This window comes from Physcomitrium patens, chromosome 1 (assembly GCF_059467195.1).
Source record: "Physcomitrium patens ecotype Gransden chromosome 1, ASM5946719v1, whole genome shotgun sequence".
Classification (NCBI taxonomy): domain Eukaryota; kingdom Viridiplantae; phylum Streptophyta; class Bryopsida; order Funariales; family Funariaceae; genus Physcomitrium; species Physcomitrium patens.
In genome coordinates, this window is record NC_143410.1 from 27,613,033 (window position 1) to 27,685,121 (window position 72,089).

Here is a 72,089-nt window from a genome sequence, read left to right on the forward strand (position 1 = left end):
TTAATTCTTCAATCACAGATGTAACTTCAATTTCATACAACAGTCAAGAATAATCACACCCACTTCATTAAAAATCTCGATTCACCATTACAACACTGACTTCAGCAACGATTGCTTCAGTCTTCCCAAAACCCTATGAAAAAAAAAAAACCCCAATTCTGTGTCTTTTTTTCCCGCCCCGAAGCATGAAGCTTGCTCCCTGACCCTTTTCAAACCCTTATTCTCTCCTCTCTTTCAAACCCTAGCCTTTGAATTTCTTCAATTTTTTGTCTTGGATCCAGAATTGGCTCCCGCTATCAGAGCTTTCTCCTCCATTTTTACCTTTAAGAGATCCTTTTACCGAAAAGACATTCTCGGAACGGCACAAAGGACGGAATAGCCTGAAATAGAATCGGAACCCCCGTAATCGGAACCACATTGAGTCGCCCGACCAATTCAGGTCTCATATTGGCTAAGAGGCTCTTAGTAAGACCTGGATGTTCCTGTAATTGGACCGCATTAGGTTGTCCGACCAGGTCATGTCTCATATTGGGTAAGAGGCCCATAATAGGACCAAGATTGGATGTCTTGAAATTGGATCCAATTGGCTCTTCAAACCAGGTTCACCCGTCGTTGAATTGGTCCTTTCTCTTTCTGCTGACTCTCGTTATTGGAATCGAATGGAGTATTTCAGTATGCCCCGGCTGACTGTAATGGGATGACTAACCCTGGCCTCTCAATATTTGCACTGGAATTGGTCATTGCTCCTAATATTTGAGGTAACTGAACATTAATAAAAGTCCCCTTTCTTTATATTTTCACGATATATTCGTGTTACAATACGACATCCACCCCCTCTGAACCTATGCATCCTCCGGTATCCACCAATTTATCCAATTGTTGTTTGATTTAGAATATATTCTCTACGTCTTTGTCTAGTTTATCTTCGTCACCTTCATTATCCAAATCACTTTCATCTTCTCGCTGCAGAATCTCTATACCTTCATTAAGGCCTTCCATATTCATCTCCGCGTGTCTTCGTTTAAATATTTTTACTCGCTTCCCTGCAATTGGTATTTTCAATTTTGTACCATCCAACTCCCGTAATGAGTAAGTCGCATTATCATGAACAGTTGTTACTACATATGGTCCAAACCAACGTTTTGAAAATTTCCACAAAGTACTATGTTGATTATCCAGACTATTGTCATAAACAAGTACCCAGTCATCTTCCTCGATTGCTTTAGGTCTCAATCAATGTTCCTTATCGAATCACGCCTTGTTTTGTAAACTTGCACTTTTTAACCTTTCTAATGCTATTTGCACATCTTCCGATCTTTGCTCCAATTGTCAAATCTTAATAGCCAGAAATTCTTCTCTTGTCAATACATCTTTCTATGGTAGCATACTGTCAAGGACAAGAACTTGATGAAAAAATAATTCAGACAATTGAGCCTTCACTCAAAGAGAGGTAACAAAATATATATAAACAAGTATATATATTAAAAGAGGAACTAGAATGGCTATTGCCAAAAGACAAGAAAACTAGACACCCTTGAAACTAGACTAGAAGCAAGAAAGGAGTTGACAAGAGTGAGGAAGCCTTCACTCTTATCTCTATATATACTATCTAACTAGGGGCTACGTGGCGACGTTCTATAGGACCTCTAATATGTGTTAACTTTATAGGACACATGCCTTGACTTACAAGGCAAGTTTTTCTACGTGTGGGCTACATAGTTAGCTTGATCTTCAAGCTAACAATATGTGTGGCACATGGTCAACTTGTTGACCACGTTTCTAATCCAAAAAGTCAATTAAAGACACCTATGAAGTCAAAGCAGCATCTAAGAAGTTTCTAGGAAGCTTCTATATTAAATATTATAAAATTAACTTACTTTTATCTACTTTTACTTACTTCTACCTATTTCTATATGTAATTATTAGCTTACATGATTATGGCCGTGATACATACTCCAAGTAAGTACCTTTTCTTCAATCGGCATAATTGATTTTCGACCTGTCATAAGTTCTACTGGCATATATCCAGTCACTGAACTATGTGTTGTTCCATCAGCCCATAATGTAAATGACAAAAGCCGTGGCCACTCTTTAACTTGCCCATTACAAGCTTTAATTAATGCTTTCACAATCGGTGGGTGACCATGTTCGCTTTTTGCATTCCCTTCTGGATTATAAGCAGTAGTCAATGATAGTTTAACTCCACATCTTTCAAAGAACTTACGAGCTTCTTGTGCATTTAATTCTCCACGATCTGTAGTGATTTTTCTTACGCATGCGTAGCGGCAAATGACATCTTCAAGCAAAAACCTACAAATCTCCTCTGTAGATTTTGTCCTCAATGCTCTTCCTTCTACTTGATTTGATAAATCTTCATGAGCTAAAACCAAATATCTCATCTGCCATAACTCAATTGGCATAATAACCAAATCAACAACCCATTTATAATGAATAGCCAGAGAATACGTAAGATGAAGACCATTTTGATGTTGGATATTAGAATACGACTGACAAATTTCACATGACTCTACAATTGAGAGCACATCTCGATACATATTTTTCCACCAATATCGTTCCTTGAGTTTAGCAAAAGTAACTCAGATTCCTCTATGCCCTGCCCATAAATTATCATGGAACTCCTTTAATAATTTTAGTTTTTCTTCTTTTTTGCCTATCACTCGTTGTGGCATCCTAATTCTTTTCTTCTGTCTCTTCCATAAGAATCCATCTCGAAGTAAAAATCCATATGCTTTTTTTCTCATTTTTTTGAATTTTTCTGTAGACCAATTTCCCTGCTTAGTCAAGGTATTCAAATAATGACCAATATTCAATAATTCTCCTTCATAAGATTCTTCAAGAAATAACTTATCTTCTCTGTTGAGATTTGATATTGAATAGAATTTCAATCCGACGTCATCAATGTCTTCAACCATTTCGTCCTCCCTCTCGTATCTTGCTCGAGATAATATGTCTGCTACTAAATTGTCCTTCCCAATTACATGCTTAAATTATAGATTTAGTGACTTAATATAAGCAATCCATCTCAACATTGCAATATCTGACATTAAACAATTAGTAATCATTCCAAGCAATGGCAAGCAATCTATTTCAATTACTACTACTGCCCCAATCAAATAGTCCTTTTCAGCTTTCTTAGCCGAAATAACTCCCCAAAGTTCTCTTTTGACTTGCAAATATGCACGCTGATGAATACTTAAAACTTTAGCTCCAAATCGAACTGCAAATCTATTCCTACTTGAATCATCTTAATCCATAGCCCATCTAATGGCAATTGGACTAGCGTCCACAGTAAGAATCATCGGTCTATTGCACTTACAATCAACCTTCCTCAATATTGGAGGTGACATCAATAATTTCTTCAATCTTTGCATTACCTGAATATGCCTTTCTTCCCATTTAAATCGATAGCCCTTGCGTAACAGTTCATACAATGGATCCGCTATGTGAGCATAATGATGGATCCAGATTCGATAAAATACACATGTACCTAAAAACCTGCGAACATTTGTTAAAGAATCACAATCTTCTTTCATCCTTCCAATTGCATCAACTTTAGTCAGATCTGATTTTCTTCCGTAAGATCCACATAAATGTCCAACAATCACAACCTCTCGTACTCCAAATACGGACTTCATATCCAATAATGTAAGATGAACTTCTCCAAGTTGAGTTAAAATCTTTTCACAATCTTGTATATGATCAACAACATATTTGTGACACCCCCTCTTATCTAAAGTTTCATCCTTGTCTCCTTCCATGCACTCTTTTATAGAAACATCATCCAAAAAAAGCATAGTCTTTTTTGAAATAAAATCTCTCAATACCTTATTCATCCCATTCATCATATGCGCAACTGAGTTGGTCGCGCCTTGAGGAAGAGTGTACATTCTAACCAATCCAAGTGGTCTCCTCATTGTCGTCATATCTCTACTTCTTTCGGCAAGTTGAAATTGATGATAACGTGAATACAAGTCATCCATTGAATAGATCGCCCTTCCAGCAATCTTTGGCAATGGTTTCTCCCTCAACCTATCTCGATTCCGTTCATGGTTAAGAGGTACTGTTAGAAATTGTATAGCTTTCCTCCCATCTTCGCTACGTATCCTTGCATAAGTAGAACCATCATCAAGTACTTTTGTTTCCATCTGTGTTGTCGTAATATAAGCTTGTCCTAAAATCAATGGATAAGATGTTGTATCTTGAACAAAGAAATGTTGCTCCGTCGCAACATCGCCAATCCAAATTTTGACATCTAGACAAGCTCCATATAATTCGCCCCATATGTTATTAGCTGTTTGTATTGCCCATCCATGTTCCATATCAATTGGCTATTTTTGTTTCTTATAAAGATCTTTGAATATGAGATTTATTTCAGAACCATGGTCGACTAAAGCAATAATTGATTCTTCTATATCTCCTACTTTCACCAATACCTCAGTAGTTGCCCTTGCTCAATGCTTTCGAGTATAATGACTCAATGTTTTTATTTCTTTATTACTATAATCTTCGAAACGTATTCATTGATTATACCCATTCTTTTCATTTGTTGGTTGCTTGTAACCAATATCAACCTCTTCTTCATCTTTATATATTCTTGCATCAATAGCATGACTCATTCTAGTTTCGCCCATTAATTATCTCTTTCGCTTAATGCTGTCAATGATAACATCATGAAACTCCTTCTTTGCAATTCCCAAGACTTCTTTCAACGTGAATTCCACCTTAGCGTTTAATATACGTTCTTCCAACACTCCTTTCAAATTTGTTGCCGCTTCAATGTCAGAATGTAGCTTATAAGCAATTGATTTGCCCTTATCTTTTGTCTCCTTTGTTTTTTCTTCCAATGATGCTGAGGTATCCTTTACAGGCAATTCTTGTGAAGCTGCCTCCTGAGCCTTGTCTCCTCGAGTTTGCCTCTTAAAAGAATTTCCTTCTCTAGTATCATCAAGATTTCCTCGTTTCTTTTCTTCCATCAAAGCTTCATGTTGGCTCTTAGCAATATATGCATGAACTGAAAGAGACTCAACAGGATCCTCCCAATCTGTTGCACCTCGTATTGTAGCTGTAATCTTGAATAACGCTTCTCGAGGTAATTTCCCTTCTTGCATTGTAGAAATGGTAGAAGCCCAAAACTCACTAGTTTCTGTACTTCCACCAAGGTCATCATCTACTCTAGCACCATAACTTGCACTTTCTCGTGCTGTTGTTTCATGCTCTTTTAAGTAATCTTGAACTAATGCTCTCATTCCTCACTTGCCAAAATTGGTTTGAAGAAGATCCTCCCTATCTTTTAATGCTATCTTTCCATCTTTCTAGCAAATAATTCCTTGCCGTATCATATTATTAAATTCATTGCAATCTTTCCTAGTGTGTGAAGCATCATCACACACTATGCATCTTTGTACATATCCTTGTTTTGAAACATTCTTCAAATTGTTTGTAGAAGTATTCTCTTCAAGTCTTGCCAATTTGATTTGAAGATCTCGCATTCCTCGTATAATTTCTTCCATCCCCATATCTACTTTCTTTGATAAGGATGTTGAAGGTTGAATTCTAGGCATTGTTCGTGGTATTGTACATACTGGAGCTTTAGGTGCTTGTACTGTTTTCGGAATATTGCTCCTATCCTTCCTCCTTTCTCTTTTTGTAAGCGACCCCACCACATCTTCAACGTTCTTCCTCTTTGTTGTCAATCCTTCATCTTCTTTCCTGTCTTCAAGAAGGAGTTCTAATTTTCCTTGCAATTCTCCATTAGTAGCTTGAAGAAATAGATCAACTTTGTTCAGCTCTAATTTTAATTTTTTCTTCCTTCGATAATTGAAAGTACTGCCTCTCAAATTCCCTTAGTAGCTCTGTTGCTTGTAAATTCTTATTAGGCCGTTCAATCCATTCCAGAAACAACTTCTTAGTAACGCGATCAGCATCTTCCAAGAAATATTCGTCTTTCAATGCATGTGAAAAAATCTCCCATGAATTCCCACAATGATCCGTAATCGATCTAATATGGTCTCTTATCTCTGGTATTGTGGCAAATTCAAATAATTCAACCATTTTCTTCTCAAAAACCCGATTTAATTCCATTTCACGAACATAACATCTTAAATACCCTGAAATATTCCTTCCATCAAATTGATCAATTTTATTGACCACTGCTTGCAATGCTTTGGTTGCCAAAGCTTCCTTTTAGTCATTACTTTGCTGTTGCTATATCAATAATGAGAAGGCTTGAAACATACTAGCTGTTAGAGACATAGTTCTTAGACCTTTCTAGAGACAAGTTTCTAGAACCTTCTAGAAAGAAGTCTCTAAAAACTTTCAGAAGATTCTTTGAATATTCTCTTGGAATATTCTTCAAAGATTCTCTAAAGATTCCCTTAAAGGCTCTAGAAGATTCTTAGAATATTTTAGTAGATTCTGAGAAGTTATTTGAGAAGCTTCCTAGCTCTTGGGTAGTTGCTCGAGAAGCTTCATAGTTCTTGGGAAGCTTCTTGATGCGCTTCCTTAGAACCATAGGCCAGTAGTATATATAGGAGTCGAGGCTGAAGAGTTCTTCAGTCTCGACAACACATCTCTTAGAGTTCTAGCTCACCTTTCTAGTGTTGTTCTTGTACTCATCTGTTTAATCTAGTTCTGCCACTTCTTCTTGAACTTCTTGTTAGATTTCAAGTCTGTATTTTGTGTCTGTGACAGTTTGTCGAGACTACCTTTATCTTAATATCAGAGCTGAATCCTTCTTGTTTGAGAGCGGATTACCCCTCTTCTTGAAGGTATTCTAGCGCTTTAGGGGTTGCGGATTACCTTCCTCTAAACTGATATTTTTTCAATCACAATATCAGAGCTTAGTTCTTTGAGGCAGAGAGTGGACTACCCCTTTCCTTGGAGATACTTGAGCGTTCTAAGGGTTGCGGATTACCCTCTCTTGGACTGATATTAATTCCTTTTTTTTTGTTTAGCATAGCTAGTAGAAAAGACTGTTAACATCGATTTCAGAGCTTTGCCTTCTTGATAGAGTGCGGATTACCCCTCTTCTCGAAAGCATTGAGGCATTTTTAGAAGTTGCGGATTACCCTCCTCTAAAACTGAAATCATTTAGTGTTTTTTTTTTCTTTTCTCCGAGTAGGTTTTAGTGACAGGTAGTGCTACAATTTTCTCCAAGAGACTTAGCAATTTCTTCTTCTCTCAAAATTTTAATCCATCTATTCTCTAAATATGGAAGTAGAACAGGTCATAGACAGTGCATCTCCACAAGTAGACAATAGAGTGGCAACTCTTACAGATCTTCAAGCTCTTATGAATAGTGTACAAAAGGAGATTGCATTTCTTCGTAATCCAAGTAAAGAACCTCAAATTGATCTAGTGACCGAAGAAGCTAGATGCAAAATTCATAGCCTACAACAAGAGATTATTCAACTGAGAGAAGCAAGACATGTGTCATATACGACCCCTATAGATACTTCAAGGATTAATACGAAAGAACCAAAAGCGAGTATGCCAGACAAGTTTGACGGAACAAGAGCCAACTTCCGAGGTTTTGTGCAACAAGTACGGCTTTACCTACGCCTATACCCTTCTCGTTATCCGAATGGATTTACTCAGGTTGCTTTCATAGGTACTCTTCTATCAGGAAATGCTCGCTCTTGGTTTGCTCCACTATTGGAGAAGGATTCTCCAATATTGTATGACCTAGAGGCCTTCATAGAGAGACTTACTGCTGCGTTTGGAGATAGCGATCGAGAAAGAGTGGCTGAAAGAAAGATACAAAATCTGCGACAAGGATCATGTTCTGCTGCAATCTATGCTGAAGAATTTCAACAGCTTACATGTGATCTTGATTGGAATGATAAGGCGTTCATGACACGATTTCGATATGGACTGAGAGATGATGTCAAGAACTTATTGATCACCATGCCTAAGGCGGATACTTTAGAAGAACTTATATCTCAGGCAATTATTTGTGACAACCGCCTCTTTGAATTACGACAAGAAAGACGATCAGGCTGGAGAAATGATGGAGCATTTGCTACATTTTCAAAAGGTCCAAAGAATCACTCCACAGATCCTGAACCCATGCAAATTGATGCGGTACGTTTCAAATCCCTCACAGTTGAGGAAAGGAAGCGACGGTTTGAACAAAACTTGTGTTTATATTGTGGAGAAGCGGGCCATAAAGCTGTAGATTGTCGGAAGAAACAGAAGCCTCAAACAACAAGACTCAGGAGTACAAGCATGCAGGAAAACAAGGACACCCAGCCACAATAGGGACCGTGCGGCTGAACATCTCAACATCCAAAATTAATCAAGGTCCCTTTCTCTCAGCTCAACCTTCAGATTGTTTTATGGTACCTTTACATCTGGGCATTCAAGAACTACAAGTCGATGCTTTATTAGACTCAGGTGCATCCGCTTGCTTCATAGATGAAGAGTTTGCCAAGCTTCACAATATTTTTCTTGTAAAGAAACTTAAGCCTGTCCATGTAGAAGTCATAGACGGACGACCATTGTCTTTGGGCAATGTTATCCATGAAACTAAACCATTGAAGGTACGTCTTAAAAACCATGAGAGCAATATTGTGTTTAATGTTATCAAGACCCCTTCATGTCCTATCATTTTGGGACTATCTTGGCTTGATAGATATAATCCATTGATAGATTGGAAGTTGCGAAAAGTGACATTTCCAACAAACTCCTTGAAGGTGGAATCTGCCAAGACAATGTCTAGAAACAAATCCTTGTTTATAGGTGCAAGGGCTTTCATGAAGGAAGCCAAGCAAAATACACCTCTTGTCATCTTCGCAACTCCGACTCGAGAAGATGCAACTCCGACTTTGGTTATTCCAAAGCAGTATGAAGAATTCAAAGATGTCTTTGAAAAGAAGAATGCTGATATGCTGCCAGAGCATCGACCCTATGACTGTGCCATTGAATTGCAAGAAGGAGCACAACCACCTTTTGGACCAATCTACAATTTGTCGCAGACGGAGTTGACTGAGTTGCGGAAGTATATTGATGAGAATCTAGCCAAGAACTTCATCCGTCATTCGAAGTCGCCAGCTGGGGCACCAATCTTATTTGTGAAGAAGAAGGATGGCTCACTACGGATGTGCGTGGACTATCGAGGTCTCAACAAGGTGACAAAAAAGAATCGCTACCCACTGCCTTTGATCTCTGGTCTTTTAGAATAACTTGGGCATGCAAGGATCTTTACAAAGATTGACCTAAGCGGAGCTTACAACCTTGTGCGAATCAAGGAAGGAGATGAATGGAAGACAGCTTTCCAAACAAGGTATGGCCATTTTGAATACAATGTCATGCCATTTGGTCTTACTAATGCTCCAGCGATCTTTCAACACATGATGAATGACATCTTTCGAGAACATCTAGACGATTTTGTTGTCATCTATCTAGATGATATTTTGATATTTTCTAAGAACGAGGAAGAACATGAGAAGCACGTTCGTCTGGTACTCAAAAAACTACGGGAGTCAGGACTCTATGCCAAATTGGAGAAGTGCTTATTTCACCAAACTGAGATGGAGTTTTTGGGATTCATCGCGACTATGGAAGGCTTGAAGATGGATCCAAAGAAGGTGGAAGCAATCATGTCTTGGGAAGTTCCGAAGACGGTTAGGGACGTACAATGTTTTCTTGGATTTGCTAACTACTATCGGATCTTCATCAAGAATTATTCTCAAGTTGCTGCCCCCCTCACTTGGTTAACGTGCAAGGACAAGCTCGAATGGGGACCTATCGCAGAAAAAGCATTTCAAGATTTGAAGATGGTATTTACTACAGCTCCAATCTTGGTACATCCGGACTTTACAAAGGCCTTTTATTTGGAGACAGATGCTTCGGATTTTGCTTTGGGAGCTGTACTTTCAGAGATGGGCGTAGATGAGAAGCTCCATCCAGTTGCGTTCTACTCTCGAAAATTCTCTGATGCTGAGATCAACTATGAGATCCACGATATGGAACTCCTTGCTATAGTAGATTCTTTCCAAGAGTGGCGCCACTTTCTTGAAGGAACTGCACATCCAGTGACCGTATATACGGATCACAAGAATTTGGAGTATTTTATGTCGGCTCGGATTTTGAATCGGCGTCAAGCTCGGTGGAGTATGTTGCTATCCAGGTTCGACTTTGTTATTAGTTATCGGCCTGGGAAGCAACAAGGGTTGTCCGATGCATTATCAAAGAGATCATATCTTGCGCCAAAGGCTGGAGATGCAGCATTTGATCAACAGTGCACGACATTGTTGAAGCCAGAGAAATTTCGGCTCAACGCAGCTATTGTACCAATTGATGCTGACTTCCTCGACCAAGTACGGGCCGCAACCATTGAAGATTCTTTAGCCCTTGATATCAAGCAACATGCTAGTGATGATAAATTCAAGATGGAAGGAGTTCTAGTATATTTCGAAGAGTGGTTGTATATCCCAAAAGGGCCAACACGACTCCGAGTTCTTCAATCTCGTCATGACTTTCCAGCTGCGGGACATTTTGGATTCAATAAGACCTTAGAACTTATTTCCCGTGATTTCTGGTGGCCTCAAATGTAGAAGGATGTGAAAGATTTTGTTGTATCTTATGACATTTGTTCAAGATCCAAAAACCCTCGACATCGGCCTTATGGACTTCTACAGCCATTGCCTATTCCGCGCCGACCATGGTCTTCGATTTCCATGGACTTTATTACGGATCTACCACCATCGAATTCATTTGACAGCATTTTTGTTGTCGTAGACCGGCTTACAAAGATGGCGCATTTTGTCCCTTGCAAGAAGACATCGTCAAGCGAAGTCACAACAAGACTCTTTCTTGATAATGTGTATCGATATCATGGTCTATTAGATGATATCGTATCGGATCGAGGAACCCAGTTTGTGTCAAAGTTTTGGAAATCTCTTTTTGAGATATTGAAGGTGGATATCAAGCTTTCTTCGGCATTTCATCCTCAAACGGACGGCCAAACAGAACGGGTGAATCAAGTTTTAGAGCAATATTTATGTTGCACCATTAACTATCAACAAGATGATTGGGCCACATATCTACCGCTAGCCGAATTTGCATATAACAACACCCTTCATGCGTCAACTCAACAAACGCCATTCTTTTCCAATTATGGATACCATCCGAAGCTTGACTTATGGAGTTCGTCAGCGATTAATAATCCGGTAGCTGAAGGATTGGTGAAGGAGCTTTCGCAGCTTCAAACTACATTGAAGCTTCAATTGCAAACTGCCCAAGAATCTTACAAGGCGTCTGCGGACAAATTTCGGAATCAAGCACCTAAATTCACGATTGGAGACAAAGTTTGGCTGCTTCCACGAAATATTAAGACCAAGCGGCCGTGTGACAAATTGGACTATCGGAGATTGGGACCATTTGTTATCCAGAAGCAGATCAATCCTGTAGCGTATCGTCTGGAGTTACCAGCTACTATGAAGGTACATCCTATCTTTCATGTTTCTTTGTTGGAGCCTTATCGAGAATCGTCTTTTCCTGAAAGAGTACAATGTCCACCACCTAACATAGAAATAGAGAACCACGAAGAATACGAGGTGGAAAAGGTCCTAGATTCACGGCAAAGATGGGGTAAATTAGAATACTTTGTGCATTGGAGCGGTTACGATATTAATGAACGAACATGGGAGCCGGCCAAAAATCTCGCGAATGCGCCACAAAAGGTACAGGAGTTTCATCGACGATATCCTGAGAAATCCAAGCCGGTTCGATGATAGCTTCTTACTGAAGCTTGCTCATCCAGAAAACAGAAAAGAGGAGAGAGCACCACCAAAATCCATAGTTGATGTAGTCATTCTCTCCAAGATAGCGTAGAACTTTGTGAGTAGCCCAAGTTTGTTCTTATTGTTTTAGCCTTTGAATATGGATAGCCAAGGTACTACACTTGTCATGTCATCTCAAGCAACTAGCTCACGAAGACGACCGCGAGATGAAGAACCGCTTGCACCACGACGACGTCGAAGGATTCCGAGCAACAGATCGCTGGTGATTGTATTTGGGGTTGAGCCTGCCTACAATGGTCAGCCAGAAGGAGTGTTTGTAGGACATTTTCACAATGAAGACACGGAGGTTCATGCTTGGTCAGAAGTTGAAGGCGTGGGCCACTACCGTTGGCTTCAAGGACCATTGAATCACTTGCCTCATGAACAACAATTGGAGTTCATAGCAGAGGTTATGCGACAGATCTTCATTTTCTTGCGTTGGTATTGACTGACGATAATATTGCTTCTCGAAGACCTCGAAGCTAAAGGAGGAGGTGATGTTAGGGACATAGTCCTTAGACCTTTCTAGAGACAAGTTTCTAGAACCTTCTAGAAAGAAGTTTCTAAAAACTTCCAGAAGATTCCTTGAATATTCTCTTGGAATATTCTTCAAAGATTTCCTAAAGATTCCCTTAAAAGGCTCTAGAAGATTCTTAGAATATTCTAGTAGATTCTAGGAAGTTACTTGAAAAGCTTCCCAACTCTTGGGTAGTTGCTCGAGAAGCTTCATAGTTCTTGGGAAGCTTCTTGATGCGCTTCCTTAGAACCATAGGCCAGTAGTATATATAAGAGTCGAGGCTGAAGAATTCTTCAGTCTCGACAACACATCTCTTGGAGTTCTAGCTCACCTTTCTAGTGTTGTTCTTGTACTCATCTGTTTAATCTAGTTCTGTCACTTCTTCTTGAACTTCTTGTTAGATTTCAAGTCTGTATTTTGTGTCCGTGACACTAGCAATAGACGGATCTATGTGCATACCTTGTCCTTTAGAAGAACCTCCACCAAAATCTCCTCCCAAAGATCCTTCAAAATTTTTATTTTCGTTTTCCATAAAATAAAAATAAAAATAAAATCAAACGAAATCCAATACCTTCCACCTCAAGCTTTCACATCGGGTTCACCACTTATGTCGTATTACGTACTTTCCTACTCGAGAACGCGCCGATTGTCTGGCTGTAGAAGGTAGTATGGAGATTCGCTAATATTCAAGCAGTCTATCGGTTTTTGACTGTTGGAATATAAACAATTGTAAAAATATACCGTAAATCTATACGGATGTCTTTTGACTGCTCGCCAAAGTCCTTTTTGCCCCAACCGGTAGGTCTCTAGACATTACAGAGAATCCCGAACAACCCAATCTGCTAATCTCTGATACTGCTTTATACTTACGACCTTATATCCACTGACTGTCTTGTTAGATTAACCCAAAATTTTTCATTCACTCCACATACTCAATCCTATAGACACCCTTTTAATTCTTCAATCACAGACGTAACTTCAATTTCATACAACAGTCAAGAGTAATCACACCCACTTCATTAAAAATCTCGATTCACCTTTACAACATTGACTTCAGCAACGATTGCTTCAGTCTTCCCAAAACCCTATGAAGAAAAAAAAAACCCCAATTCTGTGTCTTTTTTTCCCGCCCCGAAGCATGAAGCTTGCTCCCCGACCCTTTTCAAACCCTTATTCTCTCCTCTCTTTCAAACCCTAGCCTTTGAATTTCTTCAATTTTTTGTCTTGAATCCAAAATTGGCTCCCGCCGTCAGAGCTTTCTCCTCCATGTTTACCTTTAAGAGATCCTTTTACCAAAAGGACGTTCCTGGAATGGCACAAAGGATGGAACAGCCTGAAACGGAATCGAAACCCTAGTAATCGGGACCACATTGAGTCGCTCGACCAATTTAGGTCTCATATTGGCTAAGAGGCCCGTAGTAAGACGTGGATGTTCCTGTAATTGGACCGCATTGGATTGCTTGACGAAGTCAGGTCTCATATTGGATAAGAGGCCCGTAATAGGACCTGGATTAGATGTCTTGAAATTGGATCTAATTGGCTCTTCAAACCAGGCTCACCGATCGTTGAATTGATCATTTTCCTTTCTGCTGACTCTTGTTATTGGAATCGAACGGAGCATTTCAGTATGCCCCGGCTGACTGTAATGGGATGACTGACCCTGGCCTCTCAGTATTTGCACTGGAATTGGTCGTTGCTCCTAATATTTGAGGTAACTGAACATTATTAAAAGTCCCCTTTCTTTATATTTTCACGGTATACTCGTGTTACAACTCGACATTGAAGATATAAATGCTTCTTTTAGTATAATATTTGTTTGCAACACCACAGAACTTAGGAGTACCTCAATGATAAGCTGTAATATTTTTATTTTTTATTTATTTGAGTATAAAATATCACATTATTATTTTTTAGCCAAAATACTTTCAAAAATATGAGAAATGAATTTGTCATGTTTATTCATTATTAAACATCCAATTTTTGAAAGAAAAACTTCGCCAACAATTTAGACATGTGTTACATATGTTGGCAACTTGTAGTAGAAGTTTTCTATGTGACTCACATTAAAGAAACTTGCCTTGCAAATTAGATATATGTCAAAGGTCTTATAGAATGTTATCACATAGCTATTAATTAGATAACATATATAGAAGCCAAAATAAAGTCTTCTTCACTATTGTCAATTTTTTCTTATTTTTAGTCTTGTTTTAAGAGTCTATAGTCTTCTTGTCTTTAATAAAGCCATTTTAGTTCTAATATATTATTATCTTTTAGTAAATACTTATACTTTTTGAATAATCTAAGAAAATATTGAAGATTTTATTATTTTTAATTCATATCTTTGACATATATATGTTAATATAATATTTTTTTATTATAATATCTGGATTTTTTTGATATATATGCAAATTATTTCATGTTTTTTATGTATGGATTCATTTTTTTCCAAAAATCCATCTAAATTATCTAATGTAATTTTATTTTATTTTAAAAATAATAAAAATTAAAAAAGAATAAATCTACAAACTAAACTTTAAATAATTTATTTTAGATATTTTTATTGAATAACTAAGAAATTGAAGTTTAATAATTTATATTTGATTAATAAATTCACAAAACTTAAATTTAGTATCATAATTTATTTTAATAAAAAATACTCTTAGTTCTTTAATTATTATTATTATTATTATTATTTTATTAATATGAATTACTTAAAATAGTGCAATTATTGAAGAAATTCTTGTCATTTCTACTTCTTTTTGTTTTCTCACTTTTGATGTTGGTTGATTTAATAAAATAAGTTGATGTACTTGAAGTTTTTTGGAATATTCTTTATTTTAAAAAAAAATTCTATTACTATAGGAATGTAATTTTTTATACAAAATAAAAAAGATAAAAAATTATATTATAAAAATAATGATTTAATTTTTAAAAAATTAATTAAAAATATTTGATATATTTTGATGATTTTAAAAAATAATAATTTATTATTTATAAAAATAGATCAAATTTTGATGGTTTTAAAAAAAGATAATTCACTCTTTATAAAAAGAAATCAAATTTTGATGTTATATATCTTAGTCTTGTCTAAGTCTCAAATTTGAATGGCTTTTGTTTAGAAGCTTAAATTAAGATTATATATATATATATATAAAACAAGGATAGCCTTAGCATATATTAACTACCAATCAACCTTGTGGAAGCTTTCCAAGGATGAATAGGCTTGTTGCTTCTAATATAACTTCTTAAATATAAAATAACTATAAAATAAGAGTTACTTGCTATATAATAAATCTAATAGAATTTATAGATTTCACATACATCTAAAATAATTCTTCAAAGTTTCTTGATAAAAATATTATCTATCTAATTTATTTTTTCTATTTATATTTACTTCTATTTAATCAAATAATTAAGGCAATTAGTATACTATAAGAATTTTTTTTAAACAAAAAATCTTGCAATAATCTCTCTTAGATTAATGCCAAGGTTTGTACCTGTAGTGCATGGACTTTCTATCTATGTGAATGTATTTTGAATTTAGCATTTCTTGACTAGAAAATTTTATATATTGAAATTAGAATAGAATATTTGTAATCTTATTCTTTCCTTAAAATATAAAAATAAAATGAAATAGAGCTTTATATCACTCTAGATGTTTTTTTTTTTAAAATAAATATTTAAAGATTTTTTCTTTTTTTTTTTTTTTTTTTTTTTGATATACTATTGAATAGAATTATATTACATAGAATTTTGATCTTAGGTCTTATATTAGAACAAAGAAGCTTATAAAGAAAAAAAAGTTCATACAATTAAATTTAAGAAAAAATAACATAGGACTAAAATTATAAATTTAGTATTTAAATAAAAGTTTATAAATAAAAATATACTAAAAAAATTAATATAAAGTAGCTTAAACAAGTATAGAAAGATATTATAAAAAGAAAGAAAAAAAAACCATATTTAGAAGCTATTTCTATCAAATCAAATGAACTGTTTTTAAATAGTAAGAAATATAATAGATAAAAAAGATGACATATCTATCTTAGCAGTTTAATTATGTCTACACATGATAAAGATTGGTGAGATAGAAAAGTTGCATAATTTTTTTCACTAATTTGATCTTCCTATATCTGCTCTATAGTAAGGATATTATCATATAAGATGGATTATTATTTTTTTCTTTTTATATTTTCTGCAACTCATTTATTTTAGAAAATTATATTAAAAAAATAAAGAATAGGTGATTAATTATTGTTAAAAAAATTATTCAAAATTCAAATAACATTATATGATATAGTCTAAGTAATTTATTATATATATATATATATATATATATATATATAAAGTATCATGAAAGTAATTCTTTTTTGTGAAATCTCATACTTTTAAAAATAATCTCTTATAATTTAAGACTAGAATTAATAACATTATCATTAAATTTTTTAACAAAACTATCTTTAGAGTTGATCTTTAAACAAATACCATAATAACAAATTTACTTCATGCACCAATTTTTATAATTATATTGTATTATTTTGATGGATTATATTTTTCTTTGGACTACTCTCATCATACTTAAAATACCAACGTATTTGAGTATGTTGAAATTTTTTGAACCTTCCCAAATTCTTCATTTGACAAAGATCAATTTCAAATATTTATCCTCCTAAATACCCAATCTAAGGTTGATTTTTGAGTGGACATTACTAACTGGTTGGTGTTTAAGCCAAACATGATAGGAACTTATGGATTGATATGTTTGATGTAAAATTACACTATTCACACTACAAGATCTTGTATGAGATATTCACAACAATAGAGTTGTATGTTAAGAATATTATACATTAATACACTAGTGGAATGTTAAATAGACTCATGCTTTTACTAAACAGATTCACTCTTGATTTTATTGGTCACAACTCAAATAGGAGGGAAATGAATCGAGAGGTCATTATTTTTTTTCATGATGGGTGGATCCATTTAATAAAAACTTGGGTCTATTTAACATTCCTCATACATTTATACATTACATTAAGAACAAAATATGGTGACAATATGATGAGTTTTTTCCTCATCACCTTTCGATATGCAAATCTCTTGCATGCCACGCTCTAAAGACACTTTGTCGGAAATTCAGCGATTCCACTTGCATTCGTAGCTTGTGAGGCAGTTCACTTTAGGTTTCTTCTAGCTCTTGATCAACCCGAAACTAATTAAGAATTGCTGCTCCACATCGATGCCTCCCTGTTTTGTTCTTGCAGAAATGTTTGTAGGTCCTTTCTAACGCACCACACTCGTACTGCTAATGCGCAGATCGAGCTCGTCGGAGCAGCATCGTTAAAGCTGTGGAGATTGCACAACGGGATCGCTTAGCGTAAAACTCCTACGGACTGGAAAAGCAAAATGTTAGAGATCTCAGATTAATGTCTCGAGTATTTTTGTCAATCCACACTGTCAACAATTTTGCATAAGTGGGCGATTATTTGTGCGAGAGAATCACAAGCTGTAGCATGGTTCTCCTTTGCTCCCCTGGGGTGGCACTTGACGAGCCAATTTCTTTGGAGTGCTTGAGCTTCCGTGGAAGCTTTAACACCGAGTCAATTCGCTATGTTTCGTTATGACGAGATTGACGAGCTGTGAACGCAGTGCAAGTTCATCCTTCTGCTCTGCAAGTGAACGCCACAGTGCTGCTTCATCAGTCTGGCTAGGTCTTCCGTTACCATAGGCATGCAGGAACTCGAATACGGCATTCGATTGGTGTAAAGACATTCCGAATGTGCAGTGGTCAGAATTATCTCTCGCCCTGCTTGGAGGCTTCATTCGTGCTATGACGAAATACAATTGAGCGGGACGTAGAGGGACCTCTTACAATTCTGATGGCCGAGTACGGGAAGTTAGGGTCGCCGTTTCGTATCAGGGGAGCTTGTCGATTTAGGAGTCAGGGAAAAGTCCGACGGCGACAGTGCTGAAATTATAATAATGCTGATGATTACTGAACGGTGTGATCCAAAGGAAACGACGAAAGAGTGATTGAGTGATGAGCAAATGCTGACAGCTTGGAATATTGGAACATGTGATAAGATTTCAAGACCTCAGTGTGAAGAGGAGCTTGGGAGGAGGTGTGAGTGCAGTCGATGTCGTCGTCGCAGCGAATTGTACGAGGAGAATGAAAGAGGAGGGTAGCTGTTCGAGTGAGAGTCATGGAGCCAGAGGTCTTGGCCAATGCGGGAAGTCTCCTGCTGTCTTCGTGTATGGTGCGCGTCTCTCTATCTCCCTCTCGTTTGTTTGTTTTGAGGATCATTTAAAGCTCGATCACAAATGCTAACATTCAGAAGCAAAATATATGCTTGAGAGATCGAATTTCAAGAAGCCATCTTTAGTACTATCAGTGCATCATCACAGGATCTTTCAAACTAACAGCAAACAAGCTGCACAAACTGTAGATGTCTAGAATGATTACTACGTAAATTCCCTTTGTCTATGCCTGAATCTTCTGATAATCTCCAAATTTAATCTCCTGCTCACGCCAGATTTGCATGCCTTCAATGATCCGCAACATGTTTCAGCATGAGTTGGGACATGAATTGTTTTGTCACAATGAATGGTTTAGCCATTAAGTTTTGGTTTGTTTCTATTGTTTTCAATTCTTCAAACATTTTTTTTGCTTCTTCTTTGCCCTTAACTGATAATTTTATTTAGATTTTTAAAAATAATAAGTATATGCTATTCATATTGTGACAACTAATTTTCGATGGACCGTTGTGAAACTTAATTTTGAAGATGTAAGATTTAAATTTTGTAACCAAATTATTTTATAACGCAAACATTCCTTCTTTTCTATTAAAAATTCTGTACCATTTTTACAGTATAAGTATGGTCTATATTGGAATAATTATTCAGAGTGTTTTTATTTGGCACTGAAGGTTGAAATCCACGTATTTTGTATCAGTTCAAACTTGCAAAGATTAGTTGTGTTTTGATTTTTTTATGCTGCAGTGAAACACAGGGTATACTTGTTCTTTGAATACTGATTACTAACACACAAATACACTACAAATGTGAAACCAGGAAAAATTGTAAAGTATATAAGTTTTTACCACAAACCTGGAAGGTATGATTGAAACTGATTCAAATCAAGATGATCATTATTTTGATTCAATATAATTTATTTTGAACTACTTTACAAAGTTCTATATTTGGGGTTTTATCTCTCGTGTCCTTCCATTGCGGAATGCATCCTCTACAAGCTCTCGTATATAACGACGTTACAACCTCCACATGTGTGGAGTTAGCGGCAGTTGGAACATTGCTTTCTGTACAAATGGGCGAGACAATTTCAATTAGTGAAGTTGAGTGAGATCGAAAATTGGAGAATGAAAGAAGCGTGAGGGTGGATCGGTACTACTAGAGAAAGAGATAGAAGTCGCAGTTTGGAGCTTGAATTATGGACGTGTCAGGTACGTGCTGGAGGGGATTTGAAGACTCGGCACGATTGGTGCATTCTTCTCTGGGCTTTGAATACGACTTTCATCTGTTGCTTGTTGTTTGCTGACGTTGCCATGAACGCTTCGAGAATCTTCAAAGAGATGTGGGTTTCGAATTGTTGAATGCATGCAGCTCGAATCTCACGTGAGAATAGTTTTCTGTTCTTCGAGGATACCTCAAGGACAGCGGTTATTTGGATAGGTCCCAATAGAATCGCTGACGGAAGATTCAGTGTTGGTGACACTACCGCCAGAATCTGCAAAACCAACCAAAGAACTGAAGGTACTTCAGAACTCGGTCGATTTCTTTGTCATAATCGTAAGGTCAACGAACAAATGCTGCACAAACAGTCAAAAGACAAGCTTCAAATTGAATGCACAACACACATGGTTCACGATGTAATCAAACCCATCTGTTCTCAGTTTGCGAGTTTCCTGGTTAATTACTCCGCAATGTGCTCCCTTCAAACGTTCTTCGCTGCATCAAAAAGGCTGCATGGGCAAGGAAATAAAGACGACAGCATTTTACAGCCGCCTAAAACGTGGGCAACTGCATTAAAGACAAGTAGAACCGGAGATTGCGACCTCTTTGCTGTCTACTTGCCGTGCCATACACTCAAGGAATTCACTTGCTCAAGGAATCGTGTGTTACGTCCAAATGGGGAAGAATCCTAAAGGGAAATCTATCATCCCAGAAGCCACACACCACAGATTTCAATGCTTCGTCACGGAATTATAAACAATCCAAAGCTCATTCATGCTACACAATGAGAATATACTGCAATCGAAACTCTTTTCACTCAGCATAATCTTTGTAGAAACCTTCAGAAACGAAGCTGCTTCTAGAACTTTCAAGTCAAATGACTCGCTATTCAAAGCCAGAAAAATATGATTTACATATGATTACATGTCCTAAATTTATTCCAAGAGTCATTTTTGTAACAAGGTTAAAGAATTGCTTTCCGAAATTGTGGTTTTCGTTGTAAAGATCTCTCAAAATACCTCATTTCCAACGCTAATCCAAGTCCCTGACCTCGCCATTAACGCTATATTCAATGGTAGGATCCACCCAACTGAATTAGGGCCAAACTTATGGCGAGCTGGAAACAGATCAAAAATTTGTTTCAATGAAGGGAGATTTGAGGCGATGAAGCATGAGATCGATCTTCAATATGTGTACAATATTCTAGAGGCCCTTCTATTCATCCACACCAGTTGAAGGGCTTGAAAATCTTGCTGCGACGGATTCGTCATTCCTTATCTGGGCGCCACATGCATCACTGTGCCGCTGCAGAGTTCGCTGGTGTCGGCGTTATCAGGGTAGTTCTTTGTGTAATTGCGCGGTTGAATAAGTGCGTCACTGGAAGCAGAAGATGGCGTGTCCTTGGAATATCCCTCTGGAAGCATGTCCGCGAATCGCCGCCCAATTTCTTCCAAGTCCCGCACCACCTCAGACATGGTGGGTCGGTCCTCAGGCAAGTTGCTGCAACAGCTCACAGCTAAGCGCATGAACGCCTCCAACGCCTCCGCTGGATAATTGGCTATATATGGGTCCACCATAGACAACATTTGCCCCGCCACCATCCTTGAGTGCGTCTGGAGATTAATCCAGCCCACGAATTCCAATAAGCATCAATACCAAATCCTCAAGGAAAATGGTAGTACAACATGAATGCAACAAAGAGGGGAGTAAGGCTTCAGGAATTCAGGTTTACCTCGCGGACAATGTTCTTTCCCTTGGAGATGGCGTGCAAGCCGGTGATGAGCTCAAGCAGCACCACTCCAAAGCTGTAGACGTCGCTCTTGTCAGTCAGTTTGTGCGTCAAAAAATACTCAGGATCCATATAACCTGGAGTACCTTTCACAACCGTGGAGACATGGCCAGGAGTGGTACCCTCAAAATCCGGCACAGGCGCCAGTCGAGAAAGTCCGAAGTCGGCCACTTTAGCAACCTTGCGGCTATCCAACAATATGTTACTGGCCTTGATGTCTCGATGGTAAATCGGGGGATTCGCTTCAGTGTGCAAGTAAAGAATTCCTCGCGCAGAGCCCAGCGCGATTCGTAAGCGCGTTGGGAAATCCATCGGTGTGCCTGCCAACGCCGCGGTGCATTGACAAAATATGATTAATCGAATCAGACCTTAACCTGCAGTCGGTGCATCCCGGAAGCTGAACAAATAAACCGAGTTCAACACAAGATGATTGCAGAGGAGTACTTACAAGACAAATGATCCCGAAGAGTGCCACCGGACATATATTCGTAGACCAACATCTGCTCGCCTTCATCGTCACAGTAGCCCACAAGGATCACTAGGTTCCGATGATGTACACGAGATAGAAGCTCGATCTCCGTGTAAAACTCGTGCGCGCCTTGCAGGGAGCCCTGCTCAGCACGCTTGATAGCCACTCGTTGTTTTCCATCTTTCAAGTCGCCCACGTACACCTTGCCATAGCCGCCCTGCCCGATTTGGTTCTCGTCACTGAAGTTATTTGTTGCTTGAGATAGCTCCTCAAAAGAAAAGGCAGTAACTCCAGCAACTTTCAAATCTGGATTCCTCTTCATTCTATTCACTGTCACAAGGATTCACGATGCCACACAACCGTTAGAAGTACATTGATCAATGTTCCTAACAGACGAATTAAAACTCGCAGATTAAGATGATGAACTAAACGATATTCGCAATAAAAACATCATGCAATACGGCATTGAAAGTTTCTTACAGCGTTCAAGCTGAGCCATGAGGGCAGGTGAAGGTTGACGTTTCCGATGGACCATGTACAATATCAGGCCAGTTACCAGCATTGCGAGCACAGAAGCTCCTACTACGATGCCAGCTATGGCCCCAGCTGACAAGCGTTTCTTCGATGCCCCATCAGCTACATTCAACACCACAACAACTCTGTTCAACCACTCGAACTGCAATCACCAATCTATATTACAGAAAAATTTACACATGTTCAACAGCGTTTTCTACACTCATCAAGGACTAGATTTAGCAGTACATTAATCATAATCAGAACAGAAAAGATAGTTACTCGGAAGAGTTCGAGGGTCGAATGAAAGAAGCTCGTAGGGCCCAAACACTTCACTGTCCGGAATTCTCCACTGAGAGAAGGTAGTATACAGCCTATCAAATTCCGACTGGTTGAAGGAGTTGCTGTTTTCGGGGTAAAGTAGGATGGTCATGAGCAGACGAGGGCCATGTTGCCACATATAGTTCTTTAGAACTACTTGATTCTGGGTAAGGTTCAATCCACTTGAGAGGTAATCCACAAACTGCTTATCAAGCCGATCAAAGGTAGAGAAGCCAGGACTCTTTAGACGGTAGCCGACAGTAATGAAATCGCACGTTTGGCATAAGTTGGGTGGAGTCTCCATTGTCACAGTAGAATCGTAAGGAACAATAAACGGGTCGTTGTTGGGTATACAAAGAGGGTTTGTGAGGTCCTGATTTGGACCACAAATAGCTGGATTCCCTGCAAATCTGACAAAGGGCATTCACGAATTTCACTCGCTAGATAGCATCCATGCTCATGATTCAGGGTTTGAGGCCTATGGACGCGTACACGACAGACTACAAAATACGATTATCTCCAAAAATTACTTGTCAACCACTCACCGGATAACAGTGTTGGTATTGCTTGCCAAAGCTGCCAAGGATGAACTGAAGTTCATAAGCTGGTTGTTTTGCAGGTCGCTGCACATCAGGAATGTGTTCTTCACGAGTTAGCTCAATGATGCAGAGAAAACCACATTAATCTACAGAGGATATGGTTCAAAGACCTACCAGCACTTCGCAGTCCCAGCCCACACAAGAGTACGCATAAACATCATAACATTAAGATGGCAATCGTCTCTTACATGACTTTGCTTCCTGTTTTACCCTGGAAAGCTCTTCCCGTTCCTAAATTACTAGGAACTACGCCACCGATTGTGTTGTTCCTCAACGTCCTGATGATGCAAACAGCTACTAAGTTAGATAAAGTAAGGCTTGAATTCGCAGCATAAATTCTTTTCATTTCTCATGTCTAATCTGGAGCAGAGGCATCTACAGCTGAACATAGTTGCAAAACGACAGTAACTAAAACTGGAGCGTGAGATCTTACAGATACTCCAGCATCTGCAGAGTGCCAATCGACTCAGGAATCTGTCCACTCAACTGATTGTACGAAAAATCTCTGCACATACAACCAGATTTTGAAGACTTGATCATTTAACTGCTGACAAGGAGCAGCTTACTATAAATTGCCATTGAAGCACTCACTTTCATGCCCACGAAAACTCCGCCTGTCCGATTCATTTTTTGCTATTCAAGGTTAGAGTGTATAAGTGAGATAATAACTAGTTTGTGGAACACTGAGGTTACTCACATTGATGTGAGATTCGTAGGAAACGCGCTTGCGTTGGGAATGTTACCCGTCAGAGTGTTGTGGCTCAAGTCCAATACCTCCAATTTCTGAAGGCCGCCCACATCTGGAATGGTCCCCATCAACCCACAGTTTCGCATGCTCCTACATCAACAGCAGTCATTTCAACTGGGAACCAACTCATTCTAGTCCTAATTACTCGAAAATGTGCTGTATTTCTACTTGGTTCTATTACGTATTTCTTCCATGAGACTGACAAAATGCTTGAGCAGAGAAGCAACGAAGTCCTGAGATGATCCGACTGAAATTAGATCAAGCTTGCGCATAATTGTACTATTCTGGGTTTTGAGCTGAGAGCGCACATACAATTTCAATAGTGTGGAGATGTTGCCCCAGGTTGTAGGAATTGTAGCATTAGACGCGAACTTGTTGTTATCGAGCTGTCTGCATTCAATCGACATCATGCATGGTTATCCTAAATCACTAAGATAACACCATCTATTTTACAGAGCTCCCAGAACATGATGGTAAACAACCCTTCCCCACGACACGAAGCCAAAATGTCATTGCGGCATTGTATTTGTTTTGAAAGACCGCTTCAACGTCACACTTACATGACAAGAAGGCTTGGCGCATTTGCAATTTCGGGTGGCAAATATCCATTCAGGTTATTGTTGTCGACCAATCTGCAGAGGCACACATTTGTGTGTGGTATCCACAAGTATGTAAAATTTGCTGAAATAGACCAAACAAGTATCCACAAAAACATCCTGTATATTAGTAACTTGCAAGTTTGAGGAGCCGACTTGTAGATAATCTTACATGTGAACCAGATTGGGTAGCGTACCCAGCTCTCTCGGAAGGCTACCATTGAGCGAGTTGTTGTTCATGTGCCTATAATTCCACCCGCCATCACATCAACATAGTGAGGATCTTAAAATAATGGTCATCGCTGGACGAACAGTAATTTAGTTTGGTGATCATGTCGTCAAAATACTGGTTGTAGAATCGTCTGGTGTTAGGTGGACGTGGTAGGAGGATTAGTCCATGAAATTCATCGAAATTGTGAGATAGATACTCACAAGTGTTGAATTGATGTCAACCCAGCAAACTCCGGTGGAATAGGTCCGGAGATTTGGTTCTCGTCGATCTGAATTCTGTTCAGGCCGGACAAGCTGCCGAGTTCAGGAGGAAGAATTCCAGTGAAACGGTTTCCATTGAGTAGCCTAGAGCGACAAATGATGATCAGGGTTAGCTCACAAGCATGCGTAGCGGAGTCTTCGGAACGGCACATTATATTTGTACTTATCACGAAATAAAGGGACCTAGGCTGGACTCGCAGTGAGAAAACCATGATTGCAAGCTCAAGAAAGAGTTGTGTCACGGCCGAAATCCTTACAAAAGATACAGATTCGTCAATTTTCCGAATGTAGAAGGTATGCTCCCAGTCATGTGGTTCCACATCACATCCCTGCCAAAGCATTGCAAAATTTCAACAAAACATATAGAATCTGGAACTCGAATTCGATATGTTACTTGATACCCCTCAAAATAACATCCAAAAAGAGAATTGAACCAGTTGATCCACTTACAGATACTGAAGCTGAGTTAGGTTTCCTAGTTCCGGCGCAAAAGTACCCCCAAGGTTATGCATGAAAAGCCGCCTTAAAACACACACACATGCAACACTGATTAGACTTATACTCAAAAAGTTCTACATGAAATAAGCATGGTTCCAATACATGACTGGATTTATGCAGTTGATTCTAGACTAGTAATGAAGCAAAACCTGGGAAGGAGACGAAGAAACCTACAGTTCCGTCACAAATGTGACATTGCTCGGTCCTTGAGGAGGAGAGCAAATCACCCCTTCCCACATGTCTTCGCAGGGATGGTTTCCTTGCCAATTTCTAAGGGCACCATCAGGGTCTTCCAGAGTTCTGTAAAATGCTTGGAGTGCCCGAGCTGCACAGTCAATAACGCAGTTCGTGACCACAATCATCCTTGGAGAGACAGGATTGGAAAGCTTAAGTCGCTTGTAAAAGATTGTGAAGGGTTTGCGGGAACAGAGGCTGTTCGTAAAATGGAAGCTTACCATCCACTGGATTTGTGATGGCTTCTGTTTGAATAAGCAGATGGAAAACAAGCACAAGCCCCAAAGTACCGACTCTCCAAAAACACGCCATGGATGTCGTCCTCAGGTCGTCCTCTGTTCACGCGCTCCTAAAAGACCACAGAATTTTCAACTACTTCAGATTTCTCGTCAAGACTGCTCGAACCCTTGCGATTACAACAGCATCCCCGGAACCGCCTGTTTTGGTGACATAGAAAAGTCTACGGGTCGGCACGGAGCAAAGAGTATTCCCAGTTTCTTTGATCTGATGGGGTTTACTTCTACAAAATCCTACAGCTACGGGAAGTTCACCGTTGCTTGAGACGGCAGTTTCACTTCCAGATATTCTTGAAATCACGTGGACAAGCAGCTGCGTAATAGTTCACATGCATCATCACAAGGAAATTCGTTAGCAGTGCTAGACGCCTGCTAATTCATGGCGAGGATCGCATGATCAAGAGGCAACGCCTACCCCTGAGCACAGTACATCGGCGTAGTCATGAGCTCTGTCTACGAAATCTGCCGCACCATGAAATTTCTAGTTCTATGTCGTTGAAAGTCAAATTCTCATCCCTAGTTAGCAACGACTAACTAAACGGACGGACTTACTGCACCGCTGCAGACAGAAACTCGGAAACAGACCTGCACGGCAATTCGTTCGAGCACCGCAATTCGTTCGAGCTCGCTCAGACTGCAACCCTAGCGTAATGAATGAAGAGCCGCAAGATCAAAACCCAAGCCACAGGACCGAAGTCTGTTTTCCTAACAACCGAAAAATTGTGGTATATTCAGCACACCGGAAACTCAGCTGCACGCATGTCCAGCAACAAACAGTACTTAACGACTTTGCTCCCCGTTAAGGCAACAACAGTCACCAATAGCAATGAATCACCGCAGTTCATCTTGACGATTAAAAACCGATGATATCCTAGGCTGCGCAGCGATCCACGCAGCTTCGGGATGCGATGATGCTGTCACCCATCGATTGATGAATTCGGCTCATGCGTAACACATCAAACGATGAAGATCGGTCAGCATCAACAGCAACAATTTGAGCTTTTCATAGTACTTTCGACCCCGGACGCAGAAAGCCGAATCTAAAGCAGATTATAATACTCAGCCTGCCGCGTCAACAATCACGCATCGACGACCAAACTGCAGTTTCAACGCAGGGGCCTGATATTTTCTACCACGCACCCAGATTGCAGGTTTCACTCGTATAATCCAGACAGCCCTCACCAGGGGTAGAAAATCGATAATCCCAAGCACGAAAAACAAAAGATAATGAGCAGGTATTTCTCATTCCCTTGACTTATATATGTTTTTCTATGTGTGCAAAAAATTCCTTCAAACCTTGTAACATCAGACCATCTACGTGGGTTTCTCAACTAGACCCCAGCATGACGATCCGTCGCGGCCCATTTCTAGTCACAGCATGTTAGTATTACTGCTTCTGATCCATGGAACGAAATTATGTAGATCCTTGGATTTATAGAGTTCGGAGCACTGGTGCCGAAGATAAAATGGTTCAGGTCGTGGCAACCGATCCTGCTTCAGCGGTACCAAACAGGACATAATTGTCGGAGATTTACAGAATCTATGGTGAATGCGCCGTGAGATGTGTTTGATGCTGTCGAAAGATCAGCTTGAGCTTGGACCACAAGCTTCGGCATCACCATTTGGGTCCGAAGTTTTAGAGGTCGTTCAGTTCCGGAATGGCGGTAACATGTAACATGCCTCATGCTTTTGTGTATATGTCTATCTATCTATCTATCTACTTAGCTATCTATCTACCTCTCCTTCAGTTTGTGTGAAGAATTGGGGGTACTTTAGGGTGGAGTCGGTCACAGTGGTCAAATCAGTATTTGACTTGGGATTGTGAAGAAGAGTTGAAAGCAACCATAATTGAGGAGCTCATTGCTGACTTGGAATGATTCAAAGTTGGGACGATCTTTTGTTCCACATCTCTTAGAAGAAACTTTAAATGGCATAATCTGACTACTCATGGGTGTCAGAATATTTTGCAAATTTTTTTAAAAAAATTACTCAAATTCATTTTCCTGTGAGAATATATGACTGGTTCACTTCAAGTTTAAAACTGAAGAATCATACCTTATATTTCTTCAAGAACAGTCAAAACCCTCTTTAAAAACTACACATCACCTTCCTCGAATACACCCCGCAAGGGAAAATTGAATACTAACTTATGACCCGGTAAGTAGACGACAAACTGTAGACTATCCAGTATTCCAAGGAAATGAAGAACTAGACTGTGATGCTGGATTAGACCCCACCTTGAGGTGTGAACGGAACCCCAAGTCCCTGACGTGGCCAACGACGCATTTTCGGGAACGGCGAGGCCTCATCAGTCTCCGTCGCTCAGGGTTTATGGGCCTTGCATCAGGGTTTTGTCTACCGGAGATTTGGCGTTGTTGATGGAGCGAGGCGAGCGCAGGTGAAGATCACGAAGGGTCTGAGGTTGGAGTTTGCAGGTGTAGAGGCTGCGATCACAATGAAGACGGTGGTGGGGAAGGTTGTGTCTAACAAGATGACGAAATCCATCGTCGTCGCGGTGCAGCGAATGTGGCAGCACCCTCGCTACCCTAAGCTCGTGCGCCGCACTTCCAAGTTTATGGCTCATGACGAGACCAACGCCTGCAACATTGGCGATGAGGTGCGATTATGGGTCCTTACCCTTTCTCGGATGTGATGTTTTCGTGGGTTTTTGGATAACTAGGGCTTGAAGCAGAGGACGATTTTGCGGTTTGGTGTTTATTGGAGCAGTAGTAGATTTTGAGATATCGTTTCGGGTTTATCGGACTCGCAGGTGAGATTGCAATCTTCCCGGCCTTTGAGCAAGCGTAAGCATTGGATAGTTCAGGATATAATTCGAAGAGCCAGAATCTTCCAGGCTCCGGATGTGTCACAGATTACTGCAGCAAAGTTGGCGCAATCGGAGGCTAAAGCTGCGTCGTCTACGGCCCCAGCCTCAACACCTTCTACCCCTGCTAGCTAAATGGACGCATGTCGTGAAGAACGAACGATTCTCCTCTAAAGAGTTTAAGTTTCACCCCGAAGATGCTTAAGATTTAGGCTCGTACCTGGTCGATGGTGATGCTCACAGTTCAGGATTTCGAGTTGCAAGAGCAGGTTACCCACTACGATGTCAGATATTTTTTATGAATAGCGAGGGATTCACAACTGGGGTACCCCACTGTACCTTAGGCGAGTTAGATTCTTTGTAAATGGCGTCGTCTTCCAACAGTCGGTCAGGATCTCTTTCTGGATTGCATTTCTTGGACTCGCGAAGGTTTTAAAAGCTTGTTTGAACCTCTCGTTAAGTTGATGTCTAATTTAGATACCAATGAAGAAATACGATCATACTATGTGCTCTGGTGATATCCCAAGTGAACTTGTTGTATTCCCCTTTGTATGCGGTATGCTGTTCAGTGGAATCGTTGAAACAATTAAAGTTGCCAGGAAGCAATTGTGAACCATTGATGTTTTATGTTCCAAGCTAGAATTTGAAACTGTGTTTTTTCCTGCAGCCGTAGGCGGCTGAAGGTGGCATAATTGCTGAACACCACATGACGATTGATGACAAATACCAATTGCACGTTGTGGTAGGTCACGAAAATCTTTTGCTGCTGACCCTAGAGCAATATGCAACACGCTTTGTTTGAAGTGTTTCGAAAATAGATGAGTGAAGCACTGTTGGAGGTATAGTAGGGTCAAAGCTGTGCACCTGCGCTTATCTTCACCAAAAGTAAAGCAAGATGCAATTGAATACTGGAATGATTCGATCTGAACAATTTGTGAGAGGCATGGATCAGTATAGAATGGACAGCTTATATGGGTGTTGTCCTTACACGAGTTTGGTAGAGTGCTCTCTAATGGAGTCGGTAAAGGTGGTACTAGTTTTCTTTTAAATAAATATTACAACTAGGGGGTCTTAAAATTCAAGGACAAGGTGAAAGGTCTCAACTTTGATTGGTTGAAATCAAGAAATCTGACTTTGTGGATTTAATACTCAAAAAAAACTATTTGTAAGTTAAATGAAGAAAAGATGAGTTTGAATGTACTTTTTCATAAATATTTCTTTCTTTTGGAATTTCTTTTGGTTTTATTTCACATCATGAAGAGGTTTTTAGAAAAATTAAAGAAGTGTTCATAGAGATTCCTAAAAGTTAATATAATTTTTTTAAGAAATCAAAATTTTAATACTTCTCATAATTGTTAGAATCAAGGCATGACTTGACCTATTCTAACTTCTAATAAGAAAAGATGATTTAATATCCTTCATGGTATCAATTCACTTTATACTATATTTTAAAGCCAAGTCTTTCAAAGGAGAGTGTTTTTTTAATCAAGTATGAGATTTTTCAATGATGATCTTTTAAAGTGAGTTTTTAAGTAAAAAGACCTTGCAAGATACATACATAATAGTTGTAATTTCAGTTGTATATAACAAAAGTACAATCATTTGCTCTATAAAATTGTTTGAATTGTGGGAGGATAGCATTTTGAATATAAAACTATAATTGAGGCTTTTAAAGGCTTGTTTAATAAATGTCACATGTGAGGAAATGTAAGGAATGTATCTAAAGGGATAATAAATTTTTGAGGCTCTTGTGATTTGTGTATCATGCATGTAACCTCTATTACACTCTAAAAAACAACTTTGTGAGTTTATCACCTATACCAACAATATACTAATGGAATCTCATGAATCTTAAATTTCAATGAAATCAAGCCTTCAAACTTCTTCAAAATGTTTTTTAAACAAAGAATAGAAGCATTATATTGATGTTTGAAGATCTCATCTTTATAAAAATAAAAGAGTGTTTGTAAGTACTAAAATATTAAAGTACTAAAATACCAAAATAAATATTTCCTACATGTAATTTTTTTCAAAAATATTAAAAATATTTATTAATTAATTTTAAAAAATATTTTTTTTGTTTGTTAAGTTAGAATTTTTTATACAATAGAGAGAGACATAAATGTATGTAACTTCTAGAACATATAGAGAAATAATTGTCAAAAAGAATAAGATTACAAAACATAACCTTTAAATGATATGAATAATCAATTCTTTTTCTTAACACAAAAATTTATAGTAATTTTTTCAAATATTTTAAGTCTTTATATTAGGTCTTAAAAAACTCGTGTAGACAATGAGATGAGGAGAAGTCAACAATCTATATATTTAAAAGAATCAAAAGAAAAACTATCTATAAAAGTAAATTATTATATTACCAAAAAAATAAGTTATTTTTTTGTTATTAAAAAATAATATAAAAAATATATATTATTTATATTAAGATATATATTGATTCTTTTAAAAACAAAAGATAATGAATGCCATAATAAATAATATATTATTAGTTCTATCTTTATGAATCCACATTTCATTACTAAGTTAATATCTTTAAGACAATAAATCACATTTCTACTTTATTTATTATATTCCTCATAATTATTTATTTATTTTATTTTTATTTTTTCTTCAATAAATTAATAAATTTATTTATTTTTATTTGATTTGTATATATATATATATAGAAATATAAAAGTGACTAAGACTTTTATTAAATTGATCCATTGTCAATACTATCATTACACCTCTCTATTCTTTGTCTCCCATCTCTCATCTCTAACTTCTTGTCCTCTATTCCAACTTCCATGTTTCTATTCCCAGCACTCGTTTCTTGTCGACCTCCCTGTTCTTAACACTTGTCTCTCATTTACAGACCTTTCATAGGCCAATTCAATCATTTGAGCTTTGGAGTCATGCTCATGGAACCCTGCAAGATCATTGATAATATTGGCAAACTATATGCTAGATTGGAATATGCCTCTTGCTACAAACTTTGAGTTTAGTTTTTGTAAGCCGCTAGCAAAAGTACTAGCAAAAATTCCAATTGCAAGCTGATTATTACTTTCTTTAGATCTTATTTAACCTTATGATATCGATACAATCAAATGCGTATTTGCAATAGGAACAAATCTTTGTTGTAGAATTGTAGGAGTACCAATGATCCTTAAACGGCCAATCTATTTAGGCATAAAAATATTTTCTACACTATATAACCTTTGTGATTGATATATTATAAGTATTGCCACTCAGCAACTTGGCTTATTTTGTGATCAATCATGACCTTTTGTCACGGACATACTCATAATTACATATACAAATAGATAGAAATAAGTAAAAGTAGGTAAAAGTAAGTTAATTCTATAGTATTTGATATGGAAGCTTCCTAGAAGCTTTATAGATGCTGCTTTGACTTCATAGGTGTCTTTAATTGTCTTTTTGGATTAGAAACGTGGTCAACAAGTTGGCCATGTGCCACATATATTGTTAGCTTGAAGACTGAGCTAACTATATGGCCTACACGTAGAAAAACTTGCCTTGTAAGTCAAGGCATGTGTTCTACAAAGTCAACATATATTGGAGGTCCTATAGAACGTCGCCACATAGTCCTACTTACATAGTATATATAGAGACAAGAGTGAAGCCTTCTTCATTCTTGTCAACTCCTTTCTTGCTTCTAGTCTAATTTCAAGGGTCTGTAGTTTTCTTGTCTTTTGGCAATAGCCATTCCAGTTTCTCTTTCAATATACATACTTATTTATTTATATTTTTTTACCTTTCTTTGAGTGAAGGCTCACTTGTCTGAATTGCCTTTTCATCGAGTTCTTCTCCTTGAAAAATTGAAAAGAATACACCTACAATATCAGAGCTTTGTCTAATCTTGATTAAGAATGGATTATCCTTTTTTCTTGATAAGATATAAGCATATTAGAAGTTACAAATTACCCTCTTCTAAATTGATATTGTCCTTAGTATTTTCTTTGTTCTCAAGTCCTCTCTTCTATTTGTCTTGAGCGATATTAGACATCTTTTCTTTTCTAAGTGTTATCATGGCAGAACTTATTAAAATGAAGAGTGCAATGGCACAAATGTAAGAGCAATTGAGGGAGTTAATCCTTGTAGTTCATCAACTCAATTTACCACCACAATGAGCAACAAGATTGGTAGAAAGTGAAGATATAGAAATGGTTGGAGCTGCTTTAATATCTGCACCAAATCATGTCTTTTTTCCTATGGTAGAACGCCCTTTCAGTGTTAGAGAACCAAGAATTGTCCTATCTAAGAAGTTTGATGGCACCAAATCCAAGTTTCGAGGATTTATCAATCAAGTGTAACTTATGATTGAAATTCAACCCCAAAGCTATCCAACTCTATGATCGTAAGTTAGATTCATTGGTACGCCTCTTTCAAGTTCAACACTATCATGATTTTCATCTTTTCTTGAACAACGAGATCCAATATTGGATAATCTAAAGGCTTTTCTGGTAGAGTTTTGATCCATGTATGGAGAACATGATGCAATTCGTGTTGCAACCAATAAGATCTATATTTTACGACAAGGCAATCGATCAGTAACGTTGTATGTTTCACAATTTTGATAACTTACAACTGATATCAAGTGGGATGATGCTGAATTTATTAGCCAATTTCTCTATGGATTACAATATGAGGTAAAAAAAATTAATGTTCAACTTACCTGATCCTCAAACATTGAGTCAAGCAATTGACTTTGTTGTAAAGTGCGACAATCGCCTTTTTGAATTTCGATCTGAAAACCGTACAAGTGGACCTCAACGTTACTATAACTCAATTGCAACACCAACACCTCTTCAACACATACATTCGGAAGTAGAAGATATGTAAATTGATGCAGTATGTTTCAAACCTCTTACTGAGCAAGAAAAGACTCGTCATTGTCAAGAAGGATTATATTTATATTGTGGAGAATCAAAATATACTATTCAATATTTTCCAAAGAAACGACGTAACCACAAAATGAGGAGTATGGCTATCAAAGAAGACAATATGTCAAAAAACGAGTTTGTCTAGTTACAATAGGAATAGTGCAGCTAGAACCTTGCACAACATCTAGTAAAGGTCTTATCCTCTCCTTAGAGCCCTTTCCTTGTTTTACATTAAATATTATTTTAGGACCTGAATATTACAAAGCCTCTGCCTTAGTAGATTCAAGATCCTTAGTGTGTTTCTTACATGAAGAATTTACTAAAAGACATAACATATCTTTAGTAAAGAAAACTAAACTTGTTCATGTAGAAGTCATAGATGGTCGTCTATTGTCTTCTGGAGATATTACTCATGAAATCCTTCCTATAGAAGTAATAATCAATGGTCATAATAGCTTTGTAGTATTTAATATCATTAGATCTCCCTCTAATCTAGTCATTTTAGGTTTATCGTGGTTACAAAAAATACAACCCTCAGATAGATTGGATTTCTCAAAGTCTCAATTTCTCTACAAGTATAACTAACAGTATAATTAATGAAGTAAAGAGTCATAAGTCTACTTCAATTAAACCCATATTTATAGGTGCAAAAACTTTTTTGTATGCTCCTATGAAAGAATCACCATATATTATTTATGCTACACCCATTTCTACTGGTGAAAAGACTTCAAGTGGCATTCCAAGCCAATATCAAGAATTTTAAGATGTATTTGAAAAAAAGAATGCGGATACACTCCCGAAACATCGTCCCTATGATTGTTCAACTGACCTTCAAGAAGGAGCACAACCACCATTTGGACCAATCTATTTTTTATCACAAAATGAGTTGGCTGAACTCAAGGAGTATATTGAAGAAAATCTAGCCAAGAATTTCATACGCCATTCTAAATCTTCGGCAGGAGCTCCAATTTTATTTGTGAAGAAAAAAGACGGATCATTGTGGATGTGTGTTGATTATTAAGGACTCAACAAGATTCCCATCAAGAACAAGTATCCAATACCTTTAATATCTAGACTTCTTGATCAGCTAAATCAAGCTAAGATCTATACAAAAATAGATCTTCGGAGAGCATACAATCTAGTACGCATCCATGAAGGAGATGAATGGAAGACTGCATTTTGAACTAGGTATGGATATTTTGAATACAATGTCATGCCTTTTGGACTTACAAATGCACCAGCATCTTTTTAACATCTAATGAATGATGTTTTTCAAGAGTTTTTAGATGATTTTGTGGTTTATTATCTAGATGACATCTTGATCTATTCTAAGAATCCAGAAGAACATGAACTTCATATTCATCACGTGTTACAAAAATTAAGAGATGTAGGACTCTATGCCAAGATAGAAAAGTGTGTATTCCACACTACTCAAGTCGATTTCTTAGGTTACATCATTTCAAATGATGGACTTATGATAGATCTTAAGAAAGTTCAAACTATTATAGATTGGAAGATTCTAAAAACGATAAGAGATGTCCAATGCTTTTTGAGATTTGCCAACTACTATCGAATCTTCATCAAAGACTTCTCTCAAATTGCAGCTCTACTTACAGGTTTGACTTGTAAAGACAAACTCCAATGGAATCAAGAAGCGGAAGTTACTTTTAAATCTTTGAAGACAGTGTTTGTTTCTACACCAATCTTGTATCGTGTTGATATTTCCAAAGCATTCTTTATGGAAACAGATGCATCGGACTTTGCTCAGGGTGCGGTTTGTCACAAATGGGAACAGATGACAAACTTCATCCACTAGCCTTTCATTCAAGAAAATTCTCAGCAGCAGAAATCAATTATGAGATCCATAACAAAGAACTTCTTGCAATTGTAGATTCTTTTCAAGAATGGCATCATTATCTAAAAGGCACTTTCAATCCAATCACAGTGTATATGGATCACAAGAACCTTGAGTATTTCATGTCAGCACGCTTATTAAATCGTCGTCAAGCTCGTTGGAGCATGTCTTTATCAAGATTCGAGTTCATCATTACTTATCGACTAAGAAAATAATAAGGTTTGTCCGATGCCTTATCTAGACGTTCTTATCTTGCACCAAAAGAAAGAGATGCAGTTTTTGAGCAACAAAGAATGGTTCTCTTGAAGCTGGAGCAATTTCATCTTCGAGCAATAAAATCAACATTGACTATTGATTTAACTTTTCTCAAGCAAGTCCAATTAAGTATGTCCTAGACCCTCTTGTTCATGATATCAAGAATAATTCTTCTAAATGTAATGATCCCTCTAAATTCGAGTTCAAGAACAACCTACTCTATTTTGAAGGACGCCTATATGTTCTAGAAGGAGAAACACATTTACGTGTTCTTCAAGCTCGTCATGACTTCCCAGCAACAAGATATTTTAGATACAATAAAACTTTGGAGCTGATATCTAAGGATTTTTGGTGGCCTCAAATGTAGAAGGCAGTTAAAGATTTTGTACAATCATGTGATATTTATTCAAGATCAAAAACTTCTCGTCATCGACCTTTTGGACTTCTTCAGCCATTATCCATTCTAGAACAACCATGGTCTTCTGTTTCTATGGACTTCATCACGGATCTTTCAATCTCAGGTTCTTATGATTCTATATTCAAGATAGTAGATCGTTTTACTAAGATGGCACATTTTGTACCATGTACAAAATTTACCATAGGTGAAGAAACAGCTAAGCTCTTTCTTGACAATATCTATTGCTATCATAGATTATCCAAGGATATTATATCAGATAGGAGAACTCAATTTGTATCAAGATTTTAGTAGAATCTTTTTAAGATTCTAAAAGTAGATATAAAACTATCTTCGGCATTCTATCCCCAAACTGATGGACAAACAGAGAGTGTTAATTAAGTTTTGGAGCAATATTTAAGATGTACCATTAACTATCAACAAGATGATTGGACAACTTTTTTGCCATTGGTAAAGTTTGCTTACAATAATACAATACATTCTTCTACAAAACAAACACATTTCTTTGTTAATTATGGTTATCATCCATGACTTGATACTTTTGACTTTTCAAAAGTTGATAATCGTACTGCAAAAAATTTGGCAATTCATTTGTCAGAGCTACATGCAATGATGAAGGCGCAGTTAAAAGAGGCTCAAAAATAACAAAAGGTCAATGTGAATGTCTATCAAAAGGAACAACCACCATTCCACTTAGGTGATAAGGTATGGCTACTTTGTCGTAAGATCAAGATCACTCGTCCTTCTGACAAGTTGGACTATCAAAGGCTTGGATCATTTTCTATTTCTGCACAAATCAATCCAGTTGTATATCGTTTACATCTACCAGAGTCAATGAAAATCCATCCAGTATTCCATGTGTCTTTTCTTAAACCATACAAGACAGTGGACATACCAAGAAGATGACAAGCTCCACTTCCTCTTATAGAAATGGACAATAATGAAGAATTTGAAGTAGAAGAAGTCTTAGATTTAAGGCGGCGCCAAAATAAATTGGAATATCTTGTCCATTGGCGCGGATATGATATTAGTGAATGCACATCGGAACTAGTAAAAAATCTTACAAATACAGCAAAGGCGATGGAGTCTTTTCATCGACGACATCGATTAAAATCAAGATGAAAAACTTCTTTATAAAAGAAACAACATCTAGGCAAGATAACATTCTACTTTCAATCGTTATTTGTAACTTTTTTGTAGTTGTGACGCTCAAGAGATGGAGAACCAACAACCAATGGATTGGACTCAAGAGCCTTCATTTGCTGACCTATCGAACGAGACATTATGATTGTCACAACCTTCAAGACGACACAATCGAGATGAAGATCTTCAAGAACAACATATTCTCTCTCGAATAGATAGTGAGTTACAACGCGTTTGGTATCACGAATTGGGAAGGGACTCCCGATGTTTGGTGATTTTGCTAGAGGTAGGAATAATTACTGATGGTGTTCCAAATATTATATTTGAAGGAAGTTATGAAGGCCTCAACAATGATCAAATAACTGGGTGGTCTTTTCACCTTGGTATGGGACACTACCGATGGTTGAGAGGCCTTATCAATCATCTTCAAAGAAAACAAAGATCAGAGTATGTGACGAATATAATTCGATGCATCATAGATTTCTTCAACATATGATGATCGCTCCTCATAGAACTCGTCCCTAGAAGAAGGAATAATGTCACGGACACTCATAATTACATATACAAATAGGTAGAAGTAAGTAAAAGTAGATAAAAGTAAGTTAATTCTATAGTATTTGATATGGAAGCTTCCTAGAAGCTTAATAGATGCTACTTTGATTTCATAGGTGTCTTTAATTGACTTTTTGGATTAGAAATGTGGTCAACAAGTTGGCCATGTGCCACACATGTTGTTAGCTTGAAGACCAACTTAACTATGTGGCCTACACGTAAAAAAACTTGCCTTGTAAGTCAAGGCATGTATCCTACAAAGTCAACACATATTGGAGGTCCTATAGAACGTCGCCATATAGCCCTAGTTAGATTGTATATATAGAGACAAGAGTGAAGCCTTCTTCATTCTTGTCAACTCCTTTCTTACTTCTAGTCTAGTTTCAAGGGTCTCTAGTTTTCTTGTCTTTTGGCAATAGCCATTCCAATTTTTCTTTCAATATACATACTTATTTATTTATATTTTGTTACCTTTCTTTGAGTGAAGGCTCACTTGTCTGAATTGCCTTTCCATCGAGTTTTTATCCTTGACACCTTTTCAATTTTATGTACTCTAAGTATTATATCATGATCCATAGTTGATTGCTTCACATTCCAATGTAGTATAAATAACATGATAAGAGAAGAAATATGTGTCTAATCAATAGATATTCAAAATCTACTTATGATTCCACCAAGTCCAATAATTAATTGATTATTGTATAGTAAAAATTAAAATTACAATGAATGAGCTTTGAAGCATACTTATATAAATACCATTTACATCAAAAAGATTTTTCAACATTCTCAATCCTTCTTCTTATGGCTCGACATCATCTAAATTATGATTGTTATTCTCTTTTGATATATCCTTATTTAAAACCTCTTCTTATGAGTTCTTATTTATTTTTTTATTTTTTTATTTTTTTATCTCTGACTATTATTACTTCTTGAGTCATACATATCTTTACCTACATTCTTACTCTCTTCATCCTCTAGCGAGTTGTTACTACTATTTTTTACAAAGAGAGTAGAAGTTTCTATTGCAGCATTCTTTTGTTGCAAAGTGAAGAGATCTCATATGTCCCTTTCTTTAAAAAAACAACACTATTGTAGATCATGAAGAATCCTATTTTTTAGAAAATGCTTACAATTCTACTGATAGTAGACTTTCTCTTCAATAGTCTCCCAAGTAATCAATCCATAAATAGAGACCAGACTTTAAAATCCCAAATTTAGGACATAAGACCACAACCTATACAATCCTTAACTTCTACTAATTTTGTAAAAAAAGAATCCAAAAAATCATAACAAAAATAATTCTTTATATAATCACATTGATAAACATAGCATATAATAGTATTGAAAAAACAATTTGGTAGTGAATACAATACACTTGTCACAATTAAATATATCATAGTAATACAAAAGTATACATACATCAACTTGCATCCACTAATGAATCAAGTCTAGTTTCCTTAGATTCTAAATACTTAAAACATCCTATATAAGTAGTACAAAAAAAATTGATATACAAGTCAAGCAATATGAAAGAAAGCAATAATCAAGGTGAATAAAAAGGCAACAACAAAATACAAAATAATATAAAAGAATGAATGAGAGTAAAGACAAAGAATGGTGAGAAGCACAAGATGATTGAAGCAATAGAAGAAGGCATGGCATAGTAGAATGGACAAGGAACAAAAGATGCATACTAGAAAGAAGGATAGGAAGGTTGGGATAAAAGATGAGAGGCTAGGAATAGAGATGAGGAAGTTGGAATAAAGAATAAAGGATTGAAAATAAAAAAAAGAGAGACAAGAGACAAAGAGTCATAATGATGGTATTGATAGTGCATTGATTTAGTAAAAAATTGAATCATTTTAATATTTTTTTATATTTAAGAATATATATATATATATATATATATATATATATATATATATATATATATATATATATATATATATATATATAAGCTTATTAAAGTTACACCTCCATTTTTATTAAATCATTTAAATTGTATTACTTTCATATCTCCAATTCTATTTGCAACCATTATCTCTACTCAATATCATATTATATAAAGTCTTATTTGAAAATACACCAAGAACCTAGTTATAGAAGGTAAAAGAGAATTGCAACAATAAGTCCTAACAACTCTAATAGAATCATATATAAATTATAATTGAAGCTTAACAAACATAATTAAATATTTATCACATTCAATTAAATTTTTAAATAAATTATAAAAGAAATATAAAAAAATTATAAGTGAATCCTAATTGAATCCTAATAAAATCCTAAAAAAAATTTAAAAAAATTTAAGAAAAATCTTAAACAAATCCTAAAAAAATTCTAAAAAAATATTAATCAAATTTTAACAAATCTTAATCAAATCCAAGTCTAATCCTAATCAAATCTTAGAAAAATTTTAATCAAATTGTAAAAAAATCTTAATCAAATCCTAGAAAAATTCTAAACAAATTTTAATCAAATTTTAAACAAATTCTAATCAAATAAAAGCCAAATTCTAATCAAATCCTAAAAAAATCTTAATCAAATCTTAAATAAATCTTAGTCAAAGTCTAGACAAATTCTAATCAAATTCTAGAAAAATTTTAATCAAATTGTAAAAAAATCTTAATCAAATCCTAAACAAATTCTAACAAAATCTTAAATCCTAAACCAATCCTAAATCTTGAACAAATTCTTATCAAATCCTACTATAGTTTCAAACCTCCATAACTAACAATCAAACTATTGATTTCAATTCAAATTTTTTATACATCTCAATAATTAAGCTAGCAACAAGTACATATGTTTTTAGAAAGATCAAATATACCAAATAGAAGATAAATTCTAAAATCCACTTAGGTATTGGCTAACTTCCTTTTCTAATCTTGATATAAATCTTTCTAAGCCAAAATTTCTTAATTATATTGTTAAATACCTTTCAAAATTCACATATATGTTTGTAATCAAGTCTAATACCTACAAACATAAATTTCACCTCAATTCAACTTGAAAATTGCTAAAGATCTTAGAAATCCTTTTTGACCTTCAAAACCTCATTTTTGATACTTCAATCTACTTGAACTTTTACAATCTTCAATCTAACTATTTGATTGCACTCAAATTTATAAAACACAATGAAAAAAAACTTTAATTGCAAACCTAAAAATTATCACTTGTCTATCTACTATCAAACTCACAAAAAAATTCTAAATGTAAATCTTTTTTTTATTTCACAAAACCAGATTCACCAAAAATAACTCTAATTTTGCAAAGTCATTACAAAGTCATTACAAAATCATTAAAAACTCAAATTTTCCAAAAAAGAAATGCTTAAAAAAATCTTATAAAGTCTTTTTTCAAATTGTACTCTTTGATTTACCAAAGAACCCTTGAGTTGCCATAAGTACAAGATTTTATGCCTTAGAATCTAATTTTGACTATAGTTGGCAATCGGTCTTTTTTGAGTATCAATTCTTATTTTCTTGAGATAATTTTTGCTAAAAACAACTCCTAACTTCTTTGTACATATTCTTAAATCATTTATTTTTTCTAATCTATCATATTTTATCTTATTTATGGTCCTAAAAAATAAGTAAAAATCCATATTATAAAAAAGAAGTATTTATATTTTTAGTTTTACTACCTTTTGACTATTTTTTTTTCTAAAATAATTTATTATAATATTTTGAAATAAGATCTTCTATAATATAATATTTTCTTCACTTTTTTATCTATTAGTCATGTTATTTCACAATACCAAATCCCACCACCTCTATCTTAATCTCCATCCTTCCTTATTTCAATTCCACCTCCATCTTGATTGCCATCTCTTCTTGTCTCAATCCCACCTCCATTTCTACCTTATGTCCATTCTTCCTATCTCACCTTTCTTGTCTCACTCCATTCACATTTTTTTCATCTTTCATCTTTTCCATCCTCACGCTGTTGTCGTGTTGTGGTTTAGCTACTATGTGAAAGTAATACACATATATATATTTAATATATAATTTATTATACAATATAATGAGAGTTATGTTATTAGATTTTTTTTTGGTTAAAAAATATAATTAGATTATTATTTTGAAGAATTAGTCTAAAAGAGCTACTATTGAGATTATTTTTTTATATTGATAATAATTTTTATATATTTAGAGCTACTTTTATTAGACATTGGTGATTCTTAAAATCTTATTTTATTTCTTTTATTTGGTGTTTAGAGCACATACTATATAAAATTTATTACAAAATAGACTAGAGAAGGATTTTGGTATCAAAAGAGGTAGTTAGGTCATTCATATAGATGAATAGAGATAGATGATAAAAATCTCCATTCCTATTGGCCAAAAGTTATGTTTGATGGGCTTCAAGGAGGCTACTTGAGTCCTTATTAAGAATTAGAGTTATTTTTTTCTATGACATTTCAATATTAAGGCTAAGATTAGTAAGTTTAGGTTTCTACATATGATTTTGGTGAGAATTTTGTGTAATTTGGAATTTTTATGAAAGAGATATAGATACTCAAAATCAAGGTATTGATTTTGTGTACATTATCATTTTTTAGAGTATTATGCACATGAATAGAAAGCAATGAAGGATTGGCAATTGAACTTGGAGAGAGAATTTTTTTGCTATATTTAATATGTATTGTTTAATATATTCTAAGTTAAAATGAAGGAGATATTGGAAGTTAAAGTCACCACTTGGAATCTAAGAGCAGCAAGTAACCATATTTACTAGTAGTTGTATTTTGAACTATATCTCAAGCAATTTGATAAGATTTTGGCTTAAAATTTTTAAAAATATGTATTATCATGTTATTTAGCTATATACTAATTTTTGTGGTATTTAAATTTTTTATTTTTGAGATATGAAGAAAATAGTACTTAGATGCTTGTAAATTGGAATTTAGAGTACTTACCAGGATTTTTAAGATTAGCAATAAATTTATGATTCATTCTATTTTTGATAAAGCTTAAGAATAAATTCTACATTATCTAGAAATTTTAAAAAAATTGAATAGTCAGATCAAGAGATATAAAATTCTATAATTTGGAAAAAAAAAAAAAAAAAAAAAAAAAAAAACCATATAGAAAAAAATATTTTGAAGGAATTTTGATACAACTTAAGCATTTTATGTAAAATAAGGGGGTTTTAAAAGCCAAGACTTTATATCTATATATACATATATATATATATAAAAAAAATATATATATATATATATATATATATATATTAAAAATTTATATATAGAGCTATAATAAAATTTTGATATAAAGATAATTTTTGAAAAAAAATTATGGATTTTCTTTGAAATTAATGTCTCCACCTTTGTCTCTATCCTCTCCCATCATCACTTAATTTTAAGATTTAATGAAAAATTATATTTTCAAACATGATGAATATTTTAGATTTTAAAAGAGATCTATCTTTGATAGTAAGTTGCTAGTATTTAGTCATGTTATTTTATTATAATTTAATTTAAGAAAAAATTATATCAATATTTAATAAAAAATATTTATCTTATTTATAATTATTTGTAATATTAAATATTATTAATGCTATAATTTCACATGTCTAATTGTATTTAATTTAAGTTATATTTATTTATATGATTAATTATTTTATGAAAAAAATCATAAAAAAAAACTATCAAATACTTTGATATTTGCATATTTATAAATAAATATCTTGTATTATTTAAAATATATATTAAAATTGAAATTTGATTTTAAAAAAAAATTAATAATAATAATAAATATCCAAATTTTAAAAACTTATATAAAAGTAGATATTATTAACAACCTTCTTTGGCCAAATTTCTCTCATTTTTTCTATATTGATATTTGGTAGAAATATGATGGAAACGGGGATGCAGACTAAGGTGAAGTGGAGATAGGGAAGGTAGGCACGAGGTAGGAGTGGGATAGAGAAGGAGATAGGTATGTATGTAGAGGTGGGTGGAGATGGGGTTGTAGGGTCTGGGTGGAGATGGGGTTGTAGGGTCTGGGTGGAGATGGGGTTGTAGGGTCTGGGTGGAGATGGGGTTGTAGGGTCTGGGTGGAGATGGGGTTGTAGGGTCTGGGTGGAGATGGGGTTGTAGGGTCTGGGTGGAGATGGGGTTGTAGGGTCTGGATGGAGATGGGGTTGTAGGGTCTGGATGGAGATGGGGTTGTAGGGTCTGGGTGGAGATGGTGGTTGGAAACGAGATACATGAATAAGAAATGAGGGATATGGGATGGGAACATGGTAGTAGAGTCAAGGTGAGAATGGTGGCTGGGAACATGATATCAAATAAATCATTTAGTGGGAAGAGAGAATGTGGCTTTAACAAGTCTTTATATATATCTTCTCTCTCTTCTAATTTTAATATAATAAAAAAATATATATTATATATATATATATATTTCCTTTGATAGTAATTTTATTTTGTTTTTATTTTATAATACATGTTTTCGAACAATCTTCTTCCATAAGAAAGGACTCTACAAGTGTTATATACTACATGGATATTAATGACAAATTCACTTGAATCAAAGAAATTTGTGTTCTTCTAAAAAAATTATATAAATAAGAAATATTAACAACTTTCTTGTAATCCCAACCACTTTTTAGTACATTGTATCTTTTTTGATACCTTTAACCAAATTGATTATTTACAAAGTTTAAATTAGGAAGAGTATAATTATTTATTTATTTATTTATTTATTTATTTTAATTCTAATCCATTGAGGCACCACAAGTCTTAGGCATCATTATAAAGTTAATTTTGACATATGATATCATAAGTCCTTCTAAACATGATATATGCAACATTATATAAGTTTTTTGAACAAGATGTGGTTTTTGTTCATTTGTTTATTTTTTTTTGAAATATTTATTCATTGGATCTTGAATAAACCAATACAATTTTGATAAACATGATCAAATAATTAATTTTAAATTAAAAAATCATTTAAAAATAATTTATGGTCATTTTTTAAAATCAAACTATAAAAAGAACTTCTATAAAAACTTAATTGCACAAAACATATATAAGTAATTTTATTGTAATTTCACTTCTAAAATGTTTTTAACATTTGAATGCAACTTTAAAGTCATGTTTTAAGGCAATTATATAACCACCAACAAAATACATATCTGTGAATAGTCAATAAATATTAGGTGTTGTGGTTGGCTGCAAGGATCAATAAAGTAATTAAAAATTTATTCAAATTTGAAGTATTCTGCAAATATATTGCAATATGGTTTGCATCTATTATTATTGGTTTTCCAGATTTATTAATATTTTATTGTTTTAAATTTACTTTTGACATTCAGTTAAGGCCTTTACGTTGAATTAGTGTATTAATTAGAATTTACATACCTTCACAGAAAATGTTTCAAAAGTTCACATGGAATTCACACAAGATACTTTTGAACATCACATAGAAATCTCATATTACAATCAGGTAATATGTTCAAATGGAGTTCATAGATTTATTGACATCCCAGGAGACGAATTAAATTTTGGATAATCTATTTTTGTGCTCAACAGCACTTCACCCTTCAAAGCATGTAAATAAATAAATGAATGAATGAATAAATGGAGAGACGCCGAGACAAATGCTTTGTCTTGGGACAATAGCACTCGTGGAGGCAAGGTCATTCATGCGATCATACTTGTTACTAATATCAGGAGTTATGAAGCATGAAAGTGGAAGTAACCAATGCTGTGTACAATTTGTACACATGCATTTTACACTACCAGATACAGCCATCCTGACTTTGTGAAGCAAGAGCGCTGCTACCTGGACACAAATGTTTTGAGGTGCTACGCAGCACAACCTGCATCAGAACTGTCTCTGATTGAATGTTCTCGACAGCTTTCCTTCCTAGCCTGACTGATGGCCTACAGATGATGGTAGTTTCGAAGACATGAGAAGATTACAAAAATGAGCCACAGAGACAGGAAGCAGAAGGAAGAAACCCACGCCCACTTCCGAGGTCCTCCCAGCTCTCCTCCGAAAAGGAATCTCCGTGCGATGATAACAACTAGGCAGATAGCAAAGGTTACAAAGAAAAGAACTAGAGCGAAGCCCAGGCCGGCAGAGGGCACTCGAAACTCTTCTTTCAAATGAATCCAGTTGTAGAAAGATTGCATTAGCCATGGAATGCCGATGCCCACGTACACGTTGATGCAGTTGCTGGAATCAATCGCCAGTAGAATGTGGTAAGACTTCAAGAGACTGTTTATTAATGTTACGGGCATCGTAAGAATATGCGTATGGATCCACTTCAAGCATGAGAAAGAGAACATTAAGCTTTAAGAAAAACACAAGAGCGAAGAAGTATGATATGCACCTTGCATTGATGTTAGCTATGGCTGAATCTGCCGTTGGTTGAATTTCGGCAGCGATTTTGCTTGCTATTAGATCAGGCAAGGAGGTACCGGCTGCCAGGACCGTCAAGGCCAGAGTGTATTTTGAGATACCTGTTAACATGAAATTAGCTATTAGATTGGGTTCTCCTCGACAGAACGGAAGGAAAGAGTATTGTAAATTCTTTTTGGATCAAATTGCTCAATACTCTTCCAACACATACTAACACTAATTAATTTCACCTCGTGAACCAACGGAGAGAGTGGTTAAGGGAAGGTGACTTGGTTTGTTAGTGTTTACCTGTAACGCAACCAAATAGATTAGTCAGTTTGATCAGGAAACAGGCAATTACTGTAATGTGTGCCAGTGCACACAAGAAAGCCGCCCATCCATGTAACAGGGAAGGAGGTGGAAGAAAAGCAAAGATAAAACGCCACGGTAGAGTGATCAAATAACCGATAAACTCGACAGCTGTCAGCGCCAGATTCTTCCCACTGTCGTCCACTTGCCCCTGGAACTGCATCATTTTGCAATACCATTTGTGACTTAAATCAACTTAATCAAAGACGCACTTTATGAGTTCTACAAATACAAAAACTAGTTTAGTGGCTTCCATCGCCAAGTTTGTGAGACTTACGACAATGACGTCAAGAAATTGCTTCTTCCAGGTGGAATAAATATAAGTCCACATGGAGGTTTGCTCGTATATATCGTAGGCTAATCGCTGCTTAAGAAACTCTTGATTGCTCCCTGGATCATTCTCGTCTTCTGAATACCATCATCAAAGCACTTCAGTAACTTAAAAATTAGGGCTTGAGAGGAAAACAGACCAACGTTGAACACTGCAGAATCAACCATTAGCGAAACCGAAAGCAGATAACATTGTTCTCACATTACGAACCAATGCTCACCATTTTTGTCAACTGCAACTGCGACCTGCTGCCATTCAATCGGCTTGATCGGATGATCATCACATGTGACCCTGTTCCTAATTTCTTGCTTAGGTTGATGCTGCAAGTCTACTAGCTCCCATTCAGATCTATGCTGCTCCAAGTCGACTCTGAAGCCATACGTGCGTGCTGGATTATGTGTAAGCATGATTGTTTCGAGCGATCAAAGGTGCTAATAAAGCAAAACTAAGACCAGAACATAAGCACAGAATAAACAGTTCTCCAACTCTGATGATCACACAAGTAGGAAGAATCTTACCTAGGACTAGAAGAGTACGCAGTGGACTGATCGTGTACAGTCCCATTATGAACTGACAGAGAAAAGTCCTTCAAGGGACTCCATGAAACATGCATGCATGGCCAAAGAGGCCGGCAAAAGTTTCCCCAGCCTTTGTCTTGTATATAGGCATGGGTCATAAGAATGGGAAACTGAAGAACTGTGCACATAGCCTCCCATGGCTCCACCACGTTGGGAGAAGAAACCTGAATAAATTGATCCATAAACTAATCAGAAGACAAAAAAACAGGTAAATTACTACACACTACAAATTCTTGATGCATAAAACGATCAGGAATCTGAAAATTCCAAGGTTGTGCTTCTCAACTCCATTTTTACTGCTTCCGAACCTTGAAGCCCTCACTTACAACAAACAACCCATAACTGCTGTCATAGGGAAACAACTTGAATTAATCAATGATTTTCCTCTTACAAAATCACCTGCAGAATAATTGCAAGCCAGACGTAGGCCCAGATCGACCAAGAAAGTTCTACGATCCAAACTCCAACGTTCTGAATGCGTTTCACAGATCCAGCTTTTGGGACAAGAACGCATACGGCCAAAATTGGGTATAGGTTGAATGCTGCAGAGCCAACAATAGTTTCCGGACCTAAGCCTGCAAAGCAATATTTCGATTTTCAGCTAATGATCACCACAGAGGTTGTATACACGCCTCCAACAAAATAATAAATAAATAAATAAATAAAATAAAAAATCCTAGTTTATTGAACTCACATATTCAGGGGGAAAATGTCGTAGTGGAAAAGAATATGGAAATTTCCCAGTAATTCACAAACTAACAAAACAACGAGACCCAGATTAAAAGGTGGGCACCTGCATTAGTCTTCTGCCCAATCTGTTGGATAGCATCAATAATAGAAAGCGATATTTGAGGAGCACTGGTCCCCAGTGCTAAGAGAGTGATATCTGCAATCACTGGATTCCATACCCTCACATGCACTACTTCTTCACTTCCTGATTCGTCGTTGTGACGAACAATCTTCCGAGTTCGATTTGCAATTGTTCCCATTGCCTGGAAATAGACATAAAATCCTTGCATTCAATACAAGTTTTAATACACAGTGCCGCCTACGAAGGAAAATTGATCCACTGTAGCATCATCTACAACGACTGCATTAAATAGTATGAGAATTTGACGTAAGTAGGTACACAGAGCCCCCTGCCTGCATGAAGAGGTTGGTGATAGTTGCCAAGCCCACGAAGCAGTAAAGAAGACATAAACCGTAAAGAATCGCGCGAGCTGATAGCCACCATGAAGGCTCTGCTTTGAATATTATATGGTTTGAGCATAGTTCAGCAGTTGCATTTACTGCCGCATTTGCAAAGTGATTTGTCCATACTCCTGGCGACGGATGTGCAGAAATGCTAGCATTGGTGAAACCTGCACAGTTTCGTTAGTATAGAACAGAATTCTTCAGGAAGTTTGGGCAGCCCTAGAAGAGCAGCATACGGAGAAAGGAAGCATGCGTGTTAAGTAAAGCTCAAAAGCTATTTAAGATGAAATAGAGAGAAGCTACATACCTGCCATAACAAACAATGGAAGCACCCATGAACGTGATTGAAACTCAGTCCCCTACCTCATCTCCGTCTACCTGAATGAATTGCTGCAATTTCGACCATGTGAATACTTTAGTTCTACACCAGGAGATGGTCTTAATAAGATACTAAATTACAAGGATTGATTATCAGAGGTATTCCGAAACCGAACCAACAAAGCTAGGGTTGAGAAGAATTATGATCCTAAATTCATTGATGATAGAACAAGCATCTTTTGTATATTACGAAGTACTCGATAGCGAAGATGGATAGTGCGGTGAAGTTGTAAGAATCATAAAATTGTAGACTTAAAGCAACACGACCTCCATCAGCATGGAATACACGTAATTAACCGCCATCAGGCTCAAACAAGAGAATCTCAGAAAATTAAATACGCTGACGGGCAATACAACTGAAGTCTCCACGCGGCGGATTAACAAGATTAGCTGTGATCCTGGCCTTGTACCGACTAAAAAGTCCAACCCCCAGGAGCTACGCAAATACTACTGTGCGAAGGATGCCACAAAGGGCACGTTAAACTCCCAGTGTAATAAAGCAATTGAAGGCAAAAGTACCGATACAATTGAACGCCTACAGAGATACAAATATTCCACACTTTCAGGGCTCGGAGCTCTAGTGGGCCGCAGCAGGTCACGCAATAATGCACATTTTCGAACAATACTTTCCATACGGGAAACAAGTTCCGATCATGACTGACTGCCTTCCCGTAAACCCGATTGGATGATTGAAAACTCGGCTAACGTGTCAAGGTTCGGAAAGAAACGGAACTGTCTGGATTTGGATATGGTGATCTGAGAGGCATCTGGAACAGTGAAATCCAATGATGAGTACCATATCGAGTGAAGGCTAAGCACTGAAGATGAATTGACCAGGTCGGAGTGTGTAGTAGGCGAAAACAAGGGAGCGGAAGGAAATAGGTCGCCTACGGAGGTAGAGGGACAACTCAAACAGACTGGTAATGCGAAGCCATCACATAGATCGCGTGGGTAGAAGGTTAGTTCACAATGCATGCATTACGAAACTCCCAGCCACCCAAAGCGACAAAAACCCTCTCTCTTGTGTACTCAGTCTGTATGCAGGACCTAGCGGTGAGTATGTACGCAACAGAAGGGACACGAGCCTTGCTTCTTACAGATCGCTTTGATCATCGTCATATCCACGCCTGCTCTTAGACCCTGCACAAACCTATACCCCGAGCCCTTTCTTAGCGTCAGAGCTCCACTTTCTTGCAAAACCTCAGATTAAATTACAGAAGCCAGATCTCATAGAGTCGGTTAGACATCGGCGCGACGAAGTTTTATAACGTGATGCCTCTAAAATTTCCAACACGCAGAAAATAATAAACGTTTGACAAATACCTTTAGATCCCCAGACTGAAACCTGCTGATCCCTTCAAAGACGCCGGCATGTGAGAAGGTCCACGCCCATCCAAGTGCACAGCGAGAAGGGGGAAGAAAAAAAAACTGACTTCCTTGGTTAAGACGACCAAGATGGATGGCGAGGATTGGCAAAGAGGACTGCATTCGGATGCAATTGTCAGAATCCGAGAAACGCGCAAAGGAAAAAAGAAAATGCCAGCATGCGAACTAGCCCCCGCCTGAATTGCTCAACGCACATGGAAGCCAGACCTCGCACACAGGTGCCGCGAAAGAGGCGCTGAGAAGAAACAACTGAACTGCCCACACCAAGCAAGTCTTCGCTGCGATCAACAAGGAAACAGATGGCCCACAGCGCACAGCCCCCAGCACCTCATCCGCGACGTAATGCGCGGATAAACCAAAACGCTGGCAAAAGTGCACAACATTTTCTAGCTACTCATCGAACTTTTCCGACAGAAGTGCAATTGAGGGCTTCAGTAACCTTTCGCAGATCTCACCCCAGAAAACTCGGCTTCAGTAAAGCGTTAGTTGAGACGGGTTCAAAAATGACAGCGCAGGCACGATTGATTGACAGTACCCAACAATCATCTAGACAGCATCCTGGATGATCAGCCGCATGTGAGGGGCATACAAACCATAAAGTGGTTCAATCCGTTTCCGACGCATCATCGCTCTCTTCACTGCACATCTTGTGGGTGGAATATTTGGCGCTTTTCGGAGCTTTCTCAACGAAGCACGTTCCTCGAACTTTTGCTATGTTTTACTGGGTCACAGCTAATCTGCAGAATTAAGTTTATCTGCATCGTTTTTCCCCGACATGAAAAGAGAACCTGAATGATAAAACAACGTTCCGCTTCAGCAGGATTGGATTCGCATTCGGTTCAGAGTGTGGTGGTCACTGAGGCGGCGCCGCATGATTGAAGGGGCGTGTGGAGAGCCATGGACAGAGTTTGCATTAGTGAGAGAGATCGTGTAACAATTGCAATTTTAAAAAGCTCATCTAATTTGCGCTCGTCTCAATCAGAGAGGCTCTTCGCTCATCCGATTTCGACTCACGGATTTGGCAACGAATAGCTGTGTTAGTCAACATGAGGAAAAATGATAGAAAAAATTAATTTGATTTAAAAGTGTAATTTGAGGATTCAATAAAAACAAGAAATGAGATATGGAAAATAAATATTGATACAAATTTTGCAGTGATTATCAATTCAAATATTAGAATCCAAATTTTTGATCCCAAAACCGTGTCAGATTGAGATAGTTTGATTTGCACAATCTTTGCATGGGTTATATTAAGAGAACAATTTGATGAGTTTTTAAATTTTTCTTTGTATATTATAATTAAAATGTAATTGATTTTGGAAGCATAAAAATAAAATAATAATTTAAAATAATAATGATATTTTAAATAATGACAAGTCATAAATTGTTTTATCATATAAAGTGTTAAAGCAATGGCATATAATTTAAAATATTAAATGGCATTATTTTCTAAAAAATAATTAAATCTAATATTTATAAATAGAAGCATAATATGATTTAGTTGTCAAAAGAATATTAGTATTAAAGGCAATAATTTAAGAAAATAATTAAATAAAAAATTACAGATAATTATATTATAAAAGTTATTCTTGAATTTATATCTAAAAAATATTAATGATAATATTTTTAAAATAGAATTTAAGATGTAGTTTTTAATCAATAAAAATATTTTAGAGAATCATGAATGAGATATCACACTAATAGTTTAGAATATTATAACTAACTTCTCAACAAATGTTAACAATAGAATATTATAAATTATAAAAATATAAATGATTATAACAAATTAGAAACTATAGTAAAAGAATGGCAATGCCAATTTTAATTAAGTAGAGAAAATAGTAAAAAAATGAAATGAATTAAAGTATTATATATGTATATATGAGCAAATATATACTTGTGTGATCAAAAAAATAAGATACAATTAAAATAATAAAATTGATTATTTGATTGTATATAATAGATAATACAACAAATTAAACTAGGATTTATAAATTATCTAATTAGTATTGGGACAAAAATAGGGTATAAAGAATTAAGCATGTGAGATATAAATGAGTGCAACAACAAAAAGAACAAATTGCAATTGGATGAGGGTGTGAACAACCACAATAACAAATAGAACAAACTACAATTATGGTGTATATAATCAAGTACTAGAAGTATAAGCATTTAAGATAGAGTGTGTATATAGAGGATTAAAACTATAATATGAAAAATAAAGATCTTGATATGTAAATAATTAGAAAAAAGAATATGAGTAATTTGGAATTGATATTAATGAACAATCTATTAAAATAATAATAATGTAAGTACTTGCAACAAAGAATAATATTGCAAAGCTATATAAGTACAAAAAAATTATATTACAATAATATAATAATGGACTAAACCACTTTATACAAAAGAAGTCAATCAAACTATCAAACAATATGTAAAAGAATATTATATGGAAAGAGAAGAAATAATTGCATCAATGAAAATTAAAGAAAGCTTAAGCACATTAAAATAATTGACAAATGCAACAAATGTACAAGAGTGGCAAAATAAAAATACTAAATTATACAAAGAATCATATTGTAATACTACATGATAGAACATTCCAACAAAATAATCATTATTTTATTATATTAGTATAGTCAAAAGTTAAAGACATGATTCTTGAAGAAAGAAAATCCTCATTACACTCTTATGACACTAAAAAGAACTAGAAAGTCACTCAAAAATGATATAATATTGAACTAGAATGGCTATTGCCAAAAACAAAAAGACTAGAAAGGTGTTGACAAGAGTGAATAATGCTTCACTGTAACTATTGAAGAAATAGAACTTTGAAGTCACAACACATAGCATCAACAAGGTTGTACACAAAGAGAATATGGAATAAGATATCTTTCACTTCTAACACCCAATACTTATAAGTTGTGGTTGCTGCCCTATAAGACAACTTCCACTCATTGACTTTTACACACATGATCCTTGATCCTAGGATCTTTTGGTATCTAATGTACCTCGAGGATATCCTATGGTTCTTGGATCCTTTGGCATCTTACTAATCACAAAGGTCTCCTATGCCAAATACTAATTACTCTTACATTGTTTATGGATATTTCTTAGTTTATACTTTGTCCTCTTGACTTTGACTCTTGATCCTTGACCTCATCTTATATCATAGGATGCTCTTTCTATATACTAAGAATCAACTCTTTGACCATTAGCAACTTACTTTAGCTAATATCCACCACAAGGTAATTTATTCTACTTTCACTTTTATTTCAACACTCCCATTTTATTATTAGTCAAAAGACTTTTAATTCTAATGCCTTTATCAACATGTGATGTCTATCCTTTACTAATGCCTTTCTCAATAAATTAGCAAGCATGTCTTCAGTTGCACAATACTTCATATCAATCACTCCCATTTCAATCTTTTCTCTTATGAAGTGATGTTGAATGTCAATGTGCTTAGTCGTTGAATGATGCTTTCGATTCTTTACAAATGCAAGACATCTTTGATTGTCACACTTCATTGGAGTTGCTTCCATTTGCACATCTCTAATATCCTCTAAAAGCTGTTTTAGCCATATTGCCTCCATTGCACCATTGCTTGTTGCCATGTACTCCGCTTCCATTGTTGACCTTGCAATTGTTGGTTGTCTTTTGTAATTCCATGAAATTGCTCCCACTCCAACAAAGAATATATATTCCATTGTTGATCTTTTATTATTTGCATCTCCAACCCAATCCATATTATAATAACCATGCATAGTAATGTTATCACCTCCAAGACATAATTTGAAGTTCAAAATACCTTTTAAGTACCTCATGATCCTTTTGATGGTTTTCCAATAGATTGGTCCAGCCTTTGACATGTATTGACTCACAACACTCACCGCATATGCAAGATTCACCCTTGTGCCAACCATTGCATACATTAGTGAGCCTACTGCTGCCTTGTATGGAACACCTTGCATTTGTCCTTCAACTTCAGCAAATTCTTCTTCCATGAGCTTCATCAACTTCAAATTGGCCTTTAAAGGTGTTCCAATAGGCTTATACTCTTCCATGTTGAATCGTTTCAATACGTCTTCAATGTATTTACTTTGACTCATTGTAATGGTCTTCTTAGCACAATCTCTCACAAACTCCACTCCTAAAAAATAGTGAAGCTCTTCCAAATCACTCATCTCATATTCTTTTTTTTAACTTTGCCTTCAACTAATCCATCATCTTTATGGCATTGGTTGAGATGATCAAATCATCAACATAGAGGATGAAAATCAATATGAACTCATTTGATTGCATCACATACAATGAATGATCAGCTTCACTTCTTACAAATTCTTCATTCACATAAAGAATGTATCAATACGTTGGTACCATGTCCTTGGAGATTGCTTCAGTCTATACAAGGATTTCTTCAATTTACAAACAAGGTCTTATTTGCCATATTCAACAAATCCTTGAGGTTGATCCATTTAGATGTCTTCTTCCAACTTTCTATTCAAGAAAGCCGTCTTCACATCTATTTGATGTATCTCCAAGTCCATTACTGCCTCAATTGCCATAATAGTTTTAATAGTGGTGAATTTGGCCACGGGAGCAAATGTCTCATTGAAATCAACTCCAACAACTTGTGAATATCCTTTGGCAACCAATCTATCCTTGTATTTTTTAATATTATCCATTGCATCTCTTTTGATTCCAAACACCCACTTACAACCAATTGAAGATCGATTTGGTGGAAGTTGAGTCAATTCCCATGTTTCATTATTCATGAGTGATTTATACTCTTCTTCCATGGCATTCTCCCACTTCATAGCATCCGTGGACTTCATTGCATCACATAAACTCAATGGATGAGCAAAGAGTGCAATATTGACATGTTCTTCACTTACTTGAAGAAAGATGTGGTTCTTCCACCATGTACCAAGCTGTTTTCGATCTCTTAAAGGATATGTCCTTTATTTGATGAAGATTCACCTTCATACACTCCAATAGCTCTTGCAATCTTTTTTTCTCTTAAAACTTCTTTCTTCACACTTAAAGGTTGGTACTCCTCATCACCATCATCATCTTCAACATCTTGATTGTCTTCATTGCTGGTTTTAGCAATTGTAGGTACCTCATGATCTACCTTCATTGATTCTTCATCTTGATTTGAAATTCCACCATCTTCAATATCATCATCATCATCATCATCATCATCTTCTTCTTCTTTCATTGCTAGAATTAAAGATATGTCCACAAACACACCATTACTCCCACTTTGACACATCTCCAAGTGCTCACAAGTATTCTTGTGTTCCAAAAATCCTACATCATGACTTTTAATGATTTTCTTGCTTTCTAAATAAATGAGCCTATATGCTTTGGTACCTTCACAATATCCACAAATACACATTTTCTACTCTTTGCATCAAGTTTAGACCTCATGCAATCTGGTACCTTTGCATAAGCAATACATCCAAAGATCCTCATGTATAAAATACAAGGTTTCTTGCCACTCCAGGCTTCTTCGGGAGTCATTGATGTGAGTGCACTTGTTGGACATCTATTCCTTGTATAAACTACATTAACTATAGCTTCTGTCGAATATTCATGCTCAAGGTTTTGTGCATGAAGCATATTCCTTGTCATCTCCACAATGGTGCGATTTGCTCTTTTAGCAACCCCATTTTGTTGTGAAGTGTAAAGAGTAGAGGTTTGTCTTGCAATGCCTTGATTTCTCAAAAATTCATCAAAATGCTTTGACATGTACTTACTTTTATTGTCCATGCACAATACTTTTATCTTACACTCACATTGCTTCTCCACAAGTGTCTTGAATTCTTTAAACCTTGAGAAACACTCATTCTTGGCTTTAATGATGTATATCCATACCTTTCTTGAAAAATCATCAATAAATGTCACAAAGTACCTTGTTCCTTCAATTGATGGTATCTTCATTGGTCCACAAATATCAAAATGAACCATCTCCAAAAATTTGCTTGCACGTGTTGCAATTCCACTTGGAAATGAAGCCCTTTGTTGTTTGCCTTGGATACAACCTTCACAAGCAAGTATCATAGCATTGTAGCTGAATTGACTAAGATCTAAGCCACTTACCATAGATTGAAGGTCTTTCATGCTTTTGGCATTCAAATGACCAAGTCGTTAATGCCAAATACCAAACTTGACTTGATTTTGTTAAAAATCAGCATATGTTGCCACTTCAACTCCATTCACCTTCTTACAATTGATGAAATAGAGGTTACCATCTCTAAGGCCTTTGGCAACATGTTGTCTAGTCAATGTCTTCACAAAACACCCATCTATGTCAAATTGAACTTTACAACCATGTGATACAAGTTTGCTCACCGAAAGAAGGTTCTTCTTCATCTTTGGCACATATAAGTCTTCCTTCAATTTGATCCTCTTGATTTGGTCCTTCACCATAATCTCCACCACAATGGAGCCAATTCCAATGGCTTGCACCATACCATTATCTCCCAACCATACTTTTGTTGCTGGAATTGCTTCATAAGTGTCAAATGAACACTTGTATGGTGTCATGTGCTTAGTGGCACCTGAATCTATAATCCACTTAGACATGGTAGCCATAGAGGCTCCTTTACTTGCCATAAAAGCATAATCATCTCTACCAAAACTATCACTAGCATTATTTGTATTTTTCCTATCTCCTCTCTTGGCCTTGTAATAATTTTTAGTAAAATGACCTGATTTTCTATAAATATAGTAATTTCTTATGTTGTTTTTTGAATTATCACGTTTGTGTGGAAAGCTACCTTTGCCTTGTCTTGAGAATAGAGCCGAATCATCACTTTGAAGCTCCTTTTCTTTCCTCTCAGTTATTTCATGTACAAGTCTTGATGTGACATAATTCATGGTAAGCTCCTTCATGTTGATAGACTCCAATGCCACAATGAGGTAGTTGTAGGACTCGTGAAGGCTCATGAGTAATTTCAACATAATTTTTCTATCATCGACTACCGTGTCAACAACTGTTAGTTGGTTTGCAAATACTTTTACCTTGTTGACATGAGCCATGAGGTCATTTCTTTCTTCCATCTTTATCGTTAAGAACTTCCTCCTTGTCCATAGTATATTAGCAAGGTTTCTACCATAGTGTATATACTATGGACAAATTTGTCTATAGTATATACACCAAGAGTCAACCTTTTGACCATTAGTAACTTATCTTAGCTAATAACCTTCATAAGGTAATTTATTCTATTTTGATTTTTACTTCAACAGTAACCTCCATATATATTCTCTAATTAAGAGTTATATGGTAATATTCTATAGGACCTCCAACATGTGTTGATTTTGCTAGCAACATGTCTTAACTTACAAGTCAAGTTATCTATGTATGCACCATATAGTTAGCTTGTTCTACAAGCTACTATATAGAGTTAACTTGTTCTACAAGCTACCAATACGTGATTAATTTTTTGGCTAAGTTTCTAACCTATAAACACACTTAAAGTCAAAATTGTGTCTATAAAGCTTTTAAGAAGCTTCTCTAGAAGACTTTATGAAATAAATCTATACTTACTTACTTCTACCTAATCATATAAGTAACTATTGGAATAAATATATATGTCAATGATATTATCCTCTTTTCTAAGGATGAGTCTTATATGGCTTAAGAAAGGACATGTGAAATACATGGTGGATCTTTATAGACTTTGGTAGATGAAATCAATAAGCAATATGATTGATTTGTTTACAAATAGGAAAATGTTTCAACCTATGATATTCTAACTTATTACAAAGATAAGTAGTCTTGATATTGCGACAAAGTAACCATATCTTATTACTTATGTTGAATTATAGTTGATCCTTGCCATAAGCATCTGCATTGGTCTTTTGTCATTCTTAAACTACTTTTAATTGTATCTTCATTGTTGCATGTAGCTTTGACAAATGATTTGCTAAATCTTCCATTATAGAATTATAAACTTTTAAAAAGTCAAAAGTATCAAGTCATAGATGATAACTATAATCTGCAAAGAAATGTATTTATTGAGTAGAAGAATGTATCAAATTATTGTATACAAACTTTGCCAATAACAAAAGAATTGTCCAATTATTTTGATGATAGTTGATGGTATACCTCAAATACTGCTCCAGAACTTGATTCATCCATTTCGTTTGCTTATCAGTTTGGAGATGAAAAGGTAGATTCTACCTTTAAAATCTTGAATAGGATTCTAAAGAATTTTGATATAAATTAAGTCTTCCTATCTGATATAATATCTTTTAGCAATCCATGATAGTAATAGATATTATCAATGAAAAGCTTAGCTGTTTCTTCTCTTGAAATAGATTTTCTATATGATTCAAAATGTGCCATTTTGATGAAGCAATATGTGATTAAAAATATGAAGTCATATAAACTTGAACTTTGATGATCTGTAATAAAATCTATAGAAATCAAAGACCATGATTGTTCAAGTATAAGCAATAATTGAAGAAGTCCATAGGATCAATGACAAGGAATTTTTGACCTTAAATAAATATCATATAACCGAACAAAGTCTTTTACTACCTTCCACATTTGTGGCCACCAAAAACTACTAAATATAAGCTCTAAAGTCTTATTGTATATGAAATGTCATGCAATTAGAAAGTCATGACATGATTAAAGAATATGTAAATATACTTCTCTTTTTAGAATATATATGCATCCTTTAAAATAGAATAGATTATTCTTGAACTCAATCTTTGAAATATTATGAGACTTAGAAGAAAGATTCTTGATATCATGAATAAGAGGATCATAAGACATACTTGATTGAATTTGTTTGACAAAGGTCGAATTAATAATTAAGGTTGATTTCATTGCTTGAAGAGGAAAATGCTCTTACTTCAAGAGGATTGTTCTTTGTTGATCAAAAGATATGTCTCCTTCTTTTTATGCAAGATAAGAACATCTAGAAAGAACATCTAATAAACCTTATTATTTTCTAGGTCGATATGTGACCTTGAAATCAAATCTTGATAATAATATGCTTCAATGGGCTTATGTCACAAACATATATTTACTATAATTATTACTTAGGAAATATAAATAGATAGAAATAGGTAAAAATAGATAAATTTTATAATATCTCATAGAGAAGCTTTCTAGAAGCTTTATAGATGCTACTTTGACTTTACATGTGTTTATACTTGATTGATAGGTTAAAAACTTGGTCAATAAGTTAACCATGTGCGACACATGTTGGTAGCTTACAGAACAAATTAACTATGTGGCACATAGATAGAAAACTTACCTTGTAAGTTAAGATACGTGTTGTGCAAAGTCAACACATTTTTGGAAGTCCTATAGAACATCGCCATGTAGCTCTAAGATAGATAAGCAAGAGTGAAGCCTTCTTCACTCTTGTCAAGTCATTTCTTGCTTCTAATCTAGTTTCAAGGGTCTCTAGTTTTCTTATCTTTTGGCAATAGCCATTCCAGTTTCTTTCTTAATATACATATTTAGTTATTTCTATTTTGTCATCTTTCTTTGAGAGAAGTCTCACTTATTTATTTATTTTTATCAAGTTCTTGTCCTTGACAGATTGACAATAGTGTACTTATAATATCAAAGCTTTATCTAATCTTGATTAAGAATGGATTACGCCTTTCTCTTGATAATATATAAGCATATTAGAGGTTGTGGATTACCTTCTTTTAAACTGATATTGTTCTTAGTATTTTCCTTGTTCTCAAGTCCTTTTTTCTATTTGTCTTAAGTAATATTAGATATCTTCTCTTTCCTAAGTATTATCATAGCAAAACTTATTGAAATGAAGAGTGCAATGACACAAAGGCAAGAAAAATTGAGGGAGTTAATGCTTGCGATGCATCAACTCAATTTACCACCACAAGTAGTAATAAGATTGGCAAGAAGTAAAGATATAGAAATGATTGGAGCTGCTTCAATATTTGCACCAAATCATATCCCTTCTCCTATGGTAGAACATCCTTTAAATGTTAGAGAACCAAGAATTGCCCTATCCAAGAAATTTGATGGTATTAGATCAAAATTTAGAGGATTTATCAATCAAATACAACTTGTGATTGAACTTCAATCTCAAAGCTATCCAACTCTATGATTGCAAGTTAGATTCATTGGTACGTTTTTTTCAAGTTTAACATTATCATAGTTTTTACCTTTTTTGAACAACGAAATCCAATATTGGATAATCACAAGGTTTTTTTGGCAGAGTTTTGATCCATGTATGCAGAACATGATGCAATTTGTATCACAACTAACAAAATTTATATTTTGCGACAAGGTAATTGATCAATAATGTTGTATGCTTCACAGTTTTAACAACTTATAATTGATATCAAGTATGATAATACTGCACTTATTAGCCAATTTTTCTACATATTACAGTATGAGGTAAAAAAAATTAATGCTCAACTTATCTGATTGTCACAAATTTAGAATACTGACTGAAAATCTAAACAAGAAGCTCAAGAAGAATTGGCAAGAACTAGATTAGTCAAATGAATACAAGAACAATACTAGAGAGGTGAACTAGAGCTCTAAGAGGTGTATTGTCGAGACTGAGGATCCCCTCAGTCTTGGCTCCTATATATACTACAAGCTAGGAAGCTTCTCAAGTAGCTTCTACGAACTAGGAAGCTTTTCAAGCAGCCTCTATGAGTTAAGAAGCTTCTTAAGTAGCTTCTACAAGTTAGGAAACTTCTCAAGCAGCTTCCATGAGCTTGAAAACTTTTCAAGTAGCTTCTACAAACTACAAAGCTTCTCTACTACCTTCTAGAATCTTTTACAACTTCCTAGTATATGTCCTTGATATCAACCCCCTTTTTAGCTTTGAGATCTCTAAGACGCACTCCTATAGCGAATCAATACCAATGTAAGAAGTTGAAATTTTTTCACATAGTATCTGCAATATATTCCAATTGTTGTTCGCTCGACAAGTAATTCATTGGTCCTTGTAACTAATGATAGTGTCCTATGCCTTCGATTTTCAACCAGGCATGAACTTCCAAGTTTTCATTGTGAAAATACCTTACAAATATTTCTTCGGAAAGATCACCATAGGCAGGTTCTACCTCAAACACAATCACTAGCGACCTGTTACTAGGTATCTTCCGTCGTCTTCATGGTATAGGTAATTCTTCATCTCGGTATTGTATTGTAAATGCTTACGGTATGTAAAAATTACTTAGAACATATTATATGTTAATAAATCTAGATGTGTATCAGAGTGGCTAGTAGATTAAATTAAAAGGAGTTGGTATAAGAAACTTTACTTTGTTTCTTTACTTATTTTGATTTTGACATTAAAAAAAATATATAGAAGACCTAAATATTTAGTATGAAGCCTTGGGAGAAGGTGGAAGCCTAAGGATAAAAATCTAAACTAATAGGAGGCTAATTGGCATGGATAAAAGCAAAGCATGGTTAGATGAAGGCAAGGAATGGAGAACTTCATCCCTATTGGTCGAATACCATGCCCAATGGGCTTCAAGGAGGCTGCCTGAGGCCTTATTAGAGATTAGGGTTCCTCTTTAGGGGCATTCAGAGATTACAAGCAAGGGTTGTAAAGTTTAGGATTTGAGGTACAAAAATTAGAGGATATGGAGTTAGGGTGAAAACGTTATAGCCGTTTGAAGTTGAGGTATTTATTTAAGACATATTGTTATTTTTTTGAGAGTACGAGGAGTTTTACAGTAGCTTTTGAAGATCGAAAGGTTCGATTGGAACAGTGATTTCAAGGCCTACATCTTTTATAAAAGAATTATTGCTTTTGGAGTTCATATGAAGGAGTTGTAAGGAGTTGAAGGCTGCGCTTTCAAATCAAAGGCAGTAAGTAAGCGGTTTTGTTTGTAGTAATAGTTGGAGCCATAACTTGAGTATTCGGATGAATTTTTAGCTCAAACTTTTGGAGGATGTAAAATTTTGTGTAAAAAAGCCATAAATACAAATTTCGTGGCATTTGAGCTTATATTTTGTGAGATATGAAGAAAATTGCATGTGGATGTATAAAGATTAGGGTTTGAAGTGACTGTTAGGATTTTCAAGATATCTCAAGATCTGCAACGAATTTGCAGTTGAAATTTGTTGTAGAAGTTAATAAGAATATATCAATACTTCATATAAAATTTGAGTTTTTTTGGACAGTCGGATTAGGAGATATGAAGTGTTGAAGTTCGGAAAAATCTCTACATTAGAATAAACAAGGTTTTAGAAGATTTTATCATATTTTGGAAGTTGTGGATTACTTAAGGATTGTGTATTTGGTGTAATTACTCAAAAAGAAAAAATTATATATAAACTTAGGAACTCCCTTATTTTCAAGCTTGATTGAATAATTACTGATAGCCAGATGCCCAACATTTTCTTAAGGCAAACTCTCTCTATCTCGACATATTGGTGCTTCTACTGAGAGTCTTAAGGCACTGATTTTTCAACAAGTTGAAATGGGGGATCAAAATCCAAGGTTTGGATTATTAGGAGGAGTGGGTGCCAATGATTTATCTAGGACATTTTCTCAATTTATGGAAGAAAGGCAACAGGTGCATGGAGAGGATAGAAACACTACTAGGGCCTTACAAGTAGTAGTGGACAAAGTTGAGAGGTTTGATGGAAGGAATATCAACAAGTTCTTAAGGATTTACACATGTAAAATGGAGGTGCATCAAGTTTCAGAGATGAAGATGATTACTACCTTTGATTTTGCTATGGTATCAAAAATCAGAGAAAGGGTGCAAGAGTTACATTCTGAGACTATATCATGGAAGAAATTTTAAGAACGCTTGAAAGATGAATTTTTTGAAAAAGATTTAGAAAGAATGACAAGACAGACTTTTTTGAAGTCGATTGAGCAAAGTCCAGGGAATCAATTTGCTCCAAATGAATTAATCACGGAATTTGAGACCAAGTTTGGATAATTACCACGGCAAGAGAGGCAGCTCTTGGAAACAAGGAAAACTGGATTATTTTTACAAGCAGTTGATGAATATTTGGAAGATAAGCTTCTCTTTTATCTAGCAGATAAGACATTTGAGAGTGGTTTTGTAAATAATTAGAAGCTAGTAAAAGAGACTGTGGGACTTTTGGCTAAACAACAGAAGATTAAGACTTGTGGTTTAATATCGAGATTGGAACCAATGCCTACATCTCAAAATCAAGGACTACCTCAAAAGATGATGAAGACTGTTTAATGATGGTACTCTTGAAGAATTGATCAAGGATATACAAGATTTGAAGGTGGAAATGACTGAGTTGAAGAAATTTCAAATAACAAATTCATCAAAGACAATTGAAGGCTCAAAGGGATTTATAGAAAGATTTATGTGGTGTGACAATCCAAACCACAAGCAAGGTGAATGTGACAGCCACAAAGGTGCAATCAAGGATGGTATTGTATACTTCAAAGAGGGCAGGATAAGACTCACAAGGTCAGGTGAACCTTTAAAGACAATTTTTGGGAAGGGTGGCATGAAAAAATTGGTAGAAGAGTAAATATTAAGAAATCATTCCATACAAGGAGAAGGAGTTGAGTCTTACTCTGTTACAATTGAACAAAAAGTCCTTAAGGCTATTTCCCTATCAACTACAGAAGTCAAGATCAAGGGAGCTGAAGCTATCAGAAAAATGACTAGGTAGAATGATCCAATTGATGCTATTAGTATTAAAGCATATTTATTCAGAGATAAATATGATGATTATTTATATGATGCCATGGTTGAAGAAAAAAGAGGTAGAGCTATTCATGAAAAAGATATTATTGAGCCTGAAAATAAGAGGAGGTCTTCAAGAAACAATGAAGCTTATAAGGAGCAAAAATCAAAGAAAATGCCTTCTTATACTCATTCTGGTGGTACAGCATTATCAAAAGAGTGGTGGAAGAAGAGTAAAGAGAAAGAGAAAGATGATGCAAGCAAACCTAAAGCTAAAAATCTTGCTTATAAGCTTCAATCTGATATTTAAACATCTACAGATATGAAGAGCATTTTAGAGGAAAAGATCTTAGATGCAAAGATTGAATTCACTCTGAGAGAGGCTCTTGGTATAGCTAAAAAGGATTTCTATGAGTTGATCATGAATGTAATAAAGAGAAAGAGGCAAATGACAGCTGAATCTATTATGATAGAGGTATTGGATACTCGGATAACTATGAATGATGAAGAAGAGATAAGGCAAGTATTTGTACAATTTGTAATACTAGAAGCTCGAATTAAGGTTGATATGGTGAATGAGGCTTTAAATAAATATGAAGAAGCTATAGATGAGCATCAAATGAAATGTGCATCTATGAAAATTACTGGGATAAAGAAGAATGCACAAGAAGCATGTATAAATACTTGTTCTAAATGTGATAATGATGGAATGGAAAGTAGTAGCTATTCAGTTCCTTATTGGGCTAGAGCTACTACGGAGACATATATGAGGTTGGGAGATTCTAAAGATCCAATTTTGGCTTTAGTTAATCATGGATCAAAAATCAATATCATATTAAGACGAATATATGAAAAAATTAAGTCGCCAGTTGATACCAATCATGGTTGGATAGTTAGAGCTACAAACAACCAACAAGGTGATTTATACAGAGCTTGTCCAGCTATAAGGACTTGAATTGGAGATGTGGAAGTAGAGCAAAATTTCTTCGTGTAAAACTTTGCTACATATCCGGTAATACTTGATCAACCTTATATTACAGCTACTAGAATGAAAACTAGAGTCTTGGATGATGGTTCAAATTATGCCAAGATTCATAGTTGGGATGGAAGAAAAGCTGTGCAGTTTATTACTGTGAAACCTATTCATGAAAGGCATAGAGAACAATTAAGAGGAATGCCTTTGGAATCAGGAAAAAACTTTGTGGATTTCTAGAAAGCACCCTTGTAGAATGGGGACACATGCATCAATTTTCTAGAAAACACCCTTCTAGAAAGGTGAATTTTACAAGGATGAAGCACCCTTGTTAGAACCTTCAATTGCTCCCTATTCTAATAGATGGTTCACAGTACCCAAGAAGTCAGGGGCATTAAGGTTTATTCAGGATATGCAATCTTCAAATAGAGTAACTATTCGAAATATGGGATCACATCCTGTAGTAGATGAAGTGGCTGAACAATTTGTAAGTCATGCCATCTATTCTATTGGAGACTTATATTCAGGATATGACCAATTTCAATTGGCTAAAGAAAATAGGGACTTAACTACCATTAAGACTTCTTTGGATTTAATGAAGATGTGTACCTTATCTCAAGGTGCAACCAACTCAGTGGCTCATATGCAAAATGCTATGAACCAAATATTGAAAGAATTTATTCTTGAAAAAACCATACCATTTTTACAATCATTGCTTTATTGTTACTGCATAGATAATGGAAATGCTTAAAATATACTAGCAATCGATGGATCCATGTACATACCCTGTCTTTTAGAAGAAGCTCCACTTGAAGGTCCTTCAAAATTTTTATTCTTGTTCTCCATAAAATAAAAATAAAAATAAACGAATTCCAATACCTCCCACCTCAAGCGTTTCACATCGAATTCACTACTTATATCGTATTATGTATTATCTAGCTTGAGAGTGCACTGTGTATCTGGCTGTGGAAGATAAAACGATGTTTTATAGGTATCTAAGTAGTCTAGTGGGTTTCAACTATCCAAATACAAATTATTTCGGATTTCAATATAAAAGCCTAGTCTCAATATAAAGTACTTAGAATACTACTTTTAATAGCTTTTGGATATTATAAGCATAGATTCTTTTATTATTTATTATTTTTATTTCTATTTTATTTTTTTATTTTTTATTTTTTTATTTTTTAAAATCCTAACCCTAGACATCAAGCCTCGATAAGCTGTAATTCTCAATCTGACCGTCCGATTGTTGTGAGACTTCTACCACTAGTGTCTTTACAAGTCTTCTAAATATTCAAGAAGTTCAATCCAATCCAACTTACAGATTGTAAGAACATCGTAAATCCGCGTTGAAGTCCCTTGACTGCCGCCTAGAAGGTTGATGACGAACTTTAACTTGCAATTTCTCCTTCTCTGATCGTTAATTCTCATTCAAACTTTGTGTGTAGCTCCGCCTTTAAGTCCTTGACTTACCATCTCAAAATTCACCTTATTTCAGCTAGTAGATCTCAGATATTATAAAAATCCTAAACAACTCTAATATGCCAACTTTTGATACTTCTTTATACTAATGATCAAATATCCTCTATCCATACCGTAAGATTAACACAAATTTTTGCATGTACTTAGTATACTCAACCATCTTGACACCTCTAAAATTTCAACCACAAATATCTCTCTAATTTTAGAAAACAGTCAAGAGTACTAGCCTTTACTTTATTGCAAAAATCCAATTCACCAATACAAACACTGACTTTGAGCAATGATTGTAAAGTCCTCCCAAATCCTATGAAATCCAATTCTATACCTTTTGAAGGAGCTTGAAGGTAGCTCTTTGATCTCAAAAATCTCGATCTCTGAATGCCCCCTTCTTTTTCTTCTCCTCTTCTTTAACTCCGTGAGGTCCTCTATTCTTTCGCCTTGGACTCCGAATCGGTACAGCACACCCGCTTCTATGGAATTTCCACCTCTAAGAGGATCTTTTCACAGAAAGAAAGTGTTTTTCTCGTTGTATTCAAGCTTCAGTAGACCAAAGCAATTGAACTAATAGAGGTGGGTTCGAACACGGGAAAAGACTAGTTATATGAATTGGGTCTGTTAGTGTTATAATTGACTGTACTTTGGCTATCTGAAATCAATTATCAAACTACAAAATACCAAGGCTTACTACTTCCATCTTAATTCAACTAATAATCCATTCTATGATTATCAATTCAATAATACTTCTCTCAATCATAATTCTTCATTAATAAATAATAAAAAAAATAAAGAGGTAGCACCAAACTTACCCTGGTTTACAACTCTCATAGTTTAACTCTTGGCCTAGGACTCTCACAGTCTGGCTCTCGACTTACGACTCTCACGGTCTGGCTCTCGGCTTACCACTCTCTTAATCTGACTCTTGGCTTACGACTCTCACAGTCTTGCTCTCAGCTTACTTTTCCTCAACCTATTTATCCTACCAAAAGATGATCCGTTAGCCAGCGGATTATAAACCTTATAATCCTTTGAATTCTTAACCATTTATTCTACTAACAATATATTGTTACCAGCTAAACTGCCTAGCCATCAATCTAATTCTTAAGGTTTTCAATAACCAACCAATAACTTACTACAAATTTTATTTACCTATTCTACATAGTCCCACTCCTAATTGTGCAACGTCCTCGCAAACATTATTTAGTCTCAACTTATAAAGACGTAGCAGTGTTGGCTTTTTCAATCAATGGTATTGGCTTACCACCCTTTGAATTGGTGACCTTTTCCTCTGCTACATCTTTGTCGTGTACCTCGGTATTTGAGGATTCTCCATCCAAACGTGCTATTAGATCTTCATTCAATAAATCCAATTTCCGTACCTGAGACTCACGTCAGGCAATTTGGTTGTCATGCTCCTCGAACATCTTTTGCCATTCTTCTGTCAATTTCAAAGGTATCTCCGAAGGTGTTGTTGCTGAAATAGGCATATTGGTCTGCATTAAATTATTGGCTTCCTTTGCTAATGCGACTAGATTAGTCTGTAACATCGCAACCTCTACATGCACTTGTTCTTGTCGTTCCTTCCAATCGATCTCCATCATTTCTTTCTCACACACCATGTTCACTATCTTCTCCCTAACCACAAAAGAAAATACAATGCTTGTCAAGAGTCCCCTTACTTCTTACCATGATCCAATCAATTGGGTCGACTCCCCTTTTTGTAACAGAAAATCCGTCCCGCGTTTATGTATAGTAAAATTTAAGCCGATTGCCATTGATCCATGTTATAAATTTAGTAGCCATAAAATCTTCTGATTGTACTAAACCATTTGGAAATCCTTCAATCACTGTATATAGTCGATGCCATCGAACTTGAAATTTTCCTGAAAAATTCTTAAATCAACTATCATAAAGAAGTACCAAATCATTTGGCATAAAAGCCTTTGGTCTAAGCTTACTATCATAATAATTCTTTGTTCGTTTTTGTATCATTTCCATTATCATTAATGCATTGGCTCTAATTTCATCTAATTTTTCCAATTCTTCTAAATGGTACCATAATGAATCGTGATCCTCTAATCTAGTATCTATAGCAATTCATAAACTTTGGACTTCAAATTCAATAGGTAATATTGCTTCTTGGCCCTAAATCAATTGGAAAGGGGTAGCATTGGTAGTAACTTTATACGCAGTACGGTATGCCTATAAAGTTGCGAATAACTTAGTGTCCCAATCTGTTCCTGCTCCTGAAACTATTTGTGTTCAGATTTTACATAAAATTCTATTAGTCTTTTCTGTTTGTCCATTGGCTATAGGATGATATAGTATAGTCTTTCAATGTTTTATCTTGTATTTAACCGTGAGTGCTTTGATTGTACTATTTGTAAAATGAGTTTCTTGATCACTTACCAATTTTCATAGACAATCAAACCGTGTAATAATATTTTCATACAAAAAGGTTGCTATTGCATTTGTACTATCGATTTTCATAGCTACAACTTCAGCCCATTTTATTACATAATCCGTTGCTATCAATATATACTATTTTTGTCTATTTCTCAAAGTTGGTACAATTGGTCCCACAAAATCAATTCCCTATTTTTCAAAAGGCACTTGAGCCAAAATTGGTACCAATGACATTACTGAAGTTCCAGTAGGTCGACCTATTCTCTGACATGGATCACAATGATGGACAAATTAGTGGGCATCTGCAAACATTGTTGGCCACTAATAACTAGTCTGTAAAGCTTTACGAGCCGTACTATCTCCTGCAAAATATCCACCACAACTGTCTTAGTGATAAATTTCCAATATAGTACGTACTTTAATTTGATAAATATTGCATTGCAAAATTCCATCCTTGCCTTGTTTATATAAAGCTTTATCAATCATCGTATAAGATGCACATTTTAGTATTAAGCATCGTTTAAGCTTTTCATTGAAATTAAATGAGAAGGTTTGAAATGTCAAGTATTGAATTATTTTACTATACCCCGAAGTAATTACATCTATCGCAAACAGTTCCGCATTAAGTAGTACATCGTTAATGGATTCATTATCTAATATATTAGATAACCGAGATAAATGGTCTACATTGGAATATGATTTTCTTGGTCTTACCTGAATAGTAAAGTCAAATTTCTGCAAGAGTAGAATCCATCGTGCAATACGACCACTCAATTGAGGCTTATTAATCATATATTTTAAAGCATCATGGTCGACATAGAAAACAAATTTATAACCAAGAAGATAATGTCAAAACTTTTGTATGGAATAAATCATCCCCAATGCTTCTCTTTTGGTTGTTGTATAATTTCTTTCAGCTACTATTAATTGATGACTTGCATAATAAATAGGGTGATCAAAACCTCGATCATCTTTTTGGCTTAGCACAAAATCAATTGCGACATTAGATGCATCCACATAAAACTTGGAATGGTTTTGTTGAACAAGGTGCTACCAATATTGGTGCTGAAATCAATTTTTGTTTCAATGTTTTGAATGCAATTGTACATTCCTTTGTCCAAAATGGACTGGTCCCATCGGTTGGTGGTTTTTTCAAGAGATTTGTCAAGGGAAGGCATATAACTGCGAATAGATAAATAAATTGCCGATAGTAACTGACATGGTTGACAAATGTTCGAACACCCGTAACAGTGTGTGATTGCTTTAATTCTATTATAATCTTTATTTTTTTTGAATCTATAGCAATGCCTGCCATCGAAACTATATGATCCAACAATTTATCAGAAAGCACACCAAATTGGTATTTTTTCAAATTTAAAGAAATTCCATATTTGGCACATTAATTCAAACATTGACCTAGACATTTTAAATGCCTGACTCTTGTACTAAATGTATAGAAATCATCTAGAAATATTTCCATTGAAATTCGTAGATAATCCTAGAATGCTTGCATCATTATCCTTTGAAATGTAGCTGGTGCATTACAAAGTCCAAACGACATAATCTTATAGGCAAAGGTCCCCCAATCCGTAGTAAAAGTAGTTTTTAATTGGTCTTCTTTTGTAATCTTAACTTGATTATAATTGGAGAATCCATCAAGAAATGAATAACATTCATGTCCAATGATGGCATCCAATATACTATCCATGAATGGTAAAGAAAAATAATCCTTCTTGATAGTCACATTTAATTTACAGAAATCTTGATAGATGCAAACTTTTCTATTTTTTTTTGGTACCATAACAATTGGTGAAACCCATTCATTGAAAGGAACTAGATAGATAAATCCAACCTCCAAGATTTTATTTAGTTCTTCTTTTACCATAAGTGAGTATTTTGGATTAAATTGATATTGTCTTTGACATACTGGTGTAGTGTTCTCTTTTAATATAATTCGATGCTCACAAACTTCAGCTGGAAATCTTTTCAAATCCACATACGACCATGCAAAAGTAGTTTTATGCATTAAAAAGTAATCCTTTCAAATTTTTTTCTCTTTGTCTTTTATATTGTCATAAATCTAAATAATTTGAGGAACCTCTCCTATATCTAAATTAATTGGTTGACATTGTGGAATTTCAAGAGTCCTTACACTGATATTTTGCTCAATTACAAAATCTTTCATAAAATTCGACACATTAGAATTTTTCAACTCCAGTTCCATAGCACTAATGTGATTAACATCCCATTTATTCATCCAATATGCAATCATATGATCAAAATCGTTAATAACATTTGGAGGAACTAAGTACTCTCTTGGTTCCCTGCACACGTATTTTATTCTAGTGTCTTTAACAACTTACCTTGTATCAGCATAAATTGAGTGAGGTGCACCAATTTCTTCTTCTAAAGACTCATCTAAATAATCCGACGTGAATTCTGAATTGACAGCTTGAGTTTCTCCATAATATTGGATAGGGTACATTTGAAGTACAATTTTATCATTACCTTTTCCAATTGTCAATGTACCACGACCCTAGTCATTTCAAGCTTTAGCTTGATACAACCACGGTCACCCCAATAAAATTAAGTATGATAATATAGAGCTTCGCAATCAAAAAACAATATAATCAATTTTGTAAGTAATCCCCGTAACTACTATATCAATACTTCATAAAATACCCATAGGTTTAACTCGATTGG

At 35.5% G+C, this 72,089-nt stretch overlaps 3 protein-coding genes and 1 long non-coding RNA gene across 11 annotated transcripts; 2 read left to right on the top strand and 2 right to left on the bottom strand.

The window, feature by feature from the left end:
- The first annotated feature begins 18,353 nt into the window (after nucleotides 1–18,353).
- Nucleotides 18,354–20,370, top strand: LOC141046113 (uncharacterized). 2 transcript variants are annotated; one of them, XR_016505998.1, is made up of 5 exons: nucleotides 18,354–18,578; nucleotides 19,393–19,435; nucleotides 19,617–19,781; nucleotides 19,991–20,091; nucleotides 20,232–20,370. It is a non-coding gene; the product is annotated as an uncharacterized LOC141046113 (long non-coding RNA). The 2 variants fall into 2 exon arrangements; XR_016506000.1 differs by lacking the exons at nucleotides 19,991–20,091; nucleotides 20,232–20,370 and having other exon boundaries at nucleotides 19,617–19,795.
- A 246-nt stretch (nucleotides 20,371–20,616) lies between these two features.
- On the bottom strand, nucleotides 20,617–27,273 carry LOC112285798 (putative LRR receptor-like serine/threonine-protein kinase At1g06840). Of its 3 annotated transcripts, XM_024526993.3 has the most exons (19): nucleotides 26,932–27,273; nucleotides 26,602–26,659; nucleotides 26,272–26,399; nucleotides 25,991–26,141; nucleotides 25,769–25,840; nucleotides 25,576–25,647; nucleotides 25,259–25,402; nucleotides 24,999–25,070; nucleotides 24,791–24,862; nucleotides 24,543–24,620; nucleotides 24,180–24,320; nucleotides 23,916–23,987; nucleotides 23,671–23,760; nucleotides 23,429–23,506; nucleotides 22,845–23,293; nucleotides 22,530–22,685; nucleotides 22,029–22,379; nucleotides 21,524–21,900; nucleotides 20,617–21,404 (listed from the first exon to the last, which is right to left on the bottom strand). In XM_024526993.3, exons 3-19 carry the CDS (start codon nucleotides 26,360–26,362, stop codon nucleotides 21,066–21,068), a joined length of 2,805 nt encoding a protein of 934 aa, XP_024382761.1. In that variant the 5' UTR covers nucleotides 26,363–26,399; nucleotides 26,602–26,659; nucleotides 26,932–27,273; the 3' UTR covers nucleotides 20,617–21,065. The 3 variants fall into 3 exon arrangements, with proteins under 3 accessions (XP_024382761.1, XP_024382751.1, XP_073394384.1); XM_024526983.3 differs by lacking the exon at nucleotides 26,602–26,659 and having other exon boundaries at nucleotides 26,932–27,125; XM_073538283.2 differs by lacking the exon at nucleotides 26,932–27,273 and having other exon boundaries at nucleotides 26,602–26,718.
- A 1,423-nt stretch (nucleotides 27,274–28,696) lies between these two features.
- LOC112285812 (uncharacterized) lies at nucleotides 28,697–29,701 on the top strand. Its single transcript, XM_024527018.3, has 2 exons — nucleotides 28,697–28,963; nucleotides 29,117–29,701. Exons 1-2 carry the CDS (start codon nucleotides 28,802–28,804, stop codon nucleotides 29,303–29,305), a joined length of 351 nt encoding a protein of 116 aa, XP_024382786.1. The 5' UTR covers nucleotides 28,697–28,801; the 3' UTR covers nucleotides 29,306–29,701.
- Nucleotides 29,702–45,932: 16,231 nt separating this feature from the next.
- LOC112278802 (magnesium/proton exchanger 1) lies at nucleotides 45,933–51,466 on the bottom strand. 5 transcript variants are annotated; one of them, XM_073538294.2, is made up of 13 exons: nucleotides 51,080–51,228; nucleotides 50,810–50,968; nucleotides 50,584–50,636; nucleotides 49,416–49,498; nucleotides 49,058–49,275; nucleotides 48,708–48,906; nucleotides 48,314–48,489; nucleotides 47,855–48,078; nucleotides 47,557–47,705; nucleotides 47,283–47,413; nucleotides 46,946–47,162; nucleotides 46,629–46,758; nucleotides 45,933–46,471 (listed from the first exon to the last, which is right to left on the bottom strand). In XM_073538294.2, the coding sequence occupies exons 4-13, from the start codon at nucleotides 49,420–49,422 to the stop codon at nucleotides 46,177–46,179; spliced, it is 1,746 nt and encodes a 581-aa protein (XP_073394395.1). In that variant the 5' UTR covers nucleotides 49,423–49,498; nucleotides 50,584–50,636; nucleotides 50,810–50,968; nucleotides 51,080–51,228; the 3' UTR covers nucleotides 45,933–46,176. The 5 variants fall into 5 exon arrangements, with proteins under 5 accessions (XP_073394395.1, XP_024368409.1, XP_073394406.1 ...); XM_024512641.3 differs by having other exon boundaries at nucleotides 50,810–51,466; XM_073538305.2 differs by having other exon boundaries at nucleotides 50,557–50,636; nucleotides 50,810–51,396.
- Between the last annotated feature and the right edge of the window lie 20,623 nt (nucleotides 51,467–72,089).

What these genes read in the sequence shown, in the direction of transcription:
- LOC112285798 (XM_024526993.3), bottom strand. Translation starts at nt 26,362, where the DNA reads ATGGCGTGTTTTTGGAGAGTCGGTACTTTGGGGCTTGTGCTTGTTTTC. An exon ending in CTAACTCAGCTTCAGTATCT is followed by an intron (nt 25,648 to 25,768) that starts GTAAGTGGATCA and finishes ATGCTTTGGCAG; the next exon opens with GGATGTGATGTGGAACCACA. An exon ending in GAAAGAACATTGTCCGCGAG is followed by an intron (nt 21,405 to 21,523) that starts GTAAACCTGAAT and finishes ATTAATCTCCAG; the next exon opens with ACGCACTCAAGGATGGTGGC.
- LOC112278802 (XM_024512641.3), bottom strand. An exon ending in GCGTACTCTTCTAGTCCTAG is followed by an intron (nt 47,706 to 47,854) that starts GTAAGATTCTTC and finishes GTATGGCTTCAG; the next exon opens with AGTCGACTTGGAGCAGCATA. An exon ending in ATAGCTAACATCAATGCAAG is followed by an intron (nt 46,472 to 46,628) that starts GTGCATATCATA and finishes GATTGATTCCAG; the next exon opens with CAACTGCATCAACGTGTACG.
- LOC112285812 (XM_024527018.3), top strand. Translation starts at nt 28,802, where the DNA reads ATGAAGACGGTGGTGGGGAAGGTTGTGTCTAACAAGATGACGAAATCC. An exon ending in CCTGCAACATTGGCGATGAG is followed by an intron (nt 28,964 to 29,116) that starts GTGCGATTATGG and finishes TCGGACTCGCAG; the next exon opens with GTGAGATTGCAATCTTCCCG.